Source organism: Bos mutus, chromosome 16, assembly GCF_027580195.1.
Source record: "Bos mutus isolate GX-2022 chromosome 16, NWIPB_WYAK_1.1, whole genome shotgun sequence".
In the NCBI taxonomy this organism is placed as follows: Eukaryota; Metazoa; Chordata; class Mammalia; order Artiodactyla; family Bovidae; genus Bos; species Bos mutus.
Window position 1 is genome coordinate 49760257 of NC_091632.1, and position 72089 is coordinate 49832345.

Genomic DNA, 72089 nt, shown 5'->3' on the forward strand with positions numbered 1-72089 from the left:
CTCCCAGTCTGTTTTCTGGATAAGATTTAACATTGACTTCCCAAGGGGCACAGGTTGCAAAGGTGGGCCTTTGGATGGAGTGGCATGAACATCGAGGGTAGAAGACTGGGGGTAGAGTTGGGGCTGGCTTCCCACTGAAGAAGGAACCACATTGACGGTTCTCAACATCACACAACTGAAGAGAACATTTTTCTCGCACTGAGTAGCTAAGAGCCACAAGCTTCTGGAGGCATTCTCAGTGCTGGGGACAGTTACTGTGTTTCAGAGTCACTCTTGTATTGAATTCAGCCAGTTATCACTTATATCAGTCAGGTCCTGACAAGAAAAAGGTACATATTCAAAAGAGATGATTGGAGAGAATAAATGAAAGAATCATGTGCAAATGTTTGAGCAGGATTAAGGGTGAATACCCAGGCAGGCTCCACTAAAAACAGCTGAAAAACCACTCCCCCACCCTACCCCCAGGTCTGAAGGGGCAGGGAAAGAGTGATGTCTAGAACTCTGTCCTGGAAGAGGGGACAGCTGACAGAGGCTGAGGCCTCATGGAAAGAAATCCAGCCACTGCTTACCAGGACTTAGCAGGGAAATTAACATTTTGACCCTTTTTCTCTCCCTTTCATATTCCCCTGGTGCCTCCCACTGGCCAAGCCTGATCAGGACCCAAGGGCAGGACGGCACACTCATTCAGTGAATTAACCTTCCCAGGGCGCAGTGCTGGAAAGAGAAGTGATCCAAAAGTGAAATGAGAATATCCAGTACGTTACTTACAAAACCATGACTTCTTTTTTTTTTTTAATACCAGCCTCTCCTCAAGCACTTTCCACATACCGTTTTATTTAATTTCATATAGATTAAAAGGAAAGTATAGGGCTGTATGTATGAGTGCATGAATGTGCACACACTTGTGCGTGCACACAGACACAGGCACACAACCCTGCAAAGAGGGCTGAGTGATTTGGGTAGATGTTAATACTGCAGCATCTTATAACGCTGGGCTGGGAAATAGGAGTCATTAGTGTGCAGTGTGCCTGGCTCCAGGCTGCCTACGGGGAGGGGAGGAAGGCTGGCCTGCAGTTTTCCCCTCTGCTCTGTCACTGTCTGCATGGGTGGAGCGGGAGCGGGAGGGCAGAGTGGGCTCCGTGAACACAGGATTAGAGGACCAAGCCCTGACCACAGCCCACAGGCCCAGGAGCCAGGGCCACACCAGGTACAGGGCAGAGGAACCTTGTCTTATTCTGCTTCACTCAGTTAGGGAAGAATATGAATCAGACTTGTTCTCAGGGAATGGATATGCCCCTTGGCCTGTGGTTCTAGATTTGGTTATGTATGAACATCATGGTGGTGGGAATGGGGGTGCGAGAGCTCATTAAAAAGACAAATTCCAGAGCCCCCTCTCCAGAGACTGCACTCCAGTAGGGCAGATAGGACCCCAGGAATCTGCTTTTGGAACATTTGGATCCAGGTGGTCTGGGTGACCTGAAGTTGAGAAATGCCGATGTGTAGTGGGCTTGTGTTTTTAGACTTGGGAGAGACAATAGGCTTCCTAGGTGACCAAGTCCAGTATCAGAAGCCCGGAGAGGTGAAGTGATTGTACAAAGCCAAAGGAAGTCCAAATGCATCGCTGCAGGAAAGAGAGTAAGAGCGTGAATCTTAGTGAAGGGAGCTAGGCGTGATCAGAAGCAGCAGGCAGATAGTGCTGGGGAACCGACTGGCCGAGATGATGGGAATACTGTCTCCCTGGAGATGAAAGTCACTTTCAGGGCTTGCTAAATGTGCATGAGCTGGATCTTTTGAGATTCCTCAGGATTGGTCACCTTGCTCCCCTACGGGACACAGACTTCAAGTCTTACCGGAGAAACCTGGCCAAGCCCTGGGGACTGTCAGTGCAGTGTTGTATGCTTCTGGATCCTCAGATTGGAACTGGGAAACATGGGTTGATATTCAGACCCTCTCACCCAATATGTCTGCAACTTTGGGCATTACCTCTCAAAGCCTTCGTTTCCAAATTGGTAAAATGTATATAATAAACCCAGTTCAACAATGCTCAGATAAACTGAATCATGTTAAAGCCCCACAAATGGAAAAGACCAAATGTTTACTGAGTGCCCACTTCCTGCTGGATCATGTGGATTATACACAGAGTTTTAAGCATTGAGGAGGCTGATTTTGAATTAGGAAATTTGACTTGGGATGACAGCCCTTAAGTGTTTTTCCGATTGAATTATTATCTTTTTTCCTCATCTGTATCCATGTGTTCCCAATGGGACATTTCTTTACTATGTTCTCTAGCAGATCAACTCCTGATGACGTGTATTCTGATTTATGTTGTTTCACTTACAAGCATATAATATATCTACTAAAGCCATATATCCAGCAGCCTACATGTCTCTGGGCTTCCTTCATCCTCACAGATCTCTGAGCACTGATGAGGCACTTAGACCTGCCACCTTCCTTTCATGAGCATCTCAGAACTAACCTGGCTTGGCTCCCCCTTCACAATCTTGGTCCCAGTGCACACGAAGTCCTCCTTCTCCACCATAAAGGCTCCTCCTTCTGCCTGCTGCTTCCAAATCTCCTGAATTCTTGTCCCTCACTCTCAGTCTTCATTGCCCAACCCTGTCCTCCTGACATCTCTTCCCACAAACTCATTCTCAGTGACCTCTGCCATCCACTCTCATCATATGGACTACTGCAGCCCCTGAGGGTGGGGAAACAACAGGCTCCCAGCTTTGCTCATTCCCAAACGAATTGCACCAGTCACGTGCCTGTGCAGGGACACTCGGCTGCCTGCTGAGCCCTCGGCTGCTCATCACACTAATTTGCATAATGATGCCTCCTATCCAGCGTCTTGTGTTTCTCTGGGGTGATAATGACAACCTCCATTTGTGTCAAGCGTTAGAATTTACAAAGGCTTTGGCAGACCACAATTTGATGAGATTCTCACAACAATCTCATGGTGGTTATTATCTCTCGTTTAACAGACAATGAAACAGGTTTGTCTAACTCAGTGGTTCTCAGCCAGAGATGAGTTTATCTCCCAGGGAACAGGTGGCAATGTGGAGGCATTTTTGGTTGTCACATGTTGCAGAGGCAAGATCTACTGACATCTACTCAATAGAGGCCAGGGATGCTGCACAGCATCCCACAACATGCAGGACAGTATCCCCAACAAGGAATCATTTGGCTCAAAGTATCAATAGTTCTGATGTCGTGAAACTCTGGTCTAGTTTCATTTACTTGCAAAACCAGAATTCTAACCCACTTGGTTAGAGTCCTTGAGCCTCTGCTGTTCTAGGGATCTTGTGCCACCGCTTTCAGGTTTTATCACTACCTTGGTTAATATCATCTCCTGATTATGAGAAAAGGATTGATGATTTCATTGAAGTCCCCTTTGTGCCTTGAGCTAGCTATGAAAAATTAGGGCAAATGACTAATGCTTTCTGAACCTCATTTTCCTCAACCATAAAATGGTTATCCTAGATTAACCGCTGGAAGATTAACTGGCCTGTCCAATGTGAAGCACATGGTAGAGAATCCAGCACACAGTAGATGCACTTTATTCTACCCCTCCCAATCTTCTCTCCTTAACTTCAGCTCTTATTCTTTCTCTGCTGCCTCCAATATGAGCATTTTTTAACATTTTAGCTCTTACAGTTAACTTCAAATGGCAAAAAGGTGGATTCCATCACAGGAAAGCAAAGGATCACACAAAGAGAGACAAGCTTAAGGAAGAGGAGGACAGCCTGGGTGTGCCGGGGCTATTCGGACCTTCCTCAGATAAACTGGGAAGCTGATAACATTCTTTTTGGAGGGAAGATATGAATGGTTCAGCAGATACTCACCAGCTTTCCTGAGAGTGTGTATATAAGGACCCTGTGTATAGCCAGGTCCTGCTAGTGGTAAAGAACCTGTTTGTTAGTGCGGGAGACATAAGAGATACGGGTTCGATCTCTGGGTCAGGAAGATCCCCTGGATGAGGGCATGGCAACCCACTCCAGTATTCTTGCCTGGAGAATCTCATGGACTGAGAAACCTGGCAAGCTACAGTCCATAGGGTGGCAAACAGTCAGACATGACTGAAGTGACTTAACACGCATTTAGCCACAAAGAACTGCATAGGTATGAAGTCACAGACACAACTGAATGACTTTCACTTCACAGGGCCAGAGAATTTGAGCTACCAACAATTTTCTAAGGGATGCTGATGTTGCAGGTCCTAGAACCTCACTTTGAAAACTATTAATCTAATACTTAGATTAATAATTATTGTGATTAATTATTGAGAACTTAGTTCTCAAAGTTCCCCAGGGCCTACTGAGCATACTTTGCCAACAATAGCAGAAATTCATAATGTGAATTAGTGTGCATGTGTTTAATATTTATTTGTTTGGCTGCACCAGGCCTTAGCTGTGGCAGGTAGTATCTTCTCTCTTCCTTGTAGCATATGGAATCTTTAGTTGTGGTATGTGGGATCTTGTTCTCTGACCAGGAACAGAACTCAGGTCCCCTGCATTGAGAGCATGGAGTCTTAGCCACTGGACCACCAGGGAAGGCTCAGTGTGTGTTTTAATATTATAAAAACTTATAAATATTTTATTTGGAAATTATTTCTAAATGTTGATGTACTAGTGTAATTGGTAGACTTTAGTTTTGATAAAATGATGAAAGGAATCACAGACTAGGACTCAGAAGATCTGGGGGTCATGGCCTTCCAGCTCTAGGAATTTGAACCAAAAAACTTCCTGACCACAGTTTTCTTACCAGTGGGGAAAAAAAAAAATCGCAATAATGCCTCACTACTATATAAGGCTGTGAGAAAGATAATATAATAACCTAGTTGAAAATACATGGTGAGCTGTACATGCATTAAACTTATATTCCTTTTTTGCTTTTTAAAAAATCAATTTTATTGGAATATAGTTGCTTAACAATGTTGTGTTAGTTTCTGCTGTACAGCACAATGAATCAGTTATAGATTTCCTTCCCATTTACATCATCACAGAGTAGAATTTCCTGTGCTATGCAATAGGTTCTCATTACTTATATATTTCATACATACTAATGTATGTATGTCAATCCCAATCTCCAAACTTACATTCTTTCTAAAAAAATTTTATTGGAATATAGCTTCTTTACAATGTTATATGAGTTTCTCCTATACAGCATGACCTTATTTACAAAGCAGAAATAGAGATACAGACGTAGAGAGCAAATGTATGGATACCAAGGCGGGGTAGAGGGGGATGGGATGAACTGGGAGATTGGGGTTGATGTATATATACTATTGATACTATGTATAAACTTACATTCTTTCAACTGGTAGTATATAAGCAGTCTGTAGTACAGTCACACCAACAGTATATAGAAACGAACTACTGATATTTAATGACATGGATGGATCTTGAAAAGATTTCTAGTGAAAGGAATCAGACAAAAGATAGCATGCTGTGTGATTCCATCTACGGAATATCCTAGAAAAGGCAAAACTCCAGTAACAGAAAGTAGTTCAGTGTTTACCAGTGGCTGGATTTTGGGAAGGATTTGACTACCAAGGGGTGTAAGGGAACTTGAGGGTTGATGGAACTATTCTATGTTGTGATTATGGTGCTGGATGAATGACTGTATGCTGAACACAGAAGAGATGACTTTTATTATATGCAAATATACCTCATTAAAAAGAAAACATGGAAGGGAAAACCACCAAAGGATAAAATGTGACTTTATTCAGATTAAACTCATTATGTATTGAAAAGCCAAGCACAGTTTCTAGGCGTAGCTGGGTCCAGTTTCAGCAGCTCAGAAGGATGCTTAAGTGTAGAGACAATGCCCAAGTTATCTTTCCAGAGGCCCATAATATATCCATATGTGACTTTAAAATTCTGAGTAGCTTGAAAATTGGTATTCCATACTTATGCATGTGCTCAGTCATTCAGTCCTATCCAACTCTTTGCAGTTCTATGGGCTGTAGCCCTACAGGCTCCTCTGTCCATGGCCTTCTCTAGGCAAGAATACTAAAGTGAATTACCATGCCGTCCTCCAGGGAATCTTCCTGACGCAGGGATCGAACCTGCGTTTCTTATGTCTCCTGCCTTAGGCGGGTTCTTTACCACTAACACTACCTGGGAAGCCCATTCCATGCTTATACTCAGGGTTAAAAGGGATTGGGCTGGGAACTTGAAAGCAGGGTTAGGATGGGAGATGGGGATTGACGTATATAAAACAGATAACTAACAAGAACCTACTGTGTAGCACAGGGGCAAAAAGAAGGTATAATCTGTTTATACGACATTTATTAAATTAACCTTAAAATGCATTCCAATATACAGTCAGTAGGAACAGTATTTGACTCCACTTATACCTAGAGCAAACAAATTCATAGAATCAGAAAGTATCTTGTTAGCTTCCAGAGACCAGGGAGTGGGGACTGATATGGGGAGGGGAAATGGGGACTTAGTGTTTAATGGGAACAGAGTTTCAGTTAAGGAAAGTGAAAAATTTGGAAGGTGGTTGTTGGTGAGATTTACACAGCAATGTGAATGTACTTGGTGCCACTGAACTGTACAGTTAAATATGGTTAAAATAGTATGTTTTATATTAAGGGACTTACCACACACACACACACACACACAAAGAAAAACATTTTAAAAAGCAAGCATCCAGACTTACAGAAATCTAAATGATTCTGCTCCTTCATCCTATTATTTTGGTGTTTCGAAATCTCGTTCTGCATATTTGTGTGATCCTGGAAGGGTGGTTGGTGGTTTGAAGAATAAATACAGGGGTTTGCTAGTGGTGGGTGGAGCAGGGGCAGAGAGAGGTGAGGTGCTAAGAGAGGAGGGACAAACACACTGTTTTTATTCTGACACTGTTTCTAAGGAGTGTGAAGCCATTTGCTTTTATAATCTAACTGCTAATTTTTTCCTTCTCTAGGAGTTTCTTCCATTTGCATGTTCCTTACATTTTCTTAGAATTCCACCTTAAAACAAACTGAATGTACTTATGGCCAATATTTCCGCGCCGAAAAGTTTTGCTTAAACGATGACACACTGCAGTTGGAGCCTGCTCACCCACATCTGGAAGCCACATGTCAGCAGCAGCTGTATAAAACCAGCAGCCCAGCAGACATAGGGTGACAGTTTCTGCCAGAAGCCCAGACGGCATGGACCTCACTCTTCTGTGGGTGCTTCTGCCACTGGTCACCGTGGCTTGGGGACAGTATGGTGACTATGGGTACTCCTATCATCAGTACCATGACTACAGTGACGATGGGTGGGTGAATCTGAACCGGCAGGGCTTCAGCTACCAGTGTCCCCACGGGCAGGTGGTGGTGGCCGTGAGGAGCATCTTCAACAAGAAGGAAGGTTCCGACAGACAGTGGAACTACGCCTGCATGCCCACACCCCAGAGCCTGGGGGAGCCTACGGAGTGCTGGTGGGAGGAGATCAACAGGGCTGGAATGGAATGGTAAGAGCCAGCGCGCTGCACACGGCTGGTGAGGCAGTAACAGACCCCTCTCGCTGGGGGAGGCTTGACCCTCAGGGAAGAGAGCTCACTGGAGACTGGGCAGATCCTACCACGATCCTTTCCATTGCATGCTCCGGGTGTGACAGGGTCGATGCTGAGCAGACCACTTTACAGGACAAAAACTCACGATGGGGCAGAGGGGTGTCCATGGCAGATGGACTTCTCTGTGGCTCTCAGTTTGGTCCAGGGGCTAGTATGGCTTTGTGAAACATTTACTAGTTTGCCAAAAGATAAGTACAGAAACTGAAAGTCTTTATGAAACTTTGTAGCAATTCAATTTTGCTGTAACATCCAAGTGGCACTTTAGTATGGTAATAACTTATTCAGACTATCTTACAAAAAAAGTATTGGTATCCAATAGATTGGGGAAAATAAACAACAGAACCTTCACTACAGTTTGAGAAATATTGATTTAAGGCTAATGAGTGGGGGAAAGAGGTCAAAGAAATTTAAGCCAAGAGAAGTGAAATGAAATGGCTTTTTGCCATCCCAATTAAATGTGCCCTCTCAGTTTTGAGTACCAAGGTCCTTCTCTGTCTGCATTTAAAATGGATTTCATTGCTGGGAAATAGTTTACTGAAATCTTTTGGGAGAAGTCTTCTCATTCAACTGGGTTCTGCAATGGTTAATGACCCAGAAATGGCCTGAGCCTGTGTCTTCACTGTGGAGTGTGACTGTCTCACACTAGTACTCGGTCAGAGCCCATCCCAGGAGCTATGCACTGTGAGGCCAGTTAGCAGCCTGCGTGGAGGCAAGGCCACAGAGTGGGTTGGGGGAGAGGGTGAAGGCAGACTCAGGGGGAGGCTGGCCTGGGGAGGAGGAAGCCCAGCTGGCTGGTTAAGAGGAGATTCTACTGAGGGGTCTCCGTGGGCATGTGGTGGATTGGGGCTTAGGGGTGGTCAAGCACAAAATTCTGAGTGTCACTCCACCAGAACAGAGATGAGAGGTCAGGAGAAAAAGACTGATGGTTGGAGGAGCCAGGCAATAAAGAGGACTTCTAAGCAATAAAAATAGCTGTCATTGATTGCTTAACCCAACCAAGCACCATGCTGAGTGCTTTAAATCTATAAGTCACTTTATGGGTAGATAAACTGATGTCTAGAGATCAGGGGTTTCCTCAAATGGAAAATGGTCGATCAAGGATTTGGATCCAGCGAGTTTCAGCTCCAGAGCATAAGTGCTTAGCCATGGTGATGGGCTACTTGAGAGTCTGCTGCCCCACTGCATGGGCTCAGTCAGCATGGGTCAGGGTGGTAGGGACTGGACTCAGGGCAGTTCTTCATCCTGGGAAGGGAGGGCTCTGTAAGATGACAGCAGAAGCTAGTCCTGGAGGGATGGGGTCAGCTTGATTACTGCCAGGACTGAAGAGGGGCTCAGCCAGCCTGCAAAAGGGATGGGGGTAACAGTTCACAGCTGCAGGTGGGGGCCCCTTTATCAGGCCTTATTCATCCATCCCCACTGCCTCCAGCGAGCATATTTAATTATCTAAAACCCTTCCAGACAGATGGCTGACTCAGAGTCCAGCTTCACCTCAATGACAGTCTCCAGTGGCTTCCCGTAGGCAGGCCATTGCCTGGCACAGAGCCTGGGGATGACCTAATTACAACTGTCTGTCTAGTCCTCCAATTTAGGGGACCAGTAGATGGGTGTGGCCCCTTTCTAATGGCCCCTTTTAGAGCCACACAAAACAGCACTCAGATGATTTTTTAAATCCTAAAGGAAGAGCTGGACTCTGAATCAGGAGGCCTGGACTTGGATCCTGCTTCTGAAGACAACTTGCCTGGTGACCTTGGACCATGGGTTCGGCTCTTTAGGCTCCCACCTCATTTGGAAAATAAGCAGTTAGACTGCCTAATCTTGTAGGGCTCCAAGGCTCCTAATCTCTGCTTGGCTCTGAAAATACAGCTGGATTGTTCTTTCATTCTGTTGATCTTTGTGTTTATCCCTGCTAGGGAGAGAAGGCAAATTGTGTTTAGTTTCAAACTTGCCAACGTGTGACCTGTTTGTCATTAACTCCCAAACTATTTGAAGAAAAGCATGAGAGGGAGTGCAAATTATATGATTTTGTTTGGCCAATGGGAATCAAATGAGAAGCGGACAGACACAATCTCTCTTCCGCCTTCACTTCCTCCACATTTTTGATTGTGCAGAGTCAAATGATTTTTTTTTTCTTTCCTCCTTTCCACCCTCTGTTGTCTCCATCTCCTCCTCCATTAATCACAGAGTTTAAAAAAAAAAAAAATGTACAAACGAAAACCAGTAGGACTCAGCTGCCCCAGGACTGATCCCGATTACCCCAGAGGCACTTCTATTAGATGATTATTGCTTTTAGTTTAGGCTCCAGTCTCGGTGAAAAAATCAGGAGAGAAATTGTTCATAAACTGGGGAGCAATTATATCTTCCCGTTGACTGTGGGTTCTTAATCTATTCTGGGGGAAGAGTTGATAGTTTTGTGCAATATGGCTGCCTTGTATAACTACATTTGCTTGCAAGCTTAGTTTTAAAGGGGGTGGAGGAGTCTCAAACACAGATATAACAAAAACACATAGGATCTGCTAAAGATTCTTGTTAAATGGAGCACAGTCTTTAAAAATTGCTTTTGACATGTCTGAGTTGACTTGTAACATGGCTGTTTGCTAGGGCTTCTCTGTTGAAAAATCACATCTTTAGGTGCCAGATTCTGAAGTGTGCATGCTGGCCCCAACTTACAACTGCTTGGAGGCTTTACCTTGGTCCCATGAGTGGCATTTTGCCATCTCAGAGCATGCCCCAGTTGTTCTCAGGGAATCTTCTCAAACTTGGGTTGACCCAGGCTGTAGGACATGTGGGTCCCATGTGGGACAAGGTGAAGCTAAAATTTGTTAGCGAGGCTGAGCTGGAGTGTGGTGAGAGGAGGTCTGGTTTTAGAATCAGGAAACTTTGATTCACAGCTCCTTTTCCTATCATCTCTGAGCGCTGTGGTCTTGGGCATTCAATTTCTCATTCTGGAAAAAAAGTGTAATACCCATATTGCAAGCTGTTAGGGAGAAGTACTGTGATGCTCACAAGCTAAAGTGTAGGAGAACTCTAACACAAACCTAAAACAAATTCCTGGCACATTATGGGCAGTCAACAAAGATTTTGTGAATCTGTAATTTGACCAGGCTGATTAAAGAGGCAAGTCAGCTTTACATGGAGTCTGAATTCAGAAGAACATTCAGTCTCCTGGCATTTGCTTTTTTCCCAGGTCCTCAAAGAATTCCCAAGGAGACATTTCAAAATGGTAGCTTGTTTTGGAACTGACTATTTGAATTTAATAATTCACCAAAGATAAGTCACGTGATAAACAAGAGGAAAGCACATTACTTCCACCACGTTCCAAAATCATGAGCTACTCCAAAAGCATATCTACTATTAGTATAAATTCTGGCAGTTTTATCCTTGGCTAAAAGGTACAGGCCCACATAAGAGCATATGAGTCAGCCTGTTAAGCTGAAGTAGCCATAGATAAAGGTACTACCTCAAAAATATAAGAAGAAGTTGCAATAGCATACCCAGCACAGTATATGCCATTGTCATCTTTTAAATAAGAACTGTCAGTGAACCAAGAATAATCACAGTTACCCAGAAAACTTCCTAAAGATCATCACAAGAAGTCAGTAGGCCATCCCATCAGTGTTAAGCAATCATGAGGAACTTCATCAGTGCCAGAGGGGAGAAGAGTAGCAGAGTCAAGGTTATAACAACATGAATGAGTGGTGCGAGGAACAGTTAGCCAAAGGACTTCTTGTGAGGTGAGACAGCTGACTGAGAAATGTTCAGTGTGATGAGAATTCAGGAGAACTTCTACTGAGGTACAAAAATGGTTAAATGGTTCTGTCTCAAACCTCCACTCTCAGTCCTCAAGTTTTCTCATCAGTAAAATAGGAGCATTGGGATCCCCTGTGGCTCAGATGGTAAAGAGTCTGCCTGTAAATGGGACACCTGGGTTCGATCCCACACAGGAAGATCCCCCGGAGAAGCGAATGGCTACCTACTCCAATATTCTTGCCTGGAGAACCCCATGGACAGAGGAGCCTGGCAGGCTTACAGTCCATAGGGTTGCAAACAGCTGGACATGACTGAGCAACTAACATAACATATAGGGACTAGAATAAGGGACAATGAGGTGTTGAGCCTTATAATCTAATATGATTTTTATGCTTTGAAGGGCTTCTTTACTTACAGGATATTGATTAATTCTGGGAAGAGGTTTTAAGGGATCTGTTTGAATTTTGATGTGTAGTGGGCTAATTTTCCTGATATCAGTTGGAGATTTTGCCACAAAAAAGGTGGTAATTGATTCAGTAGAAGCAGATGATCAGTTGTTTCCAGAATCAGCTCTAGTACCATCAAGAGCAAAACAAATAAATGTCAAAGAATCACTTAATTCACCTGGTTGGCTGCTTTGATGACTACTGTCAAATTCTAGAATTATTTTCTCCTTTTAGGAAAAAGTCCTGTATATTTCTTTGGCTTTCCTGGTGGCTCAATGGTAAAGAAACCACCTGCCAATGAGGGAGACACAGGTTCAATCCCTGGGTCAGGAAGATCCCCTGGAGAAGGAAATGGCAACCCACTCCAGTATTCTTGGAAAATCCCATAGACAGAGATGCTTGGTGGGCTATAGTCCAACAGGTCGCAGAGATTTGGAGATGACTTAGTGACTGAGCATGCACTCGCACCTGTATACGTCTCTAAGAAGTCTTCACCTAATAAATGGAAGGGAAAAGAAACTAAGGGAAAAAGGTATGTGCCTCTTAAAAGGCCTAAGCAAAAGGGAATATATTCAGAGACAGAAACCTCATGAGGTTTATTAGAGATTTCCCGCTATTTGAATTGTTTTAGTACTACAAGGCAAGGGCTGATTTAAATAGTGCAGTTGAGTACCCAGAACGTGGCTCCAGTGTCAGTTAGAACTGGAAGAGATTCACCCCCAACCTGGACAAATTTTTTTCAAGCCATTTAAGAAGGATGATTGGGAGGAGCTCCTTTTGTTCCCAGGAGTCTAGTCATTGAGGACTGGGAGGATGTTGGAAAGGTTGATTAAAGGGCTGAAGGCAACTAAAGCCCTTAAATTTGTAGCAAATTATTTTCCAATGTCCTGACTTTTTGCAAAAATAGCAGAAACTTAGAGGAAGGGGTTCACTTAGCGGCCTTCATTTGCTGAAGTTGAAGATTAAGAATTTTGGCAGTCTTCCTTTTAGGTAACTCATCTAAAGTAAGAGAGTGCTGGTTTATTAGGTTAACTGAGTCTGGAGTGGACAGTTTTGTATTCCATGCTGGTTCTTTTTACTAGAAGGGAGAGGTCCCGCATCAGCCTGTTACTAAGCATAGAGTTTAGAGCTACCCAAATGGAATCAACATCTGGAGAAAGATCAGAATTTGCTTTAAAAATAATCTGAAGTCAGTTGTAATAGTTATAAACACATTCGTGAAATTTTTGTGTGCCAGCCTGAATTTTGTTCCAATCAACAGGCTTTAGAAAAGCCCTTGTAATAACTCAATGAATATGCCTAGTGATTGCCTGAGCCTGGACACATAGTAAGTTAGTGTGTTGGTCTTACAGTTGTAATTCTAGAGACCTTTAAGGAATTTCTATATTAGCTATTTTCATTCGAATTTGGGCATTGTCTTCACTGACAAGCATATGAACTAGCTGATATATGTTGAAGAAACCAGGTTGATAAGTTTGAATGACTAAAGTACTCAGCAAATCTATGAGGATCTTCAGTTACTTTGGGGAAAAGTTTGTGGCTTGCAGTTTAGCTTTAGTCCAGGAAATATTAGAGATTAAGGGTTGAGCCTCTGGGTTCCCAAAAGGCTTAATTTGAAAGGGACAGTTTCTGATCAGTTCAGAGGAAAAGAGAATGGGGAGACCTTCAGAGAAAAGAGGAAGCCTGGCGAGAGAATCAGTACTGGGGGATTGGGGGTCTATATGAGATATAGGGGCTTCCCCAGGGCTTCAGCGGTAAAGAATCCACCTGCAATGCAGGAGTCACATGAGATGCAGGATTGATCCTTGGGTCAGGAAGATCCCTGGAGGAGGGCATGGCAACCCACTCCAGTATTCTTGCTTGGAGAATCCCATGGACAGAGGAGCCTGGTGGGCTACAGTCCGTGTGGTCACAAAGAGTCAGACACGCCTGAAGTGACTGAGCACACAAACACACACAGGAGACAGGAGGTGTAGACGGCAAGATAGAGAAGGAGAAAGATGGCACTGAGGGTGGGCCCTGAGCAGGGGGTGCCGAAGGAGACAGGCAAGGTGGCAGAGGTGGAGTAAGAGACAGAGAAGCCGAGGAAGAACCGAGGCTTTGGGAGCCATGTTATCTTTCTTTGAACATTTTCCTCAGTTAATCTGAACATTTTACTTTGCAGAGATGCAATTTTAGTCTCCTGATAATATTTGGAAGCCTCAAAATACCCATCAGAATAGGCTTTTCACTTAGCTTTGGAAAATTTAGAGCGATGGCTGTCCAATTTGGTTTTGAGAAAAGTAAGCTTAGGGATTTCAAAAGTTCCCCCAGAATGGTCATTGGTATTCCTAATTGCCTTTGGTTAGGTCAATCCAATTTAGTTAGACGTAAACATGAAGAATAACCTTGGTTTTCACACATAAAATGGACCAGGATTGTTGTAGGGAAGGGGTACCCTCAAAATATTTAAATAACTGGGATCCTATTTTCTCAGAGCTGTTTTCTCTTGAGTAAGAGAATTATTTTCAAACAACTTAGCTCGAATAGCCCATACTGCATGCAGGTCTAGTATCAACCAGTTCTAAGACAGCAGTCTGGCCCCAAAGAGACAGGAAGCTACTCAGCATACTTCCAATAAGACAGCCCCCCTTTCCTAAAGGCATGCACTGATGGCCAGCCAGTTCCAGCTGTATCAGTCTGATTTCAAAAATTGAGTCAAAGTGCCAAATAAATATTCTCATAGGGGAACAAGGTCTTAACCAGAAAAGATGAAACCTTAAGACAGATCCTGAATAAAACCTGGAAAGCTTCAAAATGCAACGAGGGTGAAGCTCAGATCCAGGAGAAAGATTTGTTTAGAAATCTCGGGGTCAGTTAGGAAAGCAGTGAGCATCAACAAATTCAATGTGGGTACCACATCTGTTTGCTCACAAGCCTCAAAGTGATCAAGGATCTTCACTGGATCCCCCAGTGGAACACCAAAATGTTGACTTAAACAGATTGCCAGTTATAGCTCCAGAAAACAATGCATTTGGTTGGCGTGAGCAAACAATTACAATCTGGGGTCTACAACCATGGTGAGGCATGTGCAAGTCCCTACAAAATGGAGAGAACGCTTTTGTGGGGGTAAAAGGAGTTGGGAGGTCTACAGTAAACGTAGAGTCCATGGTTTTTCATTGGTTCCCTTGTGACAAACTCTCATTGGCTGAGCAGCATCACAGGGTGTGAGAGCTCCCCCTTCTGGTCCATCTCCTGACTATTTAATTGAGATTTCTATTTAATTCTTTTAACAGTGGGAACTCAGTTTTCCACAGTGTAATTCTAATTGAGACCAAGGTCCTGTCTAGTAAAGAGCAGTCCTTTCTGATTCATTATGCTGGTCATTAAGTACACACTGTGCTCTCCTGGTTTTCTCAGATCAGCTCCTCTACACCAGTGTCTTTCACCTTCTGCTTTCCAATCTGCTTTATGTTTCTTGTGGTGCCTTTGTCCTTACCTGGTTTGTATTTTTATAGTTTGTTTCCTTCAAAATATAAGCTACATGAATATAAGGAGTTTGTCTCATTCACCACTGTATAGAATATTTTTCAGCAATAGAATAATACTGGCACATTGTGGGACCCACTAAATATGTAGTGGAATATCAAATGAGACTGGTAGGGACTTCTTTGACAGTCAGCGGTTAAGAATCTATCTTCTTAACCGCTGAGGGTGTGGATTCAATCCCTAGTTGGGAGCTAAAATCTCACATGCCTCATGGTCAAAAAGCCAGAACATAAACAGCAAGAGCAATATTATAACAAATTCAATAAAGACTTTAAAATAGTTCACATTAAAAAAAAAAAACTTAAAAAAAGACTAGTTAGTTCATTGAGCAGCCCAAATTCCAGCCAATGTCCTTAGCACCCTCGATGAAGAAGCCTGCAGATCTTCCTGCACAGGAAACCACTTTGGTTACATTTTTAAATTATTTTATTTTATTTTATTTTATTTTATATTGTAGTAAAGCTGATTTACAATGTGTTAGGTTCAGGTGTACAGCAAAGTGATTCAATTACATATATATATGTAGATAGATAGATAAATAGATAGATACATTCTTTCTCATTTTTTTTTCCATATAGGTGATTACAGGATACTGAGTAGAGTTCCCTGTGCTATACAGTAGATCCTTCTTGATTATCTGTTTTATTATAGTAGTGTATATATGTTAACCACAGACTCCTAATCTCCCCACTACATATATACAATGGAATACTACTCATCCATGAAAAAGAATGAACTTATGCCATTTGCCGGAACTTGGAGGAACCTAGAGATTATCATACTGAGTAAAGTAAGTCAGACAGAGAAAGACGAATAACATATGATATCACTGATATGTGTAATCTAAAAAAAAAGTGATACAAATGAACTTCTTTACAAAACAGAAACAAACTCACAGACTTCAAAAACAAAGGTGAGAGTTAAGCAATTGAAAAAGCAATGAAACAGGTATGAAGTATAAGTGCTATTACCCTAATTTTAATTGATATGATGCTATATAATTTATAAAATATTCCTCATTCATTTGCCTATTTATTCACTGCTGCTGCTACTGCTGCTAAGTCGCTTCAGTCGTGTCTGACTCTGTGCGACCCCATGGACTGCAGCCTACCAGGCTTCTCTGTCCATGGGATTCTCCAGGCAAGAACACTGGAGTGGGTTGCCAGTTCCTTCTCCAATGCATGAAAGTGGAAAGTGAAAGGAAAGTCGCTCAGTCGTGTCCAACTCTTAGCAACCCCATGGACTGCAGCCTACCAGGCTCCTCCATCCATGGGATTTGCCAGACAACAGTACTGGAGTGGGGTGCCATTGCCTTCTCCCTATTTATTCACTAACAAATACTTATTATCACAAACTTTGCCAGACTCCAGGAATATGAAGATGAATAACATATAGTCTATGCCCCTGAGTTACTCATGGTCTAATCTTATTTGAACTTCACAATCATACTGCAAGGCAAAATTACTATTGGGTTGGTCAAAAAGTTCATTCAGTTTCTTCCATAAGATGTCTCTAGTAGTGCTTAGTTGTTTTTTAACTTCACTTGAAACAATTTTGTTAGGCTGTATTGTAACAGCTATCATATCAGTGTGGATTTAAAAAATATATATCAAAATTGGTAAATTTTTGTTCAACCATTTTAATATTGGAGATGGAAGAAGTAAAGCAACATTTTTGGCATATTATGCTTTATGATTTCATGAAAGGCAAAAAAAGCAGCTGAAATGGAAAAAAAAATTGTGCAGTGTATGGAGAAGGTGCTGTGACTGATCAAACATGTCAAAAGTGATTTGTGAAGTTTTGTGCTGAAGATTTCTCATAGGACATTGCTCCATGGTCAAGTGGACCAGTTGAATTTGATAGTGATCAAATTGAGACATTAATTGAGAAAAATCAATGCTATACCATGTGGGAAATAATCGACATACTCAAAATATCCAAATCAAGTGCTGAGAATCATTTGCACCAGCTTGGTTATGTTAATTGCTTTGATGTTCCATGGAAGCTAAACAGAAAAAAAAAAAAAAACAGAAACCTTCTTGACAGTATTTCCTCATACAATTCTCTACTTAGGTGTAACTAAACCATTCCATTTTAAAAACAAATTGTTATGGGAGATGAAAAGTGGGTACTGTACAATAATGCAGAACAGAAGAGATAATGAGCATTTAAAATGAAAAACCATCAACCACACCAAAGCCCAATCTTCATCCAAAGAAGTTGATGATGTATATATGGTGAGGTTAGAAGGGAGTCCTCTACTATGAACTCCTTCTGGAAAAATAAATGACTAATTTCAATAAGTACTGCTACCAATTAGACCAACTGAAAGCATCACTTGACAGAAAGTGTCTGGACTTAGTCAACAGAAAACCCATAGTCTTCTATCAGGATACTGAAAGACTGCATGTTTCTTTGATGATCAGGCAAAAGCTGTTACAGCCTGGCTGGAAAGTTCTGATTCATTCCCCTATCCACCAGACATTGTACCTTCAGATTTCTATTTACTTCAGTCTTTACAAAATTCTCCTAATGGAAGAATTTTCAATTCCCTGGAAGACTGTAGAAGACACCTAGAACAATTCTTGGCCCAGATGCAGCTTCTCCTTCCATTTAATTGCAAATATTTATGATAACAGTAATAGTAACAACCACTACCTTTTCTGTCTTTTCATAACATACTTTGTATGAGGCTCTGGGGTAGACACTTGACATATAACATCTCTTTAATCTTCATGCAATACTATCAGGCCTGAAGTTGTCATCCCCGTTTTGTGGCTGTGCTGTGCTGTGCTTAGTTGCTCAGTCATGTCTGACTCTTTGTGACTCCATGGACTCCAGTCCACCAGGCTCTTCTGTTCATGGGGGTTCTCCAGGCAAGAATACTGAAGTGTTGTCATGCCCTCTCCAGGGAGTCTTCCCAACTCAGGGATCGAATCCAGGTTTCCTGCATTGCAGGCACATTCTTTACTGTCTGAGCTACCAGGGAAGCCCCCATTTTTGTGGAGGTAGGCATAAACATCAGCAGAAAGAACAAGATGGGACATGGAGTCATTCTGTTGGGGCTTGAGAGAAATATCCAAAACGTGTAAAGCTCCTTTGAATAGGTAAACTTGCCCCCAAACTGATGTGTCTTTGTCCCTTGCCATTTCACTGCCCTACCATCCCCAGCCAGTTTCTTGTTTCTCATCTTTGTCTTTAGTACCCGTCTATTTCTTCCATCCAACGTCTGTACTATTGTGATGTCCCTTACCAGTACAGTTGTCTGGAAAGCATTCCGGACCAAGTACAGCACCTGTCATAGAGTAGGTTCTAATGAATACTTGTTGACCTAACAAATATTTTGAAAATCTGTGAAGCATGTTATACATGTCTTATAGCAACTCAAAGAATATTCTGGGGAAAAGAGAATTAACAGGAGTCCAAGCTGGCATCCCACTCCAGTACTCTTGCCTGGAAAATCCCATGGACGGAGGAGCCTGGAAGGCTGCAGTCCATGGGGTCACTGAGGGTCAGACACGACTGAGTGACTTCACCTTCACTTTTCACTTTTATGCATTGGAGAAGGAAATGGCAACCCATTCCAGTGTTCTTGCCTGGAGAATCCCAGGGACGGGGGAGCCTGGTGGGCTGCCGTCTCTGGGGTTGCACAGAGTCGGACACGACTGAAGTGACTTAGCAGCAAGCTTTACTCTAAAAGAATGAGTCTTGACAAGGGTGCCCACTCTCACCACTACTATTTAACATAGTTTTGGAAGTTTTGGCCACAGCAATCAAAGCAGAAAAAGAAATAAAAGGAATCCAAATTGGAAAAGAAGTAAAATTCTCACTGTTTGCAGATGGCATGATCCTCTTCATAGAAAACCCTTAAGACTCCATCAGAAAATTACTAGAGCTAATCAATGAATATAGTAAAGTTGTAGGATATAAAATCAACACACAGAAATCCCTTGCATTCCTATATACTAATAATGAGGAAATAGAAAGAGAAATTAAGGAAACAATTCCATTCACCATTGCAACGAAAAGAATAAAATACTTAGGAATATATCTACCTAAAGAAACAAAAGACCTATATATAGAAAACTATAAAACACTGGTGAAAGAAATCAAGAGGACACTAATGGAGAAATATACCATGTTCATGGGTCGGAAGAATCAATATAGTGAAAATGAGTATATTATCCAAAGCAGTCTATAGATTCAATGCAATCCCTATCAAGCTACTAACGGTATTTTTCACAGAACTAGAATAAATAATTTCACAATTTTTATGGAAATATAAAAAACCTCGAATAGCCAAGCAATCTTGAGAAAGAAGAATGGAACTGGAGGAATCAACCTGCCTGACTTCAGGCTCTACTACAAAGCCACAGTCATTAAGACAGTATGGTACTGGCACAAAGATAGAAATGTAGATCAATGGAACAAAATAGAAAGCCCAGAGACAAATCCACACACCTATAGACACCTTGTCTTTGACAAAGAAGGCAAGAATACACAATTGAGAAAAGACAATCTCTTTAACAAGTGGTGCTGGGAAAACGGCTCAACCACTTGTAAAAGGGTGAAACTAGAACACTTTCTAACACCATATACAAAAATAAACTCAAAATGGATTAAAGATCTAAACATAAGACCAGAAACTATAAAACTCCTAGAGGAGAACATAGGCAAAACCCTCTCTGACATAAATCACAGCAGGATCCTCTATGACCCACCTTCCAGAATATTGGAAATAAAAGCAAAAATAAACAAATGGGATCTAATTAAACTCAAAAGCTTCTGCACAAAAAAAAAAGGAAACTATAAGCAAGGTGAAAAGACAGCCTTCAGAATGGGAGAAAATAATAGCAAATGAAGCAATTGACAAAGATTTAATCTCAAAAATATACAAGCAACTCCTGCATCTCAATTCCAGAAAAATAAACGACCCAATTAAAAAATGGGCCAAAGAACTAAATAGACATTTCTCCAAAGAAGACATACAGATGGCTAAAAAACACATGAAAAGATGCTCAACATCACTCATTATCAGAGAAAGGCAAACCAAAACCACAATGAGGTACCATTTCACGCCAGTCAGAATGGCTTCGATCCAAAAGTCTACAAGCAATAAATACTGGAGAGGGTATGGAGAAAAGGGAACCCTCTTACACTGTTGGTGGGAATGCAAACTAGTACAGCCACTATGGAGAACAGTGTGGAGATTCCTTAAAAAACTGGAAATAGAACTGCGTTATGACCCTGCAATCCCACTGCTGGGTATACACACCAAGGAAACCAAAATTGAAAGAGACACATGTACACCAGTGTTCATCGCAGCACTGTTTATAATAGCCAGGACATGGAAGCAACCTAGATGCCCATCAGCAGATGAATGGATAAGAAAGCTGTGGTACATATACACAATGGAGTATTACTCAGCCATTAAAAAGAATACATTTGAATCAGTTCTAATGAGGTGGATGAAACTGGAGCCTATTATACAGAGTGAAGTAAGCCAGAAAGAAAAACACCAGTACAGTATACTAATGCATATATATGGAATTTAGAAAGATGGTAACGATAACCCTGTATGCAAGACAACAAAAGAGACACAGATGTATAGACCAGTCTTTTGAACTCTGTGGGAGAGGGCAAGGGTGGGATGATTTGGGAGAATGGCATTGAAACATGTGTATTATCATATGTGAAACGAATCACCAGTCCAGGTTTGTGCATGATACAGGGTGCTTGGGGCTGGTGCACTGGGATGACACAGAGAGATGGGATGGGGAGGGAGGTGGGAAGGGGGTTCAGGATGGGGAACACATGTATACCCGTGGTGGATTCATGTCAATGTATGGCAAAACCAATACAATGTTGTAAAGTAATTAGCCTCCAATTAAAACAAATAAATTTATATTAAAATTAAAAAGAAAAGAAAAGAAAAATATCCGTGGAAAATACATGTTTGTATTCGTGTAAGCTTAATTTTCACAAGATACAGTATCTAAAATGAAAAATAAATAAATAAATAAAAGAATGTTTCTCCCTTGGTGAAATTTAAACCCTTATCACCTGCATTGGGAGAGCAATGTTGGGGAGTAAGAGGTTGAGCCACATGGTCTTCTAGTCACAGGGAGTGGCCACCAGCCTGGACGATGGGAAAAGTTGCTTTTATTCCATCTTTGTCGTGGAGTTGAAGACTGGCTAGCAGACCTGGAAACACAGTTTGTGGAGCTGGAAGAAGAGACGAGCACAACCGGCCCATCCATTTGATGGGATTCTGAAAGCTCTTCACCAAGTTGATGCTACTTTCCTTACTCAACCCAATGCCACCTCCAACTTGCTAAGAGTCTGGGTTTTCTGTGAGTCTGGACCGAGACCAGCAGAGACTGGAATGAGAGACTAAAACTTCACAGAGAAGTTCAATGGCAAAACCAGACACGGAAACAGCTTCCCATCCTGGCCGCTGTCACTGAGCCTGACCAATGGCCCTGGACCCAGGGAAGGACACAACAGCAGGGAGAAAGCCTGACTGGAGAATGGACCAGAAAGCAGAAGGACAATCATGGAGCAACTTTTTGGGCTCCCTGAGAGTTCCTGAACAGGAGCTCTGGCCTCAGGAATATCTGAGTTTGGATCCTTGCTCTTCCTGTTTCTATCTTGGCCGAGAGCTTTGCAGGTGTTATTTCACTTGATTCTCACAGTGACCTAGGTGAGGCTCCACGTGGAATGTGAAGGTCACAGCTAGGACCAGAACTCAATGCCTGCCAATCCCTCAGCAAGGACTCTTTCCCCTGAATCCTGTTGCTTCCACATTTTGCTATTGTGGATATAGAAGAAAGTTTTTCCGGGGTGATGGCCCTGAGAAAAGAGAAATCACTTTCATAAAGGCCATTTTCTCAGAAAATGTCCATGACCATTGTTGTCAGAGGAGGAACAACTGCCTGGTGATTTTCCTTCTAGAAAGTTTCCAGCATCAGGTGGAGCAGGGCTCACAGTGCTCGAGTTTGTGAATCTGAGCCTCCAGCCTTCAAAGGGTTGATGAGGAAGAATGTCTTTTCAAAGGGAGAGGAGAGAGTCCAGATGCAAGGAACCCCAGGGCCCTCAGACTCTGAGGAAATGTTCTCAGGGAACCTGTGCCTAGGGCTCAGCTGGGTCCTATTATCCTTTACCAGGAAAGCTGCAGTCTTGGGCCCATCCTCTTTTCTGCAGACCATTCAAGAACAACAGTCATGCACTGGGCAGTGAAGCAGAGCCTCAGGGATGTCTTTTCCACAACTTAAAAAAAAAAATTGAATTTGAATCACTTTAGTAATGCAAGCTTTGTCCAACTCCCCCTCCTTCCCCTCCTGTTGATAAGCTGCCTTCATTCCCCTTCTCACCTGCCTGGCTCCTGTGTTTGGAATCCTGCAGTTTGTGGGCAAATCTTTAGGTGGATCTTATTAAGTACTTTTTGAAAAGGTGATTGAAAGGGAGAGGAGTGGAGGTGAGGAATGCCCCAAATTAGATTCGTTTTGCACACTCATCCTGGAGTAGGCTCTGTTCCTGAAGGAGAAGGTAGAAGTGGGAAGATGTACCGCTCACGTGAGTTTCTGAGAACTGCTTGCAGAGAGTTTCAGGGTCCCTCCTGGATTTGAATGATGGACTCTTACAAGTGCATTCTGGGGGACTTCCCTGATGGTCCAGTGTTAAGAGTCCATCTTGCAGTGCAGGCAATGAAGGTTCAATCTCTGATTGGGGACCTGGCATGCCACATGCTGTAGAACAATGGAACTAGCACATCTCAACTGGAGAGAGTTATATATGAAAGTGAAAGTGTTAGTCTCGATCAGTTGTGTCCGACTCTTTGCAACCCCATGGACTGTAGCCCTCCAGGCTCCCCTGTCCATGGGGTATTCTCCAGACAATCATACTGGTGTGGGTAACCATTCCCTTCTCCAGGGGATCTTCCTGACCCTCCTGAGTGATTAAACCCGCATCTCCTCTTTTGCAGGTAGATTATTTACTATCAGCTACAGAGTTGTGTATGCATTGCTTCATTTGGTCTTCACAATAACTTTAATAACTACATACTGTTATTATGCCCATTTTACAGATGAGAAAACTGAGACCTTTAGAGGGTATGAAGCCTGTCAAAGGTGAAACAGTCAGGAATGGTTGGAGTAGCAGTCCAGCAACATAGCCTGTGCTCTTAACTACCCTGCTAGACTGCTTCTACATGAGTGTGAAAATGTCCCCTTACAAAAATCCAATTCTAGAAGGGATAATTTCATCACGTTGGCCACACACACAGCCAAGCTCCGGTACAGGCTCACTCTACCAAAATGTGAAAGCAGTGGGACAGAAACTGGGGGAGGCGAGCTCTGTATGGTTAACTAGCTTTCATCATATGTCCTTGGGCCCTGGGCGTGTAGTGTCCAAATAATCTTCACAAGGCAGTGTTATTTTAGGTGGCGTTTGAGAGAGTGACACACACACACTTCCCATATAGGACTGTGGGGTCAGCTGCCTGGCTGGCAGCTGGCAGAGAATTCATGGAACTTGGATGGGCTTCACAACTGGTACTGAAACCATTCAGCTTATCTTGTTACATTTATTTTTGCTTATGGGAACTTACCATCATGGGAATGCGTCCCTGTGACAGTCTGAGTGCCCAGGACAAACCAAGACAGTGGAACAACAGTTTCAGGAAAGCCTGGTTCAGTTCTGACAGGGCTGATTTAGAGGGAGGCAAACTTTTAGTGATGGAGAAAGATCACAGAGAGTACCAGTTTGCTGCACCATCACTCTTTGGACACATATGAGCTTGGTTTACAATTCTTAGAGCTTTCTATTGAAGTTGCATCTCACTAGCAAGGCTAGAATTAGGATAGGATAAACCATTGTGGAAAATCAGCCCCCAAGGCTACCCTTCAGACCTTAGTCATCCATTCCAACTGTATGGATTCCTGAAATGTACCAGGTGCTTTCAAAAGCTGAGATATGAGCAATGGTAGAGCAAAGAAGGCTAGGTCATCAATGGGCATAGGTCTCAATGTACATCTTAACTTGCATTATTTATATCTTATAGCCGAGCTTTCAAAGGTTTGTCACAACTTCTTGCAAGTCCTGGGAACAGGGAGTTCGAGCCAATTTGCCTGTTGACTGAGTAACAAGCCCATTTCTTGATTTTTGTTTCAACACAGAGATTGATACAGAATAGTGAGGAGGTACAAGTTTGTTGGATGAATGGATAAATAAATACATTTGAATAAGTCACGTCCAACTCTTTTGAGACCCTATGGAGTATAGCACACAAGCTTCTCTGTCCTTGGGATTCTCCAGGCCAGAATACTAGAGTGGGTTGCCATTTCCTTCTCCAGGGGATCTTCCTGACCCAGGATTGAACCCGGGTCTCCTGCATTGTAAGTGGATTCTTTACCTTCTGAGCCACCTGGGAAGTCCTTATTTGAATCTGATCAAACTAGATACTAAATATATTTCATCTCTTGTCAGGAAGCATCTTTTTTTTCCCCATTCGTTATTCATTTATTCATTCATATATATATATATATATATATATATATATGTATGTATATATATATATTCAAATACATATCTACATATGATCCAGAAGATCATTTCCAATAATTAAAAAGAACAAAATGAAGTTCGGTCACTGATGGTTTTATAGTTTGTGTGTCAGCAAGGTCTCGCTCACCTATCAGCACTGGGTACTTATTCTTAATCTATTATATTTTCTGGAAACTTATCTTTACTTGGAAAGCAGGGATGTATTCCAACTGCCAGGTAGTGACACAGAGACAAATTCCTGCTCTGCTTCCTCACAAGAGGGAACAGGATCAATGTCCAGGTGGGTAAAAATGCAGAAAAACAGAGTTAGCTAAGACTCACTTTGGAAAAGCTTTTGAAAGCTTTCAGGGCTTCCCTGGTGGCTCAAGGGTAGAGAATCTGCCCATTCTTAAGCAGAAGAAATGTTTATTTGAAGTTCATCGATCCGTTGTGTTTTTCCTTGTCTTCATTTTATTTCAATTCAGACAAAGTGAATTATATTATCTTTTATTTTGAACGGCATGAATAATACAATCTTGCATTTGTAAAAATTCTAGATGCCTCTGTATCCATCCATTTATGCATTCTTCCATCTAACAACATATTCTCAGAGGTCTAACAAGAGCAGAGTTTCCCAATTTTCCTCCAGTTGAAAGATTTTGAATCATTTGAATTTTAACGGTGAGTATATGTCATTCCTACCAATAAAACAAAGTCTTTTTTATTTGCATAAAATAGAATAAATTGTAAGGAATCTAGGTCATTGAAAGAGTGGCTTGGCTTAGTAACTGGGTGTTGAGGTCTTGGGGAGGGGGTGAATTTGTGCACCATTGTGTTAGCTTATTTGGAGTTTTCTCTTCTCTTCAGGTACCAGACATGCTCCAACAATGGACTGGTGGCAGGGTTCCAGAGCCGCTACTTCGAGTCAGTGCTGGATCGCGAGTGGCAATTTTACTGCTGTCGCTACAGCAAGAGATGCCCATATTCCTGCTGGTGAGCCTGGCAGCCAAACGCAATCCCTTTAGGCTACTGGGACTGGAAGGGAGCTTAGGGGGTGTGCTTTGGTCCACGTTTCTAGTTTCAGATAGGCATAAGCCATCACAAACAAGTTTTAAATATAGCAGCTAGTCTATAGAAGGGAGAAGGAAATGGCAACCCACTCCAGTGTTCTTGCCTGGAGAATCCCAGGGACAGAGGAGCCTGGTGGGCTGCCATCTATGGGGTCGCACAGAGTCGGACACGACTGAAGTGACTTAGCAGCAGCAGCAGCAGCCTATAGAAGGGGATGGATAGATGAAAGAAAAGGCCAGAGTAGTATTCACACTGGGAGGGACCTTACAGGTCATCAACCCAGTGCTCCTACATCCCTCTTTTGGTAGAAAAGCAAAAAAAAAAAAAAAAAAAAAAGAGCAATAGAGCAAAAACGTGACTTGCCCCAGACCAGCCAGCTTATTTCATGGTGGTTCACCTCTAAGCTGAAGTTTACAGACTCCTGTTGCAGTGCTCTTTTCTGTCTCTATCATTATAACTTCTCATCACATCCAAGGACACTGGACATATCTGGGACCCTATGTTTTCTTGCAGGACTTCTTTTGAAGATCCACCCTTTTTCCAGGTCAGAGTGCCAAACATAGTATATAATCATAGACTTAAAAAGGACCTGGCCTTTGAGTATATATAAATTCTGATAACTTGCATTGGATGTTGACAACACAACTTGTCCCAAGTTCTTCAGTCTGGAAACAAGTCAGACATTTCTACTTAGAACAAAAGAATAAGTGTCAACATTTGAAGGTTGACTCACTCAAGTGACATATCTCTCCACAGTGTGATGTGATGCTGGAAAAACAGCCTTGTGGGTCACGCTTATTCTCTGTAACCAAACAACTCCACAGATGCTCAAGTAGGGCACAGTGTCTCTAGGGACAGGCAGCACTTTTCTGTTTGAAGCAGTGATGAATGGTAAATTCAGAGCTCAAAGTCATCTGAGAGCAGAAGCTCTCTGATGGGGCAGGGACTTCAGCCAGCTGTCCAAAATGCCTCCATGCTGTTGTTGTTGCTCAGTCGCTCAGTTGTGTCTGACTCTTTACGACCCCATGAACTGCAACACGCCAGGCTCCTCTGTCCTCCACTGTTTCCTGGAGTTTGCTCAAATTCATGTGCATTGAGTCAGTGATGTTATCTAACCATCTCATTCTCTGTCGTCGCCTTCTCCTCCTGCCTTCAATCATCAGGGTCTTTTCCAATGAGTTGGCTCTTAGCATCAGGCAGTGAAAGTATTGCAGCTTCAGCTTCAGCATCAGTCTTTCCAATTAATATTCAGTGTTGATTTCCTTTAGGACTGATTTACTTGGTCTCCTTGTAGTCCAAGGAACTCTCAAGAGTCTTCTCTCCAGCACCTCAGTTTGGAAGCATCAATTCTTCAGCGCACAGCCTTCTTTACGGTCCAACTCTCACATCCGTGCATGACTGCTGGGAAGTCCTTAGCTTTGGCTTTACAGAACTTTGTCAGCAAACTGATGTCTCTGCTTTTTAATACGCTGTCCAGATTTGTCAAAGCTTTCCTTCCAAGGAACAAGTGTTGTTTTTTTTTGTTTGTTTGTTTGTTTTTAATTTTGTGGCTACAGTCACCATCCACAGTGATTTTGGAGCCCAAGAAAGTAAAATCTGTCATTGCTTCCACTTTTTCCCCATCTATTTGCCATGAAGTGATGGGACCAGATGCCTCCATAAAGCTGGTCTTACTCCACCATGGTTGGTGAACAGACATGACTAGGGTGTAGGTTATAACTCTGAAAGTTCCTGAATCCGAGACCTAAATGGTCTTACATTCAGGGTAGAGTAGCAGGAGCCCACCAGTTTCTAAGAGGCTAAGAATTTAATGAGCATGGAGCCGTGTATGTGGGACCAAAGTCTTGAGATAAAAGGCTGACAGAGATGAGCAACTTAAGTTACCCAAGACATTAAAATCTCTGGTAACAAAATTTATCCTTGGCCGTGGTCTGCAATGGTCTGCCCATCCTCTCCCACCACCCCACTCTCCCCATTCCTCATCCCACTCCATCACCCAGACTTGACACTGACAGTTGGTAGAATCAACCTGTGGAGAGAGAGAGAAGAATGGAGAGAGGAGATAATTCCTCCGAAAGACACAGAAAGTCCACTTTGAAGTGGTCCCTCTAAGAAAGGCTTCCCTTGACTGGACCTCTTCCTGGTTGTGTGGTGTCAGAGCTGAGAACTACTATGGTTGTCAAGGAAATAGTCCTTTTCCAAAGGGACACTTGGAACAGCACAATGAGATTGCAGGAAGCACTGTGGTATGCAGGGCATGACTCACTGTCCCGCCGGCATGTCTAGACATTTCAGTGGCATCTTTAAGTTTCCTGAGTCATGACATTCTATGTTTTTCTAAATTGCATGAAACCTCTAGGGCATGAATTAGGTCTTATTTCTCTGGCATCTCAGCATATTCCTTGGCACAAAGTAGGCAATAAATTTTTCAAATGAATAGTTGAGCATCAAAGGCCCCTTGGAACAGTAACAGTAGGGAAACCTGACATTGATATGAGGAGGTTTTATAGTGGAAAAAAGTCTTTCTTCAAGTGCATTATTTTATCCGACCCTTTTAACAGCCCTTCGGAGCGAGAACTGTTTTCCCACACCTTCCCACAGTGAAAGCTCCTGATAACCCTCTTCCTCTAAACCTTCCCTCACATCACTTTAACTAACTTGAATCACCTCCCAGGGAACTGGGCATATGTGGGTGGAAACATTTTTCTCTTCCCACTTGGAAGGCTGTTCTATAGCACTGAGCCTGACATTGAGAAGTGAACATCTATCCTCTCCGAGCTTGCAAGCTTTTAGGGATTCAGGAATAGCACCCTGTGCACAGAAAAAAAAAGTAAATCATCCAAGCAACTCCCACGTAAGTGCGGGATTTATTTGTTTGGTGGGGACCAAGGCGCCGCTTCCATTTCAGTCTCTGCAGTTTCTCATGAGATATTATAGCATCACTGAAGTCTGGTAAGAAAGCAAATTCCTGATAGAAGCAGACATGGCATCACTCTCAAGTCCCCACTGGGACTGGATACAGACATAAATGTTGTTACACAGATTTATTTATGTGTGAGAATATGCATTCTTAGTCCATTCATCTGCAAACCACAAACACGTGTCACTGAGGAAGCTACAACCTTTCAGAGACTGAATAATTCCCCAGTCTCCACACAGCTCCAGTGGCTGCTTGCCATGCATCAGGCTGTCCCCCATCAGCACGCTGAGTCTGTCCAGGCGTAGACCATGTCGCAGGGACCAACAGTTTTGAATTGAGCATGTGTTTCCTTTCCTAAATGTTTCTTTTCCAGATTCATAGCCTTTCCTCAGGTTCACTGCATAATATGTTTTGACCAAAAAAAAAAAAAAAAAACCTTCCTCAGAATCAGCATAGATAACCCATTAGTTTTCCTTCAGCCTTGAGTTTCTATAATGAATTTCTACTATGAGTTTCTATATGAATCTCAAATACTGTATTCTGTTCTCCACTATCTGGTCTCCCCCTCAATTATTCTGAAGTCATAAGCCAGAGATTTTTTTTTAATTCCTAGATAGTTCTGGCTAACAACTACAACAAAACCAGCTCATCTGAATATTCTCCTCTTCCTACCCCAAAGCACTCCATCAAAGCTTATCTTTAACTACTGATTTCATTGTCCAGCTTTTAATACAAGATGGATAATGTTTGCATTCCTATTTCCCGTGAAACCATGACAGGGACAAAGATGACCTCATAGGCATCTCCATGTGGCATCTGCCCCCCCCCCCCACCCCCTGCTCAGATGCCTACTACAGCACTACTCCCAGAAGCCTGGTGGGAAAGGCAGCTTCTATGATGCTTCCTCTGAGCAGGTTGGAAGCTGTTATTAGGGAGATGGAGACACCCACATTTTGAGAAAGTAAGACTGGATGTTACATTTTTAAGCAGCCTGCATTGAGTTTAGCTGCTTCTGGGGCTTAGATCAACCATCGCCTGGCACTGCATGAAGCACGAAGCACTCATTTTAGGGGTCGATGGGCCCTTTAAGCTTCAGCAAAATCAATCATATCTGTCATCAGTTGGGGTGGCGTGGCTGTCATAATCATTGTGCCATATTTCTAATTTAGAAATGTATTTGCTGCCTTCATGTCAGTGCTTCCTCCCTTCCTATGCTCAACCTTTAAGAGTAGAAACTTCAGAGATGTGGCTGGTTGTCTAGTAAGTATTGTGTAACATAAGACCAGGTCCTACTTGCTGCTTAGAACAAAGTAAACCTTGCAATTCCAAATTTGTGGCTCTATACTTTCTTGTCCACTCTGTTTTATTGTATTCTAGAAATAATCATTCATTCATCTATTCATTAATTCACTTAATCAGACTGAATATGAACGGATATAAGTAAAGTTCATAGACTTTGATTCAGTTCCTAATGATGATGATAAATTTTATTTTATTTATTAATCTATCCTGTTAGTTCATTTACTTCTGATGCACAGAAATCATGATCTATGGCTCAGATGATAGAACCAGGGTGCAGAAGTTGTGACTTGTTTAAAGTTCTGAACTCAATTCCAACAGGTCTATCTGCCTCCAGATCCCACATGCTTTGCACAGTACTGAGTCCTCTGAATCTCGATGAGAAAATAAGACCTGGAAAATTGGAGTATTAGGTAACAATACAGTGGGCATCTCACAGTGAAAACAGAGAAGAAAGTGGTTATTTTAGCTGGGAGGGAGACACTGCAGGTGGAGTTGTCCCACCAACTGCAGGATTGGGCAAACCATGATGCAGTGTGGCCAGTGAAAACTAACATGAGTCAAAACAAATGTGCTTACTGACCAGCCCTGGGCTTGCAATGGTGAGCTGGAAATTCATTTCCAAGAGAGTGATTTGGAAAATAGTTAGGGACTTTCCTATTCTAATTTAAAATGACAGATATATCTAGAACTGTGTTCCCCCTTTTGTGATACATATTTGAACACTTTGATATATAGTGCTCCAAAATGCCACAAGAGGACAGACATGACCGTATTGAATTCTTTCTCCTACCCCTAGAGTTCAGGGCCTCTCTGCAGAGAAGGGCACTTTGGTGACTCCAGAGTCATTTTAGTCTCACTTGAACTCTTCCCCCAGCTCTTTGCAGAAGTCAGTTGACTCCGAGGTTGCTTTCCTTTATGCATAACTGCAATTGGGTTTTACTTTTTTCATTTTTGCAAAAATAATTCAAATAGGTTCTGATATAGCACCTACTGGGGATGCCAGGCCACTGGCAAATTAGTCTCACCTAAAATTTTCTCATTCTTTGTAACTTACCTGGCAAAGCATTTATTAACCAAGAGGATTGATCACAAGCAGATTCTGTTTATTTAAGACACTTTTCAGTGATTTGCCTGTCAGAAAAGGGTGTCCTCTTTTTGACTGGATGTGGAATGTAGGCCAATCTCAACATATCCCAAGTCTATAAATGTTGAATTTCTCCACATCCACAGCTGAACTAGATTATAAAAGTGTATATGCTTGTCATATACTAATGACCCCTCAAGCAGCTCACTGTACTGATCACCATTGTGAAACAAGATGCTATACAGTATTCTGTTTTTTGATCAAAAGCTAAATATGTGGTGCTGACAAGTAATAGGACTTTAGAATGTTGTTTAGTTGCTAATGTTGTTTAGTCGCTAAGTTTTGCGAACCCATAAACTATAGTCTGGGAGGCTCCTCTGTCTATGGGATTTCCCAGGTAAAATACTGGAGTGGATTGCCATTTTCTTGTTCAGGAGATCACTCCTGACCAAGGGGTAAAACCTATGTCTCCTGCATCACAGGCAGATTGTTTACCACTGAGCCACCTGCAAGACCCAGAACATTAGAATAGAGTATTTTAAACAAGGTGTTAATTGAGAAGCAGAAGAGTGACATGTTAGGTGCTCAGTCATGTTTGACTCTTTGTGACCCCATGGATTGTAGCCCACCAAGCTCCTCTGTCCACGGAATTCTCCAGGCAAGAATATTGGAGTGGGTTTCTATTTCCTTCTCCAGGGTATCTTCTTGACCCTGGGATTGGAACCTGGGTCTTCTGCTTTGCAGGCAGACTCTTTACCATCTGAGTCACCAGGGAATTCTGGGAAGCATAGAAAATAGAAGTAAGACAGAATTAGAGGCTGGATTGACCAGAAGAAGCTTCTCTAAAATGTTGTTTGAGGATGGGCCGAGCGCGAAAGAATGGGATGGGAAACACTGTTTACTCTTGTTTTGAAAAAAGCTGATGTATGGCTTCCTCAGGTAACCCCTTCTAGTTTGTTAACTTGTAGATGCTGGGTTTTCTCCCAGTTTTTAGGGTAGGACATCTGTGATGTGTGCTTCTCTGGCATCTCACAAAGTGGGATACGGTTGAGGATGTGATACTAACTGATGCTGGGCCATAGGGCATGGCCCCATTTGTTCTCGTGCACACCAGTGAAGTACACAGCCTAAAAGTGGAGCCTCTGGGATGACCCCCAAAGAATCCAGTTGTCCTACTTGCTGACAGGTCAGACATGTAACAAATAGATGCTGGTGCTACAAGGCCTGACCTTGTGTTCAAGTCTCAGTAATCAGTAATAAATGGCTTCCTGAATGTCTCAGTGGTAAAGAATCTGCCTGCAATACGGAGCATGAGGGTGCAGTCCCTGGGTTGGGATACTCTGGAGAGGGAAATGGCAACTCATTCCAGTATTCTTGTTTGGGAAATCCCATCGACAGAACCTGGTGGACTATAGTCTATGGGGTTGCAAAAGAGTCAGACATGACTTAGCAACTAAACAAAACAAATCAATAATAAAGGTGAAGTTTGATAAAATCTATACTGAGTCACTTTCTGTTGAGAAAGAGTCAAAACCCTTTCCTTTAACTATTAAAAACTGCATAAGTTCTCAAGCAAACCTCCAACAATAAGTAAATTGTCCTTTTTAAATTCTATCTCTACTCTCCTTTTTAAAATGAATGTGATGATATATATCTGAATAAGGTCTGTGACATGTCATGTTCTCATAGAAAAGGAGAATGCCATCTGTCAGCTGTGGCTCAATTTGTGGTTACGTACTGGACAGCAATCATTTATTGATTCTAGCTGAATCCATTGATAATTTCAGAGCTTTAATAATCTTAGATGAGAAAATCCTGTATCTGTTTTAAAAATCACCTCCATTTGCAAGGGCCTTCTTCAATTCATACCTAAGACATTATTTAATTTCTTTCCATCTTCTTCAAACTTATCTAATTCAAGAAATTGTACAAGTGGTTCTATGTTATCAAGTTCTCACTTAGTTTTGAAACAACCTTCTGGTCCTGTCCCCTTGCCTACAGTTCAGTTCAGTCACTCAGTCGTGCCCAACTCTTGGTGACCCCATGGACTGCAGCATACCAGGCTTCCTTGTCGGTCACCAACTCCCAAAACTTGCTCAAACTCATGTCCAACAAGTCGGTGATGCCATACTCTTGCCTATAGATGGCATTAAAAGTAGTTTACAGTGAGAAATTATGCTCCAGTAGCCACTCATCCAAAAGTGATAGGGGAAACACACACAGAGGGACAATTAGCTCTTTGTAAAGGGATATATAAGGATCCTGATAGAAGAGCTTCAGTAGTAGACTCATTTCAGTAAATTGCATAAAAACGTCCATATAATCAAAGCTATGTTTTTTCCAGTAGTCATGTATGGATTGTCAGAGTTGGTCCATAAAGAAAACTGAGCACTGAACAATTGATATTTTTGAATTGTGGTCCTGGATAAGACTCTTGAGAGTCCCTTGGGCTGCAAGGAGATCAACCAATCAATCTGAAAGGAAATCAACCCTGAATATTCATTGGAAGGACTGATGCTGAAGATGAAGCCCCAATACTTGGGCCACCTAATGTGAAGAGCTAAGTCATTGAAAAAGACCCTGATGCTGGGAAAGATTGAAGGCAAAAGGAAGAGGAGGCAGCAGAGGATGAGATGGTTAGATAGCATCACTGACTTTGAGCAAACTCATGGAGAGAGTGGAGGACAGGGAAGCCAGGCATGCTGGAGTCCATGGGGTCACAAAGAGTCAGACACAACTTAGTGACTGAACAACAGCAATGTTACTGACAGAACTTTCTCTTCTTCTTGCAAGGGAAGGCCTGTTTGATTGTTTTAATTGGTCTGGAAATGTATGGCAGTGCTCAGTATGAAGTGTACTTTGCCATAAAACTGCCTGCCGTGACCTGGTAATCCACAAGGAATCTGGAACCACACTGAACTCCTCCCCTTCTGCCCTCAGGAAGCCCATCACCATAGTTTATGAAACCCTTATCTTGTGCTTCCTTGTAGTCTCTTTTAATTTCCTGACAAGTTCCTATGTCCTTGTCCCCGTGTCTTGTTCTGAACGTTTAAATTCTATTTCTTCCTTCTGAGGAGTTATTACTAGAGCTTTCACTTATTGGAATATTTTGTGTGTGCATGACATCCTCAGAAACTAAATGGAGGCACATTTATCTTGTTCTAAAATTCAGAATCCTGACTGTATTGAAACAGCAGTTCCCTCTATGAATGGTGTTTGGGAGGCTTATTGATTGGGGCTCTTTCTTCCTCTGTATTTTTACTTTCATAAAGTAGAAGTAATTTTTACTGAAACCCAAACTCTTGCCTTACCCTCTTAATCAAAGATTCTGTAAAATAATCTACACTTGACCTCATGATTTTATAACAAAAACAAAGCAACATGAAAATCCCCAATATCAAGTAAGAACAAAAAACTGGCTGGGACCAAGATGGAAATACACAAATAAGCATGTATGACACCTTCCTGAGGGTATTCTAGAAATTTACTGAACAGCAATCCCCCACAGAGAAACCTCATAGACAAACTGTCAGTTGAACAGGAGACTTTTGGTCTGGCCACTACCAAAAATGAAGCCATAGGAACTGCTAGTTGAAAAAAGCAATGGATAACTTTTGTCCCCCTTTGAAGCTTAAAATGTCATTTTTTTAAAAAATGCAAGCCTCTCTTTCCCATTTCATTCCAAATGTATTTAACTATCCAAGTAATCTGAAAGTAGATCAGTAAAAACTTAAAAAAATATCAGTCTAGCATAATGATTTCCAATAGTTTTGGGAACTGGATTTAGCCTAATGTAGTGTTGCCTTGGGGCTTTCCTGGTGGCTCAGATGGTAAAGAATCTGCCTATAAAACAGGAGACCCAGTTTCAACCCATGGATCAGAAAGATCCCCTGAGATGGTAATCGCAACCCACTCCAGTATCCTTGCCTGGAGAATTCCATGGACAGAGGAGTCTGGTGGGCTATAGTCTATGGGGTCACAAAGAGTCAGACACGACTGAGTGACTACTGTACACTATTACCTTAGGTGGATTTCTGCCTTAGCACATCTTAAAATGTTTGGCAATCAACTTTTATATATTGTATCTAAAGAGTGCTCTAAAAATTCTGGAAAATATTTTGTGCTCCCTGATGTAAGAAAAAATGCATTCTACTCCATCTCTTTTAATCCTAATTTTCATTATCAACAAATCCCTCCTCTGGGTAAACTTGAATCTAGCACTTGTTAGAATCCTCAGGGATCACAAACCAACAGAATCCAAATGAAAACCTATTAGGGCCATTTATGAGTCATTTAATGTTTTCATTAGGAAGAGAAAGTCCTTGTTCTGAGTCTCCTTGGAAGCACAAAATAGGGTTCTGCTTTAGCCTGTTTCCTTCCATAAATATTAAGCAGAAACACACGGAACCCACTCTAGATAGGGCTTGGTGTTCTGATAGAGCATAATTATGTCTTGAGAAGAGAAGAATCAGAGAACAAGAACAAGTGCATAATGTGGTAAAAGAAACGGTTATGAACAAAGAGAGTGAAGTTTTAAGTTCCAGTTTGGGCTTCCCTGATGGCTCAGAGGGTAAAGCGTCTGCCTGCAATGCAGGAGACCTGGGTTCGATCCCTGGGTTGGGAAGATCCTCTGGAGAAGGAAATGGCAACCCACTCTGGTATCCTTGCCTGGAAAATCCCATGAACAGAGAAACCTGGTAGGCTATAGTCCATGGGGTCTCAAATAGTTGGAGACGACTGAAAAACTTCAACTTCAATAACTCAGGTTATCTTGTGTTAACTTGTTGCATCAAAGCTTGAGAATCTTCTAAGAGACCTTCCAGTTTATGAATCAGGCTTTTAAGATCTCATGACAATCCTTGCAGTATTAAGTCTACATGTAGGGAGATCTTTATATCATCAACATACAATGACCTGTGACCCCAAATCAGATTAAATTACTGACACTATTTGTTTCCCAAGCAGTCTGGGGGTGCAGATAAAGACTTTGGGGAACACATATCACACCAAAAGGACTATTTTGATCCTGAAGATCCCCAGTGGTGAAGCATTATAAGAGCCAGGAAATTCTAGATTTATTCTAGTGGACCACAACGAGCCTACCCAGGGAGAGGCCAGGCCTTGGCTTAATCTTGGAGGAGAAAGAAGGAAATGTGAAGGAGGAAGAAGACACAAAATTTCTCCTAACAATTCAGCTCCTACCACGTATCATACTTATTTGTGTTAATCCAAATGACAAACCTGTAAGGTAACTTTCATTCTTCTATAGACCAGGAAACAGATTAAATGACTCTCTCAAGGCTATTTATTTATTCAAAAAATACTTACTATGTACCAGGAACTGTTTTAGGTGCCAAATAAACAATGGCAGACTAGGTAAAAACTATTTTTATACAGCCTATATTTTATTTTAATATTTTTCAAATACAGTTAAAAAAAGTGCATATTAAATTATCAGACCATACAAACAACATATAAATACATGCACACATATATATTTGAAACAAAGTTTTTATCTACATACACAATAACTTTAGTATGTACAATGCAGTCTCTGATATTTTCTATTCAATCTCTTCTTCTTTTTTAAAGCTCAGCTGGTCCTAACCAATTAAACTGATTTCATGATCTACTAGTAAGTTACAACCTGTATTTTGAAAGCATGGTTCTGGTTAACTGGATTGGAATGAACTAATACTGATATTAGTCAATGTTTCCTCAAGGCCTGAGGAGCTCGCTGTATCTTTTTTAGTGTCTAGTTTAGTGGCAAGGAGGAACATGAGACGTGAGAGAAAACTGTCCATCTTTTTGCAGCCTGGAATGGTTTAGCAGAGGTCATCCAGCTCTGATTTGGGTCTCCCATAATGTTGAAACTGTATCTCTCCTTTATAACATGTTTTCTGTTTGCTCCCAGCAGTATAGTTTTATCTTTTCCCTCTAACCTTTTGTTCTTCCCACATAGGCTGACAACAGAATATCCAGGCCACTATGGTGAGGAGATGGACATGATTTCCTACAATTATGATTATTATATGCGAGGGGCAACAACCACTTTCTCTGCAGTGGAAAGGTGAGCCTTCCCCATGGGCAAGGTTGGAGTGGTCAGAACCAGCTCTCTGCAAGGGTCATATCTGCAGGATTTTTGATCTGGGGTTTTCCCTATTTTAGTTTCCTACTTGGTCTAGGTTAACTAAAAGATTGACATGACAATGGAAAACAATGGGAATTGAACCTACTTCGTGGAGCAGCTCACCCTTGGAGATGAGGATGGGTTCCAGATTGCTCAGAGCAGGAGATGCCAAGTTGGTATTCCATGATGGTTTATGCTCTTCCCTTTACTCAGTCTTAAAAAGCACTTTTTTTCCTGCCAAACATGTTAGAGAGGACAAAAATGATTAAAAGAGTGCCCAGTGTCAAAATGAACCCTCTCCAGTACCACTTCTCTATATGATCCTCACTTTGGGTTGTGGGAAGGGAGAGAAAAGAGAAGAGAGGGGACTGGAGATGAGAAACACACAAAACTCACCAACTATATTTAGAAACAATGATCCAGCAATCCCATTGCTGGGCATACACACTGAGGAAACCAGAAGGGAAAGAGACACGTGTACCCCAATGTTCATCGCAGCACTGTTTATAATAGCCAGGACATGGAAGCAACCTAGATGCCCATCAGCAGATGAATGGATAAGAAAGCTGTGGTACATATACACAATGGAGTATTACTCAGCCATTAAAAAGAATGCATTTGAATCAGTTCTAATGAGATGGATGAAACTGGAACCTATTATACAGAGTGAAGTAAGCCAGAAAGAAAAACACCAATACAGTATACTAACGCATATATATGGAATTTAGAAAGATGGTAACAATAACCCTGTGTATGAGACAGCAAAAGAGACACTGATGTATAGATCAGTCTTATGGACTCTGTGGGAGAGGGAGAGGGTGGAGAGATTTGGGAGAATGACATTGAAACATGTATAATATCATGTATGAAACAAGTCGCCAGTCCAGGTTCGATGCACGATACTGGATGCTTGGGGCTGGTGCACTGGGATGACCCAGAGGGAGGGTATGGGGAGGGAGGAGGGAGGAGGGTTCAGGATGGGGAACACAGTTATACCTGTGGCGGATTCATTTCGATATTTGGCAAAACTAATACAATATTGTAAAGTTTAAAAATAAAATAAAATTTTTTAAAAAATGGAGAACTTCAGAGAAAAACAGTACTAATTTTTTAAAACCCCTTTCTCTCATAAACAGTTTCCAATTTTATCACAAATACATCAAAGCAAAACAATAAGAGGAAAATAAAAATTCTTCTCCCTGCTAATAAAGAAAGAGATATGAATAAATTCAGGTGTTAGAAGGTTGATTTGACCTACTTATAGTTAGGTGATCATCACTTTACACAGCAAATGAATTCCTGAAAAGTTACCAATAACTGTTTAGCAAATGAACAAAACCTGACTCATTAATTCATTAAATAATAGAATGACAAATTTGGTTGGGACATTTTGGTGTATATTTATGTTTTTAAGGGCAATGATATCATACCTAATTGGAGTTAACTTATTTAATATGACCTTTAATTAAAAAAAAATTAAACAGAAAAAACAAACATGAACGAAATCTGAAAAGATGCAATACAGGTTTCAGGCTCAATGAACAAAAACCCTTACATTTATTCATAGAAAACCCCCTCAATTCTCACACATTAATTGTTTGCATTTTACATACCTTTTTATCTAGCTTAGTTATTATTTTCTCAACCCACATTTTGAAAGCATGGTTCTGGTTGACTTGATTGGAATGAACTAATACTGATATTAGTCAATGTTTCCTCAAGGCCTGAGGAGCTCGCTATATCTTTTTTAGTGTCTAGTTTAGTGGCAAGAAGGAACATGAGACATGAGAGAAAACTGTCCATCTTTTTGCAGCCTGGAATGGTTTAGCAGGCAAATTAAAAAATAAACTACAGTGAGCTATAAACTCACACCAGGCAGAATGGCCATCATCAAAAAATCTACAAGCAATAAATTCTGGAGAGGGTGTGGAGAAAAGGGAACCCTCTTACACTGTTGGTGGGAATGTAAATTGATACAGCCACTATGGAAGATGGTCTGGAGATTCTTTAAAAAGCTAGGAATAAAATCATCATATGATCCAGCAATCCCACTCCTAGGCATATGCCCTGAGGAAACCAAAAATGAAAAAATCACATGTATCCCACTGTTCTTAGCAGCATTATTTACAATAACTAGAACATGGAAGCAACCTAGATGTCCATTGACAGATGGATGGATAAAGAAGCTGTGGTACATATACACAAAGGAATATTATTCAGCTGTAAAAAAGGAACACATTTGAATCAGTTCTAATGAGGTGGATGAACCTAGAGCCTATTACAGAGAGTGAAGTAAGAAAGATAAATATCGTATACTAATGCATGTATATGCAATCTAGAAAAAATGGTACTGATGAATTTATTTGCAGGGTAGCAATGGAGAAACAGACATAGAGAATAGATTTATGGAGGGAGAGGGTGAGATGTGTGGAGTGAGTACCATGGAGACATACATTACCATATGTAAAATAGATAGCCAATGGGAATTTGCTGTATGACTCAGGAAACTCAAATAGGGGCTCTGTAACAATCTAGAGGGGTGGGATGGGGAGGGAGATGGGAGGGAGGTTCAAGAGGGAGGGGACATATGTATTCCTATGGCTGATTCATGTTGATATTTGACAGAAAACAACAAAATTATGTAAAGCAATTATCCTTCAATTAAAAAAATTTTTAATGAATAGGGAAGATATTACTTCTCACCAGTTAAAATAAAACAGCTGAATGATGTGACACACATAAAACTATATTTAAGAAAAAGAAAAGGAAAAACGTAAGAACTCAAAGCCCTGAAGGGCAACTCTGGACAACAGTATAGAAGGGTGCTCAATGTTCCTAATGACGTTTCCAACTCAATGAGAAAATTAGTTCGGCATTTTCTGTTTAAGGAGACAGGAAGGAATACAGTAAAGAGAGTACACCATCCAAAATTTCCTCAAAATAAATATATTTTGACAGCTAAAATGTCCAGTGGCTATTGACTTGGACATTTTCAGTTATGTAGTTTAACCTAAAATCTTGGAAAACTGAGCTATTATATCATGCATTTGTTTACAATTAATATACCCATGCAATTTTGCCACGGTCACTAACAATCAGTGGTGTGAAGATCCACAACTTGGATTTCTCCCGCTCTGCTGAAAGATGCTGAGGTCATCACCTTCAAGAAATATTTTCAGTGTAGGACTCATTGGGCAAGAGCTTTTCCTCCACAGGCAGATCATAGTGGTTTTCTCCTGGAATGGAGTTGCCCAGCTGGGGCACAGATAGCTCTTTGTTGCAGGAGCCTTTCCCATGCATTCCAGATGTTCAGCAGCAGCCGGACCCCACCACACTAGATGACAATAGTGACCTCCCCTCCCCCAGAGTTGTGACAACAACAACAATAAAAAAACTCTGAGAAGCAAAACTGCCCCTTCTTGAGAACCATCCAGGAGGGAAATCAGAGACTAAGCCTGATTCTTATAACTTGGTTCTTTTACAACCAAGTCTAAATTTTGCTTAGCATCAATTAAAGCCTTTTGAAAGAGCAGCGTCAATGCCTGGCTCAAGGTCTTATTTAGCTATGTCTGTTGGCATAGAGATAAATCAGACTTGTCTACAGTAATGAAATTTATTTCATAAACTCACATGCCACCGATTTCCTAACCTCCATCTGAAACAAGCCATGTTCTCTGTTAACAACTGCAGGAATAAATACTAATAAATAACTGGTTACCCAGGCTCTTGATAACTTTTTATACTTGGGCAGCCTATGCCCATTACTCTAAACAACCTCGAGCAGCAGACTCAAATTACAAAGCCTGCCTTACTGTGTGAGCAGCCTGTTCCATAGCTGTTGGCAAGAGTTACCTCCCAGAACTTGAGAGTGGTCAGTCCCACCTTCCAGATTTGCAGCTTGATAACGATCTTATCAGTGTTGGTGTCTAAGAAAAATCTGGGAAGAAGCCTTTCAGACTGAAGAGGAAGAAGAATATTCTAAGGTTAAATGACCCCACTGTGCTTGAGAAGCATTTGAGTGGCTATATACGGAATGACTTTTTTTGCCCTTCATCAAGACTTTGCAAAAGATATGACAGCCGTGTTCTCAATGGGGGTATGGGTGTCAAGTTACGGAGTCATTGTGGTATCAGATAAAGAGCAAGATTTGAGTCCAACAAACTTGGAACTTGCAATTGTCATCTAATTATGTTAATAAAGTTCATGTTTCTCTGAGTCCACTTCTCCACCTAAACAATGACATATTGTGAGGATTAAATGAAAAAATATGTAAAGCATCTAGTACAATGCTGGACATATTGGAGGACTCAGCGAATAATGGTTACAGTTGTCATTACCATCGCTGCTATCATTGTTAAATAGTATCAGACCAGAAGAGTGCTATGCAGAGTAGGCTTTCAATATATTTTTGTTAAATAGGTGAACAAAGGACTTGGGCTAGTCCTTAGCAAAGAATGTTCCTTGAAAGGCATCCACACTATATTTTTCAAAACTAAACAATTCTATGTTTTCTCATACCTATGCCTGACCATCTAAACAAATATGCAATTCAGTTTCTGTCATGCAAAAATAACAGGGACTTTCCTTTTCATGTTAAGGCTTTTAGAGTTGTTTTCTCTCTGTCCATTTCCCTGTGATAGTGTTTTCTGAAGAGGGTACAGCACAGAGCCCAGCATATTGTACGTTCTCAGAAAAAGAAAGAATGAGCGATGGATAGCCAATGTAAGAAATGATTCTCAACAATGAAATGAAGAAAATGTTAAATAAATGCTTTTATCCCAAGCTGTTAACCTGTATGTCCAAGAAGGTGCTTTTGAGATGGACCAGTGATCAGCTGATCACTGGTGATAAACAGGACCTAAACACACTGGCAACCTAGTTAGTCCCGTCCAAGATGCACCTTGAACTGGGAGGAGGGGTCCAGGAGTCCTGACCTCATAGACAATTACCAATAGGTTTTCTAGAGACTTCTTAGAGATGTTTCCTGAGAGGAAAGTGAGATTAGCTGTCCCTTAAGTTCCTAAATTCTCCAAAGATTGCTCATTGCTTTATTCTTCCCAAGGTGTCTTTTCTCACTGACATTAGCTCTCTGACTCTCTCCCTACAGGGATCGCCAGTGGAAATTCATAATGTGCCGGATGACTGACTATGACTGTGAATTTGCAAATGTTTAGATCTGCAACCTACCAATCTGAGTGAAGGGAAGAGGTCCAGGAGGCCTGAGGACTCCACAGATGTTAACATCAGCAGGGACTCCTAAGTGGTTTCTGTTGCTCTCTTTTCTTCTGCTCAAGCTGGTTGGTAGCTGGAATGCCAGTTTTCTGGGCCTTCTGACTAGTATCACGCTTATAATAAAATCCCTAATTTCTCACTTTCAACATGTTCCATAGAAACCCTTTTGTATGAGTGACGATGGCTGTGTTGCACACCATATATTCTGTGTGCACAGGCACAGCCTGAAAACAAGCCTAGTTGCTTGAGCACCTGTCTCAGCCTTGCTGTTGCTTTTACTACCCAGTGAGTTGCCTAGTGCTGAGCAGTACCTGTGAGGAGGTTTAGTAGTGGAATGAAGGGGCAGAAATTGAAGAAGGGGACCAGGAATGCTCTCTGGAGCTCTGTCTGTTTGAAGGAAACCTAGGATCTTCACAGAGAACAGACCTTCTGCCTTAGGGCGACCTGCTTCCACTCTCCCACTCCGCATAAGCCAAGCTTGCCTAGAAGTTCAAGTGCAGAGCTCTGTGCTCCAGGAGGGAGGAGACTGGGAGGTGAAATGGGGAGGTGAAATTGTGTGGGCCTGAAAGACTGAGGATTGGAAGAATTTCCTAAACTGGAAGAAGATTGTTACATGCCCAGTAATGAAAATGAGCACAGGAGCCAGAGAAACCTGTGAGAATCAGTCTCAAGTAAGACAAAAACAAGGAGGATGAGAGAGGTCAGAGAATGGGACTCAAGTTAGGAACCTGGAGGAAAACTGAAAAAGGAGTTTGACTTGCCAGCACTTGGAAAAACTGGCAAAGGCCCTGTAGTTGTGCGAGCTACTGGCAAACTCATGTTGACTGGTTTCCATTTTCTGGATGGAAAAGGCTGCCCTGGGGGATCTACTTCTTTTCAATGTGTAGTTTAGGGGTGTCTTTTGCAGAGATGGCACTATCGTTCCTCCTCCTGTGATGTCCCCATCCCCAGCCCTTTGTACTCTCTTCATCATAAAAAGAATAAAAATATTAACATTCACTATGTTGCAAATATTAAGGGTCATTTTTCTCTCTCTGTGCGAAGCCACTTCAATCATGTCTGACTCTTTGCGATCCTACGGATTGTAGCCCTCCATGCTCCTCTGTCCATGGGATTCTCCAGGCAAGAATACTGGGGTGAGTTGCCATTTCCTTCTCCATTTTGCTCTCTGCTGCTGCTGCTGCTAAGTCACTTCAGTTGTGTCCGACCCCATAGATGGCAGCCCACCAGGCTCCCCCGTCCCTGGGGTTCTCCAGGCAAGAACACTGGAGTGGGTTGCCATTTCCTTCTCCAATGCATGAAAGTGAAAAGTGAAAGTGAAGTCGCTCAGTCGTGTCCGACTCTTAGCGACCCCATGGACTGCAGCCCACCAGGCTCCTCCATCCATGGGATTTTCCAGGCAAGAGTACTGGAGTGGGGTGCCATCGCCTTCTCCGACTTTGCTCTCTACTCTTCCCCTTTCTGATTATTCAGAAAATATAGCTTCTCATTGTGATTTGTGCCAAGCACCATGCAGGGCACCAGGAATCCAATAATGATAATGACAGAGTATGAGAAATCCAATAAATAAAGCATAAAGTGCTAAGTGCTTTCATTAAGGATTGGATAAAGGGTGGAATCACATTTCTTTGCCTTTGAATCTAGCTGATTTGTCCTCAGCATCCTACAGACCTCCTCATGCCAATGTGTCACATGATTTTTGACCACAGGGAGCCTGTACTTTCTTTATCCACACAGTTTGCCTTTTCTTTTCAAATCTGTGCTGTGCTTCCCTTCTCTTCTCTCTCAGGAGACCCAGGCAGGCAGGCAAATCCACAGGGATCACCTACCTTGTTAGGCAACCCATCCAGGTGGCCAAGACAGTGAATCTCAGCCAGTGAAGCTGGCATTTCCCAGTGAGACCTCAGTATTAGGAAGAGAAAGGCAGAGCTAAGGATGTCCACCTTTGACTTAACGCTGAGGTCCTTTTTCACATTATGTTTCTGCTTTATTTCTTCCATTTCCCTGTTTCCACGTCTCTGGCAATTTTCATTTATACCAAGCTTCCCTGTGTTTTTTTCTCACAAACGGCACCATTAATATTTTAGCAATTGCAGCTTTGGGTCAGGATGGCAGCCAGGAAATGGACTTAGCCGGGTGTGTGGAGCACAGCTGGAAGAGAGACAAGCAACGCAGACTGGCTGACTTAGCAGCCATGAAGGAAACCAAAGGCTGGGGAGGAGGTGGGGGAGTAGGGAACCAGGACGCCGGAGGCTCGGGTTGGAGAGGTACAACTGGGAGCAGCAGTCCAGGAGACTGACAGACAGCACGAGTCACGGAAAAAAAGTAATACAGCAATCCAATGTATGTCTGTGCCAAGTAGAATAAATAGAGAGAAGAACTAAGAGAAAAGCTATTTTTGCATATAGGCCGAGGACAATAACAGGAAAGTCATCATCAGCTTGGTCCAAATCTGAATTTATACTTTTTTTTTTTTTGGTCAACCTCAATCAGAAGAAATCAAGTGCCAGATTGAGGCTTCATCCCTGATCTTCTGACTGTGATCTCTCTCTGTGCTCTCATTTCTCCAATCTTTTTAGTAACCTGCACACAACCTTAGACAAACCACCTCCCCACTCTATGAGGAATTTATCCAGGTGATATTGTGGTTTCTTGCAACCCCAGAAATCCTGTGAATGCTGAACAATCTGTCCCAGATTGTTTACAAATTCCTAAGGCATTTTCTTCCAGGGAAGAAGCCTGGGATGGGATTTGAAAACGTAGTTCCTGCCCCTGGCTCTGACAACAAGTGGCTGTGTACTATTAGACAGATCCCCAAGCCCACTCTTTCCTCATCTGCCTGGTTATGAGCAGGAGTCCCTTTTCCAGTAACTTCACAAGAGGGTGGTCACAAAAAAATGGGAAGAAAAGAGATTTGATTCCTGCCTCACCGGGCCTACAGTCTGACAGAAAGAGATGAGAAAACAGACAATGAAGACACAAGTGCAAGAAAGTTTCCTGAAGAAGCCAAGCCCATGACTGGCCCTGAAGGACCTATAGAACTTGTGAAGTGAGTGCAAGAAGGCCCTGGATTCCAACAGTCAGGGCACAGATCCTTGTTCCATCACTTATCAGCTGCATGACCAAGGCTCAGTCACCTACTTTCCCTAACACTCTATTTCCTTACCAGTAAAGACAATAATTTGAGATGGAAATGGCAACCCACTCCAGTGTCCTGGGAAATCCCATGGATAGAGAAGCCTAGTACAGCCCATGGGGTCACAAAAGAGTTGGACACTACTTAGCAACTAAACAACACAACAAAACCTTTTTTTCTTTGGAATCCTAACTCTATAAAAGTCACTAAAATCCACCTGCAAAGCAGAAGATGTGAGTTCAGTCCCTGGGCCAGGAAGATCCCCTGGAGAATGAAATGGCAACCCACTCCAGTATTCTTGGCTAGAAAATCCCATGGGCAGAGGAGCCTGGTGGGCTACAGTCCATAGGGTCACAGGAGTTGGACATGGCCTAGTGACTAAACAACAATAAAGACAATAGTAGCACCCACACTGTGGGATTCTTGTAAGATTAAATACGATCTCATAGTGTCTTGCACTAATAGGGACCCAATAAATGTAGTAAGAGAAATAGAATATTATTAGCATACTTTAGAAATAATGTTCCTTGTGTAAATTGGATATTGGTATAGATGAAGAAAAGGAAAATTCATAGAAGAGGTGAGATCAGTTTTGCTATCATTCACTTATTTATTCATTTATTCACATTCGGTCACTCAACCAATACATTATTAAAGGCTTATTATATATCAGCCACTTCACAAGGCAGAGTTCCTGCATTCCAGAGGATTATAAACTAACGGAGTCAAACAAGCAAGCAAATCATCACAGTCCAGATTGGTGAGTCAAGAATAGGTGGCATTGCAACAGAGAGTGGTGAGAGGTTAGGGTGGGAAAAGGGAGAGTGGCATTTCAGGCAATGGAAACAACATCATCAGATCAGATCAGATCAGTTCAGTTGCTCAGTCGTGTCTGACTCTCCGAGACCCCATGAATCGCAGCATGCCAGGCCTCCCTGTCCATCACCAACTCCCGGAGTTCACTCAGACTCACGTCCATCGAGTCAGTGATGCCATCCAGCCATCTCATCCTCTGTCGTCCCCTTCTCCTCCAGCCCCCAATCCCTCCCAGCATCAGGGTCTTTTCCAATGAGTCAGCTCTTCGCATGAGGTGTCCAAAGTACTGGAGTTTCAGCTTTAGCATCATTCCTTCCAAAGAAATCCCAGGGCTGATCTCCTTCAGAATGGACTGGTTGGATCTCCTTGCAGTCCAAGGGACTCTCAAGAGTCTTCTCCAGCACCACAGTTCAAAAGCATCAATTCTCCGGCTAGGGGTAGGATAGGGAGCCCCTAGCAGAAAGGGAGAGGAACAACATCATGGAAGGCACTAAAGGATGTAAAGGCTTAGGAAAGTTTCCCCAGAAAACACTGATGCCACCAGTGTCTGGGAGGCACAGTACACAGTCACAAATACCCTAAGGATGTACAGGTAGCTCACGTCAGCACCATAAGGCATTCCGCCATGTGTGCATATTAATAATTACAATTATGGTATCTGGAACTCAGATTGCAGCTGAGGCCTCCTAGAAATCTAGAGAGAGGGAATTTAACAAATCCTCTCTCTGCTCCATGCACCCAGATGCACAATGCCATGGCCTGGGGAATTTTCTCTCCATCCTGGGTGTTCATCCGTATGTATTATCTTTATGGGTCAACTGCTTCGACCCAGACTAGAAACTCAGCATTTTTTTAGTTCCTACAGAGGAATGTAATCTCATAAAAGCATTAATGAATGTACAAACTCAAACTAAAAAAGCAAAGAACAAAAATTTAGACATTTTGGTTGAGGCAGTCTGAATGCAGGTTGGAAAAGAATTTCCATACACTGGGCATTTCAGAAGGAAGTAAGTTTATTAAGAACAAAGAGCAGAAATCATGTGACCACTGTGAATGCACTAGACTGACCTCCTGACAGACCAGGGAAAGCTGACAGTTTTCATGGATTAGTAGCTAATTTTTATAGCCTCAAGACAAAGAAAATTACTGCTGGAAGGTTAGCAGTAGGTGATTGGTGGGAGCACTATAGGGGATTTACTGGAGTGGACATCTTTGCCTAATTTGGAGTCAGGAGGCTTGTTAGTAATGATCAGGAGGCTTTTGGTGATGGTTGTAAAGGGGTTCAGTTAGCTTTAGAGGTGTCCTTGGTTCTAGGCTCTGCTTCAGTGGCCTTGGGGCAGGACTCAATAATTTCCTTCTTCCATGTTTATTTATTATTCATCATGTAGTCAGGGGTTTTCCCTCTTTCTAGCCAGTCCCTTGTCTAGCTTCCAACCTACTTGGTTCTCTCCTTATACTTCCAGGTTCTTCTCCCCCTTTTAGTGAAGGAAATTGTCACTCAGTACAGCCTGCATCCAAACAGGTATGCACATCAGGTGGCCAACACAAGCAACAGCCACAGAGCCAACAGCATCCACTCTTACAAAGAAAATCAAAGAAAAGGAAAAAAAATCTTACAAAGATCCAGTCCATTTTAACTAAACCTTCTGTTTAGTTTTGTGAAATTAAACCACTGTGTTAAGAAGTACTACCAGAGCCTGGTTACCATTCTGGGAGCCAGAGTCATGAAGGTAAGTGAAATCTTTTGCAAAACAGGGTCTGGATCTAACTGGGGTGTTTATCCATTACCAATGCACTCGGGTTAGTTGCCCTGCGGCCTGTGAGATCTTAGTTCTCCAACCAGGTATCAAACCTACGTCCCCTGTATTGTGAGATAGATTCTTAACCACTGGACCCTAGGGAGGTCCTTACCTGTGTATTTTAAAACCTATTTATTAGGTTCCACTGTGCCTTCTTAAGCACTGGAAATGTATCATTTGTAACCTTCTTCTCCTCTTCCCAATACCCCCTGAAGAAGCCCAGTTATCCATGTGAGTGAATATCCATATCAGTGAAAACTGCTGAATAGAAACATCTTTTAAAAAATGCAAATTATTATATCCTCTGAATTTTCTGAATGGTAGCATTACTGTTTATTTCTTTATTTTTTTAATACTTCTCTGCCTTTCCTAACGTTAAAAAACAATTACCATTGATTGTGTTTATAATTTTTCTTAAGTAATTTTAATTTTGTGGGACAAGAACAGTCACCAGCTGCTAAACAGTTCAGCCCTAGGACTCTGCTCCAGCTGAAAGGTGAGCATATGCTGACTTTATGGAAAGAGAGAGATTATAAAACCAGACTCTTTCATCTAACAGTCTGCCTAGTGGGTTATAATTTAATAGGCAGAATTACCTGCTCTTTCCAACGTCTCTCACCATCCCCAGAGACAATGGAACAGATGTTCATTCTGTCATATGGCCAATGAGAAACAAATATTTAAAACTCCTCCACTCATTGAAGTGCCCTTGCTCTTGCTTGCCCTTCAGGACCAAGCATGGGACTCAGCTTCCCCAGAAAATTTGCAGTGTTTGCTAAGACTGGTTCAGGGTCCCTTCCTGGCTCCTCAGTAATCCAGTCTTTGTTTGCATTTCCCTAAGGGAAGAGGTCCTGACTTATTTGTTTGTAGGTTTCTAGTGCTTAACAGGATATTTTTACATATAGTGGGCATCCAAAACTTATGCTTTAAAATTTATCTGGATTTCCAGGCTGGTTTTCAGTTTTTATTGAGAAGACCTATCACAGCTCTGGGGCTTCCCTGCTGGCTTAGTGGTAAAGAACCCGCCTGACAATACAAGAGACGTGGGTTTCATCCCTGAGTCAGGAAGATCCCCTGGAGAAAGGAATAGCAACCCACTCCAGTATTCTTGCTGGGAAATCCCATGGACAGAGGTGCCTGGAGGGCTACATTCTTTGGGGTCGCAAAAGAGTCAGACACCACTTAGAGACTAAAACAACAACAAAATCAAAGCTTTAAGGAATCAATAATTGGAAACATGTGTAAAAGCACTTTGAAAATTGCATAGCTGTATTAAGAAGCATGGTATTATGATAATGTGTGGTTTAGAAGGGAGTTAATGCCCTCTCCCCCTGGAGGAGGGCATGGCAATGCACTCCAGTATTCTTGCCTGGGAGAGCCCATGGTCAGAAGAGCCTGGCAGGCTACCGTCCACGGGGTCACAAAGAGTCAGACACGACTGAATCAACTCAGCATTCACACACGCAATGCCATTTCCCGCTTTCTCTTCAACATCATTAGGTAATCATTAATTTCATCCTTCTAAGAGCTACTCACTAATGATGAATGAGTTGGAAAACATACCAGTCAGTCACAATTGTTACTTACGTGTTCAGAAAGTGTGTCACCATACTAAAAACCAGAATGTGAATTTTAGTGTTTTTATGACCTTTTCAACTATATTGAAATCAACATCTGGGCAACAAGTACAGGACTTGTTGCTATTGTTCAGTTGCTAAGTCATGTCCAACTCTATGTGACCCCAAGAGCTACAGCCCACGAGGCTCCTCTGTCCCTGGGATTCTCCAGGCAAGAATAATGGAGTTGGTTGCCAGTTCCTTCTCTAGGGGACCTTCCCAACCCAGAGATAGAACCCAAGTCTCCTGCATTGGCAGATGGGTTCTTTACTACTGACCCACCAGGGAAGTACAGAACTAGGCATTTGTTAAACATGAGGTAGCACCTAGGTAACTAACCCTTGAAGAGACTGAGGGGCCGAGGGCAAAGGGGCACAGGTTGGTAAATTGGTGTAGCTCTGTATGAATTTGGATGCATTTTGAGTCTTATAATAGCATATGAGTTCCAGAGGATAGGAGGGCAGTGATTTTTGTTTGATGTATCCCCTATACAACAAACATTTGATAAGTAAATACAAGTAGAGCCCTAAGACAAGCAATAACACAGATTAAAATTTTGTGAATATAGATTTTATGACCCTTGTTTTTCCTTGTTATTCCCACAAAGAGTTGACTTGTGAGACTAGCTGGTGATTAGCTGGGCTGAAGCAGCGAAGCCAGTTTCTGAGAGTCAGGGTTTCCTGTTCATGAGGTTGCCTGGCAGGCATCCATAGACCATGACTGTGTGCCACATCTTCCCTCTCTGGGACTGGTGGATTTCAGCTGACCTGAGTGTTTCCCAGGTCTCTTTTGTTGGCAGACTCAAAAGTGAGCTCATTAGCCATCACCACTTGGAAAGATGTCTTTGGGAATCAAACATGCTCTGAGTCATACCTGCCTGTCCCCTACTGAGACAGTATAATGTCACTGACAGTACAATGTCATGTAAATTAGTTCTGCCCATGGCTTCCAGGAGGAAGGTGCCAAACACCTCTCACAGTGTAAAACAGCACAGCTCAAGCTGGAGAAGGACTTCACAGAAATTCAGAGCCAAGGCAAGCTTAATTCTCTACATGCACAGGTAAGCCTTGATAAAAACCTTTGCAGAGGGATAGAAAAAAAACAGAAAGATGTGGATGAGTGGATTATTGGTGGTGGGGGCATCAGACTCAGCCCTTCCCAGAAAGGCACCAATGCTTGTTCCAAATCCATAATCCCACACATCTGTGCTTTTGTACATTTAATGTCGACTGTTACTTCAACAAGGTATCATTAATCACTTACTTTGTTCCTGGAACACACTGAAGGAAGTCACAAAGCCTAAAACATACTTCTTTCCTCAGGAAGAATTTTGTTCTAGTTGGGGAGCCAAGGCCTAAAATCCAGAAAGGTTAGAAATCAAAAGAAAGCTGTTTACAGTCGAGGGCCCAGTGAGTGACAGTCAAAGGCACAGGGAGTGACACACTGTGAAGGAGGATCACTATGTGCCTGACAGGAATAGAACGGGACAGCTATACAGGTATTCGGAGAAGCCCCAGTAGGGGCGAGAAAAATGTCACCACCCTTCTACTGATTTTAATAAGCCCTATGGTAATCCTGAAGAAGAAGTGAAGTGAAGTCGCTCAGTCATGACTGTGACCTACCAGGCTCCTCTGTCCATGGGATTTTCAAGGCAAGAACACTAGAGTGGGTTGCCATTTCCCTCTCCAGGGGATCTTCCGGACCCAGGGATCGAACCCGAGTCTCCCGCATTGTAGGCAGACTCTTTACCGTCTGAGCCACCAGGGAAGAATCTAATAAGAATGGTAATCCTAGTTGACCTCATAGGGTCAGACACTCTCCTGCCTGATATAAAGGAGGAGCTAGTGATGTAAGCCTGACATCTTCTTGAATAAGGTGGTCTTTCCCCCTCCCCCACTTTCCTTTGATTATAAAATCATAGCCCATTTAATCGTTGGGGCAGAGCTCCGTCGCCTGCCCACTTGCATCTCTTACAAGCACCCTATATTAAAAAATCTACCCCTCGACTATCACTTTGCCTCCGGCTGAATTCCTTCTGTGCTGAGACACAAAGAACCTGAGCCTCAGTAAATCTTAAGTCCCAGTTCAAGTTTTGGCCAGGTTTTAGTCCCAGCACATGGGTTCAAGTCCCCATCTGAGGTAAACAGTTTCAGGCTGATGAAACAGAAGACATCAGAACAAGTGAAGGAAGAGTAAGAGTCATGCCAGTAGTGGAGACTGCCTAGGCAAACCTATGGAAGTGCGGTGCTTCTCAAGGAGCTGAGGGAAACCATGCGTGCAATTCTTACGTCTGACTAACGGAAGACTGGAGCCCACTGAAGTCGATGACTTGCTCAAGGATACCCCATGAGCAAGTGGCACAGTCAGATCTAGAATTCAAGGCTCTGGGCTATTAGCTCAGTGATGTATGCTCCCAGGTCCCTGCACAGTGGTTTAGTACGGTAACATGAAAGGGAGACTCAGGCCCTTGAACTCTGTGCTCTAACAGGCTTTCCCATTTAACACTTGCAGCTACTCTACATGGGCCTTCTTATTGCCATTTTATAGCTCAGTTCAAAAGTTCCTGAAATAGAAGACTTGCCCAAGGTCATACAGCTAGTGAGAGTGGACTTTGAATCCAAGTCTGGCTGTTTGTGAAGCCCAGCTTCTCTCTGCTATGTCAACCTGGAGCCAAGGGTTTCCACTGAGAGTAAGAAGAAAGTTTTTAAACTGCTTCTTATTATTCCATAGCTAAATGTTGTACAATAGAAAAGACTTACAGCTTTATTCCAGTATTTTACATATTACCTTTAGAGAGAGAGGTACATTGTAAGGTAAGTGAGAGAACATTGTTGGAGGTCTAAAAAGTCAGATGGGTGGCCTGAAAATCATAACCTTACTACTCAACTATTTCATATTACTTTAGACTTTACTCATCCCAATAAAACCAGGAAGAGATTCAACATCTCCTGTAGTGACAATACCTCGTTGTTATCTGCCTTCTGTAATGACTCCTACATCACAAACCCCCAATTCCATAAATCTAACCCAGCTAAGAAGAATTACTCTGACAGCTGAGACATACTCATCTTTTCTTTGTTCCCAGCCTCCACAATTGTTTCAGTTCCACACAGAGTCTCAGACTCATTTCTCTTTGCTGCACGTGCCCCGGGAAGATTTCTGCCTAGAGAATCATCATCACGCTTAATAAGCACTACTGTTCTCTTCAGCTGATTAAACCCCAGGATACCCAGTCTGTTAGCAGGAATGTGCTGGGCTGATATCAAAGCTCTAGCTCACTTCATCTCCTGAGGCTCTTCTCCAACATTGTCTTGAAGGATGAAGGTTACCTGCATCATAAATCAAATTTATCACTGGTATTTGGTAGTCACAACCAATTTAATAGACATATAAATTATTTTTTATTATCTTTAATTCCCAACGAAGGAAATTGGACACCTAATCTAAGGAAGTAAAATAGTGTGCCCCAGTTTCATCAGACATTATAAAGATCTCACTTCTAAAAGAAAAGTAGAAAATAAGCAAATTTATAGGTAGTGGCAATTTTGAGGTCCTTCCACATGAAGTCAATCATCATTAAGGATGCTGCTGCCTTTGACTTTATGTGAAGCTTCGATCCACACAGGCCTCCATGAATTCACAGTTGATCTTCATGTACTGAAGTAACCAAGTCTTTGATTTATCTGTGTCTCTAAATATAGGTATCAAATCATGATTATGATAACAATTATTTTTATACATTCTCTGAGCCAGGTACCTTACTTGGCCCTTAAATGAAGCTCATTTGAAAACTCATAGTAAGTCGACTTACAAGGTGGCTGACATTAATCTCATTTTACAAATGAGAAAAATGACTCACAGATATTGAGTTAGTTTTTCAAGACTGCAGACTCTACTCGTCAGACCTGGCTGCAGCCAGTGCATGTGTGTTCCAATGTAGACTGAGCTAAGCTGCCTTCTGTAGGCAATGCCATGGATGGCTAATCTCATCCTTTCTCACCCCATCTGAGGCCTCAGCCAGTATGAGCACCAAATCAACCGAACAAATGAAACTATGAAGACAGTCAGTCTCTGCCTGGTACACATGGTCCTTTACTGTATCCCCAGCACCTGGTGGAGTACCTAGTACAGTGTTGGAGATCAAAATATATTTGTTGAGTGATTGAACAACTGACTCTGTAGATTATTCTTTGCTGAAGGACTAAGCAGCAGCCCCTTTATATTTTCTCTCCCATACCCTTTTAAAAAAAATATATAAATGTATTTATTTTAATTGGAGGCTAATTACTTTACAATATTGTATTGGTTTTGCCATACATCAACATGAATCCACCACGGGTGTACACGTGTTCCCCATCCTGAAACCCTCTCCTACCTCCCTCCCCATACCATCCCTCTGGGTCATCCCAGTGCACCAGCCCAGAGCATCCTGTATCATGCATCGAACCTGGACTGGCAATTTGTTTCACGTACGATATTATACATGTTTCAATGCCATTCTCCCATACTCTCTATTCATATTCTTCCAGTCATATTTTCTAGCTATTCCTTTCATTCTTACATCCCCATGCATTTATACTTCCTAGGCTCTTAGAACTTCTATCCCATAGATTAAAAAAAGAAAAAAAAGTAAAAGAAAATAAAAAACCATACATCTTCCATTGTGTTCATGGATGCATGCCCTACCTCCTCGCTTTAAGTAAATCCTAGTTTTCCCTGAATTTCTCTTGAGTGGGGACCAGACATTCTCATATGCTCCAAGTACTATGGAATCATCAGAGTAGTTATAATTTTCACTTCCTGGGCAATTCTTGGATTTGATCTATTTTATTTAGTCTCAAAATATTACTTTTTTAAACCCTTATCATTGCTTCCTGGTCTCCTTAGCTACAGTCTTTACTTTGGAAATCCGTCCATCAGCTGGAAGAAGATTTTTCCTAACATAAATCTAATATGTTTTATCCTTGCTAAAATCTTCACATGATTCTTAAACACATTCCTTCTGATGACATATATTGCTTCACACACTGCCCACCAGGTATAATTCTATGTTAGTCATGCAAAACAATTCACGTTTCCCTGAGGAGACATTGTCATGTTCCCCTATGCCTTTGCACCCTTTATATACTATTTCCCATACTTGGAAGTCTCTGTACCTGGGCCTTCTTTCCCTGGCTGACTCACAGTGCTATATGCCCTGATTCCCCAAGTGTGTTAGAAGTCCCTCTCTGAGGAACACGTGTACACCCATGGCAGATGCATGTTGACGTATGGCAAAACCAATACAATATTGTAAAGTAAAAATAAATAAATAAATAAATAAAAGAAGTCCCTCTGGGGTGTTGCCATAATTCCTACTTTACATCACTTGTCATACTTTTGTGTTTTCCTGTTTTGACAAAACTAAATGTTCTCTTTGTCTCTTTGTATCCACTGCCCCACCTACAGCAGGTATTTGTTGACTATTAGCTATACAAATATTTAAACAATGAAAGAAGTGCCTTCCGACACCAGAGAGTTTCTATAGTTCCATGAAAATAGCTACAACTAGAACTCATCCTCTCTTTTCCAAACTACTGCACCACTTTTCTATCAGGTCTCCTTATCCCTATTCTGACTTGCCTCCTTCAAATGCCACTTATACACCGCTAGGGGAGTGATCTAACATAGTGATCTTTAACTCTTACTTTATATGCTCCCTGGAGAGCATGGGGTTAAGTTCCATTTCCTAGTAAAGCATCACTGTCTTCCTTGCCTTCCGTGATCTCTCCCAGGCTGGCTAGGAGGTCTCCATGGGGATCCCACAACACTGTGTGCAGAACACCCTCCCTGCCTTTGCCACAAGGTGTTGTGCTTAGTTGTTCAGTCTTGTCTGAGTTCTTTGTGACCTTTGGGACTGTAGCCCGCAAGGTTTCTCTGTCCATGAGATTTTTCAGGCAAGAATATTGGAGTGGGTTGCCATTTTCCTCCTCCAGGGGATCTTCCCGACCCAGGGGTTGAACCTGAGTCTCCTGATACTTTATGGCAACTACTTAAAGTGATATTCCTATCCCCAGAACAAATTTCTTTAGGACAGGGACTGTGTCACATTTATCTCTGAATCCCTAGTAGCTACTACAGCTTCTGTTCGAGCATGTACTCATCAATGGGTACTGAATTAATAATATCTGAAATAGACACAGTAGTTAGATGGCCAGAAAAGTGTTGCAAAGGAAAGCAAACTTTTGAACAAAGATCAGGCCTTCCAGGAGTCTAAATTTAATGTATCTCAGAATGGTAGGGGACTTGTATTTCTCACCAAAGGTTTTCCATGGAAGAAAATCTGCTTTACAAATTGAAATTTGATTATACCATAAAAGATAAGTAGAAAATTAAAATGTTAGTTTGTTAGTTTCTAAACTAATAACACATGACATTAGCATCACTGCATTTATTGGTTACTATAAACAGTAGCTGACTGCATTCCATTACATGCTCTGCCTCACTATTTGCCACCCCACAATGCCCCTTCTCATCAGGCAAGGTTCCAGTTAATTGGTCAACAAGCATTTATTAAAAGGATCTTGTGGGGACAGCACCACATGGTCACAGTGGGGGAATAATGAAATAACAGCACTTAAGCAGCTCATAATCTGTTTGGGTGGAAGGAGGTACCCTCTTGCAATAAAAGATAATATATAAATATAAAACTCAGAAGCTAACCACTGCAAATCTGAAGAGAGGAGGCAGTCACTAAAAGCTGAATAGAGAAAGTGGAAGTTATTTGGACAGGAGGAAATAGAAAAAAAAATATTTTATAGGGTTTGAGAGTCAATATATGCTTCATCTGTTTGTCTTTTTACTCATTTATCACATAGACATTGAAACTAAGAGTCCAGTGCAAATTCATCTCCACCTCCAAGTGCTAGTCTGGTCACAGTCATGTGTGTTCTATCCATGATTATTACTAATGAACACATACATAGCAACCTGAATGCTGCTGCCAAGTCGCTTCAGAAATGTCCGACTCTGTGCGACCCCATAGACGGCAGCCCACCAGGCTCCCCCATCCCTGGGATTCTCCAGGCAAGAACATTGGAGTGGTTGCCATTTCCTTCTCCAATGCATGAGAGTGAAAAGTAAAAGTGAAGTCGCTCAGTCGTGTCCGACTCTGTGCGATTCCATGGACTGCAGCCCACCAGGCTCCTCCATCCATGGGATTTTCCAAGAGTACTGGAGTGAGGTGCCATTGCCTTCTCCAAACAACCTGAATAGCTACATGTAAATCAATAAGATCATAACATCCTCTCACACCATATACAAAAATAAACTGAAGATTATTTAAAGACTTGAATATAAGACACAACCCCATAAAATTCCTAGAAGAGAGCACAGGCAAATATTCTCTGACATAAATTGTAGCAATATTTATTTAGATCAGTCTCCCAAGGCAAAAGAAACAAAAGCAAAAGTAAACAAATGGGACCTAATAAAACTTAAAAGTTTTATTTGCACGGTAAAGGAAACCATCAACAAAATGAACAGACAACTTATGGAATGGGAAAAAATATTTGCAAGTGATGCAACCAACAAGAGATTCAAGAGATTAATCTCCAAAATATACAACCAGGTCGTATAACTCAGCATCAAAAAAATGAAGAACTCAATCATAAAATGGGCTGCTGCTGCTGCTAAGTCACTTCAGTCATGTCCGACTCTGTGTGACCCCATAGACAGCAGCCCACCAGGCTCCTCTGTCCCTGGGATTCTCTAGGCAAGAACACTGGAGTGGGTTGCCATTTCCTTCTCCAATGCATGGAAGTGAAAAGTGAAAGTGAAGTCGCTCAGTCGTGTCCGACTCTTAGCGACCCCATGGACTGCAGCCTACCAGGCTCCTCCACCCATGGGATTTTCCAGGCAAAAATACTGGAGTAGTGCCATTGCTTTCTCCGATAAAATGGGAAGAAGACCTAAATAGACATTTTCCCAAATAAGACAGATGACCAACAAAGATGCTCAACATCACTAATTGTTAGAGAAAAGCAAATCTATAGTACAATGAGTTATTACCTCACATGGGTCATAATGCTATTATGAAAAAGTCTACAAATAGTAAATGCTGGGAAGGGTGGGGAGAAAAGTGAACCCTCCTACACTGTTAGTAGGAATGTAAATTGGTGCAGTCACTATGGGAAACAGTATGGAGGTTCATTTAAAAACTAAAAATAGACCTATCCTTTGTTCTAGCAATTCCACTCCTAGGTATGTATTCAGAAAAAAAAAATCTTCTAATTCAAAAAGGTACATGCACCCCAATGTTCACAGCAGCACTATTTGCAATATTCAAGACATGGAAACAACCCAAGTGTCCATCAACAGACAATTGGGTTAAGAAGATGTGTGTGTGTGTGTGTGTGTGTGTGTGTGTATTATTCAGCCACAAAAGAGTGAAATATTGCCTTTTTCAGCAGCATGAATGGACCTATGGAATATTATACTTAGTGAAGTAGATCAAACAGAAAAAGAAAAATACTAAAGGATAATTTTTGTATGTGGAATCTAAAAATAATGCAACCAAAAAAAAAACATACCCATATAGCTCTTCAATAGACCTGTGTGTTGGGTATTATTAACCCTATTTTACAAATGAGGAAGTAGACACCCAGCGATTGTGACTTGACCGAGTTTACATAGATATTGAGACAGGACCAAGACTTTGAACTATCTTCCGACTTCAAAGCCCAAGCTCTTTTCAAACATCATGCAAGAAGCAACGGTCAAATTTTGCCAAAAAGTATCATTAGTCCTATCAAATCCCTTCCAGCATGAGATTTTATAGATGAGATCTATAAAAGCACAGTTGATTACAGATAGTGGACAAGAAACTATATACTATGGCTTCTAATCTCTAGTCCTCTCTAGACTGTATTTATGGGCACCAATTCTGCCATAAAGCAGCCATTATGACTGAATTGCTCCATCAACCAACCAATCAGGGCAATGAAGAAATAAACAGTATATCTGACTTTCTTAAGTGGGTGTTTTAACCACAACGGTTACACCATTTAAGAGTGAAACCAAACCATAGTCTTAGCCAGACTTAATATGACTTCATTCCTTCAGTGTTATGACAAATAATACACTGAATTCCTTTTGAGCACCATGCCCTCATTAAAACTGCATTTTGGCTATTATAGGTTCTAAAAAAAGTACTTTGGCTACTCCAAAATATTTAGATAGTCTCTTCTGGTTTCTTTCATATCTCTGTACTCTTACACAATATCCTATTATTTATTTCTTTAATTTCTAATACATTGTTGAATATATTAATATCACTATGACTTGAACATTATGTAATTACTAAATAATCACAAGAATGTTCCACTTTTCTAGGACATTCTAAGTGTGTCTTAGACTATTAATCTGAATTGCCATGAAGAGAACCTTCTGGGGCTTCTAGTTCCACACTATTTGGGAAGACAGTGTGAAATGTTCAAGGCAAACTTTCAGCTTTCTTTTCTCCTAGGGTGTGTTCCTGCTTCCTCAAATAATGAACATCAGTGAGAATGATTTTTAAATACCACAATAAGAGATACCTCCTAAGTGTACCTCTCAGGTATCAGCCTCTTTGCCTTCAGCAGCTTTGTGTTGGACTGCAGCTACTAAGATGTCCCCTGGGTATCTGTCAGCTGCATTCTAAACATCTTGGCCTGACTTTCAAGCTTTTACACTTAATGTAGTTGCTACATCCTGAGACAAACTTGTCTGAAAGACAACATTTTAACCAAAAGTGAAAACAATCCAGCCTTAACCAGGACCACAGGTCTTATACAAATGTAGTTAAGGAAAGAAAAGCAGGAAAACATTTTTTTTTACAATGAGAGCTCTTGCTTCTAAAGTATGGCTCCTCATGCCTTGGATCATATAAACATTATAGAGGTTTTATAGGGAAATAATTTATCAGCTGACTTGGGAAGGGAGCAGCTCAGCACCATTGGGAGAGTATGGAATACGGAGTCGAGATACCTGGGTCTCATTCTGCCTCCATAATGTTTTGCCTTGCCAACTTTGGGAAAGTAACTCAGTCCTCGGGAGTCGAAGTCTTTGTAAAACGAAGATAACTATATTAATCCCTCCCTGCCTCACTGAGTTGTTGTGAGAGTCAATTTAGATATAAACATGATAAAACATGCTGTAAATACCATATGCTGATTTCATTATTAGTATTAATTTTATATTCTGCCCTGCCTTTCGGGATTGCCTGAGGAAACCCTTCTTTTCAGATCCCTTAAATGCTTTCACCTTTGAATAGGAAAGCATTTGTAAGCAGTTATCTGTTGAGTACCAAGTTGGAGTCCCACCCTCTGCTAGGAACTATGAGGATTAACAATAAATGAAGGAACAAATATATGGCAATCCTAACCTTAAGAACCTCATGATATAGTCATGGAGAAGATATGGATACAAAAGAAACACAAACTGAACAAATCAGGCTAATGTGGGTTTGAAGCCAATTAGATGAGACCTCGTGGATGGATAAATACATAGCGGAGGTGGAAAGTAGACAGTGATGAGGCACAGATTTGTGAAAGAGGAATATAAGCTGGGTGCAGATGTGGACACCTGGACAGATTAAACTGTGGGAAAGCTCACCCTTTAGTTGATCCACTCCTGAGCTGAGACCAGGGCTAAAGGACAAACTGAGGCCTCCCATTCAGCTGCCATATAACATTGAGCAGAGTTCCATGTACTATAAAGTAGATCCTTGTTAGTTATCTATTTTAAATATAGCAATGTGTACATAGCCATCCCAAACCCTCTAACTATCCCCTTCCCCCATCCTTCCCCCTGGCAACTATAAGTTTGTTCTCTAAGCCTATAAGTCTGCGATTCCACTTAAAAAGGATCTCATTCGGTATTTCTCCTTCTCTGTCTAGCTTAAAATGATGAACATTTTTTGAGTCTGGTCTGTAACATGTGCAAGATAACTATACTAAGACCTTTACAGATATTATCAAACATATATTATCTAATTTAATATAACAACCCAGTGAGCTAAATTTTATATCCCCTTTTTACTGATGATAAAACCAACCGAAGCTTTAAAGCAGTGGATTAATTTGCCTACATTCGTGGCAGAGTGAGGATTTCAAGAGACATGTTTTCAATCATCTTTAAAAATGTATCTTTTTCTTTTATTTTTTCATGAGCTACTGGTCCATTCAGATGTTCAAAGATCAGGAAACATTTAGGAGAGAAACATAAGATTGGATCGCTATTTGGTAATTTTGTTTTCTCTATGAGTTGGTATGTAACCTTCATTATTCTGTTTTAGTGACTGAACACTTGGGCACTAAACTTTTCAGACATGGAATGTTCCTTGGTTTGAAAACCACTGGTGAACAAATTAAAAACTCTAAGAAAGGCAGAATCAAGGATCCTTGCCTGGCACCATGAACATTCCTGGAAGCCAATTAAGTGGCCTTCTTAAGCATTTTTGCAATGCCAAGGGTTAGGATCCCTGGCAGCAGTAAGAAAAGCCCTGCTAGGTTTGTGAAATCTAGTCTATTAAAACAACATGTGGGTAAAATACAGTTTTAACAACCCGAACATCTTTTCTCAATATTGTCCTGAGTTCTAGCTGGCAAGTCTGGGTATTTCCACCTCTGTCCCTACCACTAAACTGAAAATCTCCCAATAACAAAGGAAAACCTTTCCACCTAGCCACAACAGCTCTTCCTCTGTGTGAAAGTTGCATGCAGGCAGCATTAGGTTGAGCAGTCTCATGTCACGGGTATGATGAAAGTCACAGGCTTGGAGCCTTGTTAGACAACATCTTCTCTTTCCATTTGACCCAGATGCCATTTGTCATCCCTGGAGGTATTTTTGTGTTTCAGAAACATGCTCATAAGTCATGGTATAATTGAGTGTGGCTGAAATATTATTCAAGAACTCGATGTGCTTTTTTGTTGCTGTTTTAGATCACTTTGTTTGGTTTTCATAAAAGTGTTCGAAGTTTTGCATAAATGTTTTGATTTTGCAAAGTACCTTTATAAAGGGGCTACCCCTGGTGGCTCAGTGGTAAGGAATACTCTTGCAATGCAGGAGCCAAGGGAGACGTGGGTTCTATCCCTGTGCTGGGAAGATACCCTGGAGGAGGAAATGGCAACCCACTCCAGTATTCTTGGCTGGAAAATTCCATGGACAGAGGAGCATGCTGGGCTATCATACATGGGGTTGCAAAGAGTCAGACATAACTAAGCAACTGAGCACACACACACATACCTTTATAAAGGGACAACATAGAAAAGTGAGGGGAATTCAGACAGCAAGCCTTTTTCCCCCAGGACAAAATCAGAGAAGATACTAATTTTCTTTAAATCCTGAAAAAAAAATTAGCATTCTTAGAAGTCCTCATTTAGGCTTTTTGTTTGTTTTTTTCTGAAATGTAAGCAGTGCCTCTCAGTCACAGGCAGCTGTAGAAAAATGGGCCTTTTGGGAAAAATTTAGCCTCTCACTCAACTGAATCTGAAGATTTTAGAGCTCCAAATTCCTCTTTGGATTGTGCACCTGGGTAGGAACTGAGCAATGAAAAGGGTGAGTAATCACCATGAGTAAAAATAAGCAGAAATAGCAGAGTGAAAAGATGAGCAGAGGCATTAAGATGCGTACAATGGTCATATAAGCAAACCATACCTCAAGTTCAAATAGCCAAGCAAGTGTCACATAGCACACTCCATCCTGACCTAGGCCCCTGCGTGGAGAGGTGGGATTGGGACCTCATCCAGTGAAATCAGGGTAAGTTCATTTCTGGAGATGAGTGGTGAGGACCAATTGTAGACAGACTTAAGAAACAAAGAATTCCATAAAAGGTACAGGGAAGTGAAGAACAAAGGTGGTTCTTAGTGATAGAGCTAGAATTGCTTACATTCAATGACCCTTCTGAGGAAAAGAGCCTATTTTTCTTATTGGCCTCAATGGGAGCTTTTCACAGACAACTCTGGCTCAGAAGGACAAGTTCCTTCCTTTGCATGTATCTGAATATATGGAAGAGGTCAATGATCAGATTATCCATGGCACATGCTCATCTCTGCCTTGTTACCAACAGTAGCAAGCCTCTTTGTCTAGACTGTATAGACAACCACCTCACCTTGAGCATCAGGTTTCAGCACATGAATTTGGGAGGGACACAATCATTCAAATCATAGCAACTGCTGGTTTTGGCAATGATTACGTATTTGCAGCTCACTATAACAGTCATTCACTGTGGCATTACTCCAGGTGATAATACTGAAGTGTGCAACTTAAAAGCATGGTAATCATGAACATTAATAGCCCATTTTTTTTTAACTTTACCTAAGCATCATTGGAAAAGACTCTGATGCTGGGAGGGATTGGGGACAGGAGAAGGGGACAACAGAGGATGAGATGGCTGGATGGCATCACTGACTTGATGGACGTGAGTATGAGTGAACTCCAGGAGTTGGTGATGGACAGGGAGGCCTGGCGTGCTGTGAATCATGGGGTCGCAAAGAGTCGGACACAACTGAGAGACTGAACTGAACTGAACTGAACTGAAGCAAATGGCAACCCATTCCAGTGTTCTTGCCTGGAGAATCCCATGGACAGATGAGCTTTGAGAGCTACCATCCATAGGGTCCAAAGTGTCGGATACAACTGATGTGACTTCACACTCAGATCAATTGTACTTTGTGTCAATATACGCATATGTGCTCAGTCATATCAGTCATGTCCAACTCTTTGCAACCCCATGGACTGTAGCCAGCCAAGCTCCTCTGTCCACGGTATTTCCCTGGCAAGAATACTGGAGTGGGTTGCCATACCCTCCTCCAGGGCATCTTCCCAACCCATGCAGTGAATCTGCGTCTCCTTTGTTTCCTGCCCTGCCAGTGGATTCTTTACTGCTGAGCCACCAGGGAACTCGTGATATCAATACAGAGCTAAATTCTGTTACATTGTGATTGTTGTGACCATGTTTCCTAAGAGATCAGATAATGAAAATGAGAATGATGACAGTACTTATAGCAATATGACCCAAGCATTGCCAAAAGAGAAGTCTAACTAACTGCGCTGTGTTAGTGATAGTTGGAAGGACAAGAGCAACTGGATTGGGGGTGGGGGAGGGTGTAAGTAACCAAAATAGAACACAGTGCACAATCTGAGAAAAAAATCTGGAGCTGGCATGGCAAAGGGCATTTATGGTGAAAGCACTAACTTGGAGACTGAATCTAGTCCAGAATGAGACAGAAAAGTATTTATTTCAATTAAAGGACTTTTTGTTTTTGTTCTGTCTATTAAAAAGACACCAATTCGCAGTAGAAAATTAGCATAGGCACACCACACCAATGACCATACATTATCATATCTTTGCCTTGATTTCGCTATGAAACTGAGAAAAGCTACATGTTCTGATTCAGTGATTACAACTGAAATGTCTATTGTTGCATAACATAGAAAGTTTGGATAATAGGGAGTAGTATAGACTTGATTCTGTCAAATTTTACTGAAAACCATGAGTTGAATCAAGGCAACAATGACAAAAGAAAAAAAAATCCCTCTGTGTCTTCAGTATTTTAGTTTAAAAAATGGATTTGCCGATCATTTTCTTGAATTTTATGAAGACGATTCATTTTGATATTTTAAACTAATACAATTATGTAAAGTTTAAAAATAAAAAAACTTTTTAAAAAAAAAAAAAAAAAAAAAAAAAAGATTCTTGATATCTTATCCAAACACAAACTAGACTTTGCTCATGTACCTGCATGTTTGGCAGACAGTGAAAATGTAATTTTTACTAAAATATATTGTCTATACCAAAGAAAATAGAAAGATCTTCCTACTACATGTATATACCTTGTACACAACACTGCTTAAAGCAGATATGATTTCCTATCTGTGAAACTGTGGTTTTCATAATGAAAGATTTTGGTCAATTTACTCTTTCCTCTAAGTATACAGAAGCACTTAAAGAGATATTTTACTGTATGGAAAATAAAAGAAGATAGCCTTCTTAGGCATGTCTCTAAAAGATGGCTATTATTGTTGTGGGCCATATAAAAATATTTTATGGCAGTCCAATATTTTAACATCTTTGTGTGGTCTTCTTTCAACCAATTATGTGACTGTGGTAGATTAATAAAACAAATGCAGAAAATCGTTGATACCCTTCCTTTCAAGAAGTGGAGATTGATTACCTTCCCCTTGAGTGTGGACTGGACTCACTTCTAATGAATAACATTTTGTAGCAGTAGTATGTGTTAATTCTGAGAAGTAGGTTATGAAAACATTGTAGCTTTCAGCTTGAGTATTCTCTTTTCCTCTCTCTCTCTTTAATCACTCATTCAGAGGGAAGACATAAGCTGTGTCAGAAGAATTTGAAGGTAAATAGAGAGAGGACCAAGCAATGAGACACTGAGAGCAGCCAGCAACCATATGAGTAATTTGGAAGTGAATCTTCCATGGGTTGAACCTTTTTTTTTTAAATGGTGCATCACATGAATAACCTTAATTCATTTAACTATTCGCCTCTTTGTACCTGTTTGTATATTAAACCATTTTCCTCTCAGCTTTACTGATATATAGTTAACATATAACGTTGTATAAATTTAAGGTATACAAGATATTAATTGAATATATTCATACTATGTAAAACAATTAGTTAGTGGCACTGGGTAACACCTCAATCATATCACCTAAGTACCATTTCTTTCTTGTGGTGTAAACATTTAAGATCTCTTAATAACTTTTAAGTATAGGTGGTGGTTTAGTATCTAATTCATGTCCGACTCTTTGCAACCCCATGGACTGTAATGTGCCAGGTGCTTATGTCCATGGGATTTTCCAAGCAAGAATAGTGGAATGGGTTGCCATTTCCTTCTCCAGAGAATCTTCCCAATCCAGGAACCAAACTCATGTTTCCTGTATTGGCAGGTGGATTCTTTATCCACTGAGCTACCAGGGGAGACTTTTAAGTGTATAATACGGTGTTATTATAATCATCATTCTGTGCATTAGGTTCCCAGAATGTGTCTATATTATAACTGCAAGTTTAATTCTTGGGCCAACAACTCCCTATTTCTTCCATCCTGACAAACATAAAACATCTCATAACAGTTTATCTTATTCTGATTTTAAAAAATTGATCACATGCAAGTACTCTCCCCTTTACTCCCTGAGCTTTTATGTTTTTGATGTCACAGTTTATCTCTTTTACTTTTTGTGTCCTTTAGCAAACTTTCATAGCTATAGTTATTTTTAATAGTGTTGTTCTTTAACCTTTATACTAGAGTTACATGGTGAGTACTCCATAATATTACAGTATTAGAATTCTGAATGTGACTATATTTTTACCTTTACCAGAGTGTTGTATATTTTCGTATGATTTATGTTACTAAGTAGTATCTTTTCATTCCAGCTTGAAGAACTCCACTCAACATTTCTTGTAAGGAAGTTCTAATGATGAAAAACCTCAACTTTTGTTTGTCTAGAAAAGTTCTTATCTCTCCTTCACTTCTGAAGGACAATTTTTCAAGTTAAAGTATTTTTAATGGCAATTTTGTTTTCTGTTAGCATTTTGAATACATCATCCCACTCTCTCACAGCTTGTAAGATTTCTGCTGAGAAGTCCACTGATAGTTTTCTGGGAGTTGCCTTGTGAACTACAAGTCTTCGCTTTTCTGTCTTTCTGCCTTTAAGATTCTTTCTTTGACTTTCTTTAATTTCTTTTAAATTTAATATAATATGCTTTGGAGAGGATCTCTTTAAAGTTTATTTTGTTTGTGACCTATGTGATACATGAAGTTGGATATTCAAATCTCTCCCCAGATTTGGGATGTTATCATCCATTCTTTCTTTTTTTTCTTTAGATTAATTTTTTCATTATTTCTTTAAATAAGATTTCTATCCTTTTCTCTCTGTCTTCTCCTTCTGGAAGTGTGATAATTTGCAAATGGTTCTTTTGATGGTATCTTATTTTAATTATGTAGGCTTTGTTCTCGCTTTTCCGTTTTTGTGCCTTTTTTTTTTTACTTCTACACCCTATGGACTGACTTTATTATGGGAAGCTTTTACAAATAGGGGACACTGGGGAATGCTGTGACCCTGGGTCTAGTGGTGCTCCCAGGTATGGGAGCCCCTCAGGGCACCAGGTTCAAAGAGATGTGATGTTATTTCAGCTCAGGTTCCTGGGGTCTGCAGCGTGCAGCAGAGGGTCTGCAGTGGCTGCAAGGGCGGTCGGGGTCCTCAGTGGTGCCTCCAGGCCCAGTGGCTAGAGGCCGTGACAGACAATGGTGGCGGCTAGAGTGGAGCCATGTCCACACTCAGCCGTGGGAGCCTGCAGTGGCTGAGGCCAGTTTCAGATACACTTAGTGGAGGGGCCCTTAGTGGGCAGCAAGGACCAAAGCCGCTTGCAGACACACTAGTAGCTGCAGGGGTCTTGGATGCCAACTACCGCGGCTGCTGGGTCTTGTCAAGGGTTCATGGTAGTGGAGGCCATTGATAAGAGCCATGCTGGGGGTCATGCAAGTGCATAGCTAGAGAGGCTAGCTAGAGATGAGTGCAGTAGAGCACGCCAGGCTCCAAAGACAAGGCTTGATCCAGGCCCATAAACACCTGAAGAGGCCTGGGCTTTTGGCATGCTTTCTCATGATTTCACAGTCTCCACCCAGTCATGCACACTGCCATGGAGGCCAGTGAAGGGCATCAGGTTAGAAACACACAGGTACACAGTTGGAGGGGTCTCACCCAGGTGTGTGCACAGTGGTGCAGGTCAGCCATAGGCTTCTTAGCTCATGTATTGCTATACAGCCTGGGCTGGCAGCCAGCATTCACCCCATATTATGTTGGGGGCAGGAAGGAAAGAGCAGGAAAGGACACAGGCACCTGTTGTCAGTGAACATGAAAGCCTGCAGGGCAAAGCTGGTGAAAAGCTGTGGGGTTCTGCAGAGGCTCTGCTGGCCAATGGTATCTTTGGCATGAAATCTGCTGGCTTTGTCTATTGAACAGGTCACTGGGAGCCACAGTAACTGCTTTTGGAAGTACTTGCTTTTCTCCTTGTTCCAAGCTGTCCCTGTACACCACAGCTCTGCTGGTCTGGGTGGGGTGAAACCAAAGCAGGACCCTTGTGCAGCATCCAGAAAGGTCAGGGAAGTGGCCACTCAGCCCATTCTTCCTTTCCTGGTGAGGGGACCTCTTTCTAGCTGAGGTTCGCTCTTGACGCTGGAGCAATGCTGGCTTGGAGGATGGGGTGATAGGCAAAATGAAGCTGTGTTTCTTCTCTTTTAGTGCAGTTAGTTTCAGTTTTCTTTTCCCCCATTATGTTGCTAAAGTTGTTTAAGTGGAGTCTTGAGCTCCTCCAGAGCTATTTTTTTTTAAATATACATTTATTTATTTTGGCTACTCTGAGACGTTTTCACTGCTCATGGACTTTCTCTAGTTCCTGCAAGCAGAGGGTACTCTCTAGCTGTGGTATGCAGCTGCTCATTGTGGTGGCTTCTCTTGCTGCAGAGCACAGACTCCAGGGCATGCCAGCTTCAGTAGTCGTGATTCACGGGCTCCAGAGCACAGGCTCAATAGCTGTGGCGCATGGGCTTAGCTGTACCATGGCATGTGGGATCTTTCCAGACCAAGGATCAAACCAGTGTCCATTGCATTGCAAGGTGGATTCTTCAGCACTGGACTAGCAGGGAAGGCCTGCAGAGCTCCTGCTATTCATGGGCATGTCTAATTGTTGATCTCCACAGGGGAACGGAGGCTGGGATCTCTTTGTCAGCATTTCTCCAGACTTGATCCTGACTGACAGCTTGTTGACAACTCTGAGAAAGCCTGAGCCAGAGGAGCTCAGCTATATTGTGCCAGATTCTTGACCCACAGAAACTGTGAAACCATGAATATTCTTTGTTTTAATTTGCTAAGTTTGGAGTAATTCGTTACATTGCAACAAACAGCTAACACTCTGCAGGACCTTCTCTAAGTCTTTCGCCACTTGACTTACTTGTAGTTCATTCCTGCCCTCTTCACTCATGCCACAGCAGAAGAGATGCTCCACTTGTCTAATTTAAATCATCCCACCAATGCTCTGCACACATCTTCTTCTGCCTCCTTGAGGATCTCATCCTACCAATGCGTTATTGTCTCTTTCCTGAATCTTTAGCCTCTCTCTCTACTTCTCTTGTCACAACACTTTACAGTGTTCCAAACTTTCTCACAATAAGCCCGTTCTCAGCTGACATTTTCCCGCTAGTGACTTCTCCGTCTCATTTATCTTTATCTTTATCCTATTTATCCTTCAGTGTTGACCTTCTCAAAACAATGATCTTCATTTCTTCAAGTTCCACTTACCAACATCACATCCCTATTTGAGAGATTTCAGTTCAGATCTCATTCCTGAATTCCATAAACTTAACTCTAGTGGCTTATTATACATTTTCCATTGGATGGCCATTGGATGTCCTCAAACTCAGTATATTACAAACTCAAGTCAACCCCCTTTACTTGGGATCCTTCTTGTTTCTATCTCAGGAATAGCCTTAAGTTTCAAGACCAGTGGCTCAAGGTTTCACCCTTTGGATTCACAGCTTCATCACCCCTGCCCTTAGAAGCAGCCCCATTGCTCGCTGTACCCTCAGCAGCTGCTCCATCACCCTAGTATCTGGGCCCACAGCTCTGTCCACTGAGGCGGTCATCTTTTTTCTTGAAGCCCAGTAGCTCTACTGACTCATTGTTTGTATATCAAATTTAGAGAATCTGACAACCATTTTTAATTTTGTCCACTCACTGTTGTTTTTAGTCCAAGCTGGACTACTGGACTAAAAAGGACAGTTTTTGCTAGCATCCCCCCAAACCTCAGGGATCTCCAATGTATGTTAAGGAAATCCATGCATTAGACAAGAGAGATTTTCACAAATTCTTCCTTGATAATCCCATCTCTATTCCTTCTGAGACGGTTGATTGAACACCTAATTTCTTTAACAAAAGGTTGTCCAGCCATAGCTTGGTCTTCTCTCTATAGTTTGTTTTGCAAATAGTGGATTTCCTAATTCTAGCATCCTTTGCAATCCAAGTAAGTTGAGGACCTCCCAAATTGTCAAATCCTGAGGTAGGAATGGATTGGTTAATATGTTCAACCTTAATTTATCTATTTCCTCTCTCATTTTACCATAAGCAACAAACAGGAAACAAACCACACCTTCCATATTTTATTTGGAAATCACCTCAGCTAAATATAAAATTTCATCATTTATATACTCTGATTCTCATTCAGCACTAGAATACAATTCAGCTAAATTCTTTGCCACTTTATAAAAAAGATTTTCTTTCCTCAGTTCTAAATAACATATTCTTCATATCCTCGAGACTTCACCAGAAACACATGTGACTCTTTCTACCAAGGCAATCTAAGCATTTTCTATCATGCTTCTCAAAATTCTTCCAGTTTCTACTCATGACCCAATTCCAAAGCTGCTTTCACATTTGTAGGTATTTGTTAAAGCAGCACACCACTTCCCAGTATCCAAAACAATCTGTATCAGTGAGGATTCTAGCATAAAAACAAAGCCAGAGCAGAGGAGAGAAAGAAACTTAGTTCAAGAAATGGTTTCTATGATAGAAGGGTCAGGCAAGTTCAGTCTATAGGTCAGGCCAGCAGAATGGAAACTCTAAGGCAGGAACTGACACTGAAATCTACAGGCAGAATTTCTTCTACCTCAGGGAAATCTGTTTTGCACTTGAGAAACTATGTTTCTCAGCCTTTCAACTGACTAGATGAGGCCCACCAGATTATCAAGGATAATCTTTAAAGCCAACTGATTGTAGATGTGAGCCACATCTACATAATACCTCTACAAAACTCCCAGATTGATGTTTAATTAAACAACTTGTTATTACATCCTATGCAAGTTGACTCATGCAATAGACTATGTCATTAGTGAGGTATGAAGCCGCATGAAGGATTTAATTCTCCTTGGCATTTACAGCCCTTTTTATGATAGCATTAAAAATATTCATTTTCAAAATGATATGAAATTTGATAGAAAACATGTCTGCATAAAGCCATTTATAGGAATGCACATTTTTATGATTGTGTTCATAAAAGAATATAGTTAACCACAAAGAAGTGTCACTTACATTATTTTTACCACTTTGCTCTGCTTTCCCTGATAGGTAAATTAAAAGATCTTGGGGAGAGGGGTAAGTTCATATTTTGTCCCTTGGTTCCTTGAAATGGCACTCAAGTTAAAATGTTACAATACTTTGCATTACTGTCCAGAACACTACAGCTAAAGCATTTCTTGAAATTTTAATGTACTACATAGAGGGAGCATTTCTATGTTTCTCAAACTATGGTTGCAAGTACTAAAAAAAAATAATTGTAGTTACTAAAGCATTGCCTTTAAACACTTCCTGTGCTGTTTAGGGAACAAAGCTTAAAGAATTGGGCTTGCATTTGTACGTATTTTTATTAAAGTGATTTTTTTCCCAAGAGCTTTCCTGTAAATTCTTTGATTTTAATTTGGTTATCAAGTCGATTTAAAATATGTGGACTACAATCAATCTAGAAAAGAATGGATATGTGTACATGTGTAACTAATCCATTTTGCTATGTACCTGAAACTAACACAATATTGTAAATCAACTATCCCTCAATACAAAACAAAAATTAACAAAAAATAAACTATGTGGACTACATATGTGTTCCTGGTATATTTAAGTAAGCATTGTCAAAAACTACAGAGAAAGAAATTTGGGCAAAGTTAGGGTAAGACAGCACTGCCCTCACAATTCTTGAAAAAAATACCTCCTTTGGGGAGTTCGATACAGTTCAGTGTCTGAGCTTCAGCTACACAGGATCAAACACTCCATCTCTTCAGTGCCCTAGAGTTTATTTAACTTAGGAAACTCATTCAAGCTAACTTCACAAGAAAGCAACTTACAAAACTATACTATTGATGTATTAATTTAAAATAAAATTATACTAGGTGAACCAGATGCTTTCATTCACTGACCACCCCTTTCTTTTTCTGACATGACCTCATGACAAGCCTCATTCTTAAGGGATTACTTGGTGATCACAGCATGAGTTTAAGGGAATACGGAAAAAAAATCAAATATTGAGTTAACATCAGGATTTGCCAGCTAAGGCTTCCATTTCTACAGT

The 72089-nt window shown here is 41.5% G+C and overlaps 1 protein-coding gene across 1 annotated transcript; it reads left to right on the forward strand.

Moving 5' to 3' along the window:
* The first annotated feature begins 6896 nt into the window (after positions 1-6896).
* DPT (dermatopontin) lies at positions 6897-43568 on the forward strand. Its single transcript, XM_070385324.1, has 4 exons — positions 6897-7464; positions 25698-25823; positions 37170-37277; positions 42445-43568. Exons 1-4 carry the CDS (start codon positions 7160-7162, stop codon positions 42509-42511), a joined length of 606 nt encoding a protein of 201 aa, XP_070241425.1. The 5' UTR covers positions 6897-7159; the 3' UTR covers positions 42512-43568.
* The last annotated feature ends 28521 nt before the right edge of the window (positions 43569-72089 follow it).

Coding starts and splice junctions, on each gene's coding strand:
- DPT (XM_070385324.1), top strand. CDS start 7,160: ATGGACCTCACTCTTCTGTGGGTGCTTCTGCCACTGGTCACCGTGGCT. Junction 25,824..37,169: donor AGATGCCCATATTCCTGCTG/GTGAGCCTGGCA, acceptor CTTCCCACATAG/GCTGACAACAGAATATCCAG. Junction 37,278..42,444: donor ACTTTCTCTGCAGTGGAAAG/GTGAGCCTTCCC, acceptor CTCTCCCTACAG/GGATCGCCAGTGGAAATTCA.